The sequence below is a fragment of the Schistocerca gregaria genome, chromosome 3 (assembly GCF_023897955.1).
Source record: "Schistocerca gregaria isolate iqSchGreg1 chromosome 3, iqSchGreg1.2, whole genome shotgun sequence".
NCBI lineage: Eukaryota > Metazoa > Arthropoda > Insecta > Orthoptera > Acrididae > Schistocerca > Schistocerca gregaria.
Genome location: NC_064922.1, coordinates 616,393,156 through 616,465,244, shown reverse-complemented (window position 1 = coordinate 616,465,244; position 72,089 = coordinate 616,393,156). Strand labels below are relative to the sequence as shown.

Genomic DNA, 72,089 nt, shown 5'->3' with positions numbered 1-72,089 from the left:
GTTTTGAGAGCTAGGAGTCTTTCATTTCCAACCTATACTTCTACTGAGCCGAATATCTCATGGGATAAGGAGATTACCTTCTATCAAGTGCCAAGAGCCTTCTAGGAGGGCGGATGAGCGGCTAGAAGGAAGGGCACTCTCTTGCCCTTGGGGTGGGAAACTGCTCCTAAAGGCAGAGGAGCCATAAGGTGGCCAACAGCTTAGAATGGAGAAAGCAACGGGAAACCACTCCATTAAAGACCCGGGAGGGTATCCCAAGTATCAAGAGCTTATGATGGAGAGCTCTTTGGGTAAATTCTCTGGAGGTAAAATAGTCCCCCATTCGGATCTCCAGGCGGGGACAACTAAAGAGATATCGAAATCCAAAAGCATTAATGTAAGAAGGATAGCAACATGGAATGTCAACTCACTTCTTAAATGTGGTAAACTGGAAAACTTGAAAATGGAAATGAAACGAATGGATATTGATGTACTGGGAGTCTCAAAAATGAGATGGCCAAACGCTGGCGACTTTTGGTCACGGGATTACAGAATCATACACACTGGAACAGCACAAGACAATCCCAGGATTGCAGGAGTAGGAATTGTCCTCAATAAAGGGATGGGGTTAAGAGTAAAAGGATTTGTTCAACATAGTGAGAGGATAATTTATGTCAGATTGGAAACTAAACCAAGAGACACAATCATAATCCAAGTATATATGCCAACTGCAAGGCAAAAGAATGATGAAATCGACATGATGTATGACCACCTTGAAGAAGTAATTGGCAGAATTAAAGGAGCTGAAAACCTTGTCATCATAGGAGATATGAATGCCGTTGTTGGGGAAGGTAAAGAAGAGGATGTGGCAGGGAATTTTGGATTAGGATTAAGAAATGAAAGAGGGGATAAACTTGTTGAATGCTACAAAAGAAATAAACTTTGCATTACAAATACCTTCTTCAATCATCATTCAAGAAGATATACTTGGAAAATGCCTAGTGACATTAACAGATTTCAAATTGACTTCATATTAGTGAAGCAAAGATTTAAAAACCAAGTTAAGGACAGCAGATCATATCCAGGCTGTGATGTGGGAAGTGACCACATACTTGTTATGATGACGACTGAACTAAAATTCAAGAACATTAAAAAAGAAGTAAATGTAAATTGGATTTGACAAACCTGAAAAATGAAAATACACTGAAGCACTATCAACTAGAAACAGAGAAGAAAACAAAATACAGAGGGGTGCAATGACATCCAAAGCAGCTGGGAAAAAATAAAAACTGGTATTTTAAAAGCAGCAGAAAAAGAAATAGGAAAAGAAAGGACAGAGAAAAGGAAGGAATGGATCACTAATGACCTACTAAATATGATGAAAGAAACAAGGAATTTAAAAAATTCTGTGAAGAAGGAAGACCAAGAGAAATACAAGAGTCTGAAAAACGGAATCAATAGGGAGGCAAAACAAGCAAGAGAAAAATACCTTGATGATCTCTGTATTTCACTTGAGGACAACATGAGAAAGGGAAATATTGACAAGGCCTATAAATATGTGAGACATTGCTTTGGAGACAGAAGAAACAAGTGTATGGTTGTGATGGATGAAAATGGTAATATGTTGGATGACGATGAAGTTGCAAGAAGATGGAAACAATATATAGGGAAACTGTACAGCGGACCAGAATTGTCTGTAAACCTCATGGAAGAAGAAACAGAAGTGGATTCAAAAAACATAGGTGAACCTATATTAAAGGAAGTGTTTGAACTAGCTCTGAAAAAATTGAAAAACAACAAATCGCCTGGTATAGACAATATCCCAGCCGAACATCTGAAATCTGGAGGAGCAAAACTCAATCAGGAGTTGTATAATCTTGTTTTCAACATGTACGAGCAGGGTAAAATTCCTACAGACTTTGAGAAAACATTATGATCCCCATTCCAAAGAAGGCAAATGCTACAAGATGTGAAAATTATGGGACGTTCAGCCTAGTTACTCACGTCTCTAAAATAGTAACCTCAATTGTCCTAAAACCCATAGAACAAAAAGTCAAAGCTACACTCTCCGAAGACCAGTTTGGATTCCGGAGAGATAGAGGGAGCAGAGAAGCAATATTTGCTCTAAACTAATAATAGAGAAACTACTAGATAAGAACCTGACAACATCCATAGCTTTCGTAGATGTAGAGAAAGCCTTTGATAATGTTAAATAGGATAAGATGTTTGAGATACTCAAAAGAGTAGGAATAGACTATAAAGATAGAAAAATGATGTGGAACCAGAACAAAAACAAGACAGCAGTTATCCGTGGTCGGACAAAACAAGAAGAGGTGCAGATACGGAAAGGTGTTCGAGAAGGTTGCGCACTATCTCCTGTTATCTTTAACCTATGCATTGAAGAGGCGCTCAAAAAAGTAAGGGAAAATTCACAGACAGGTGTAGTAATTCATGGCGAACGAATAGATATGATAAGATATGCCGATGATATAACTGTCCTGGCTGAAAGTGAAGAAGATCTTGTAGTCCAGCTGAATAGAATGGATAAAGTTATGTGGGAAGAATATAATATGAGAATTAATAAAGCAAAAACAAAAGTAATCGAATGCAACGAAAAAGATCAAGTGAAAGTCCAAGTTCATGTAGGCAATGAACTGCTTGAACAAGTTGATAAATTTACTTAACTGGGCAGAAATATTACCAGGGATGGGAAGAGCAAGGCAGAAGTGAGAAGTAGAATTGCTCAAGCAAAGGCTGCTTTTAACAAGAAGAAAAACATATTAACATCTAAGAGCCTTGAAATCAGGAAAAGATATTTGAAATCATATGTGTGGAGTGTGGCATGCTATGGGTGTTAAACATGGACTCTCGAGACAGAGGAAGACCAAATGCTAAATTCTTTTAAATGTGGTGCTATAGACGCATGCTCAAAATAAAATGTATCGACAAGGTCACAAACGAAGTGGTTCTGGAAAGAGCAGGTGAGAAGAGAAGCTTCTGGAGTTTCATTGTTAAAAGAAGAGTGCAATTTACAGGCCATCTATTGAGACATAAACGACTCCTGAACACAATCAAAGAGGGATATGTCGAGGGAAAAAGACCAAGAGGAAGACCATGACTGAGGTACATAGATCAAATCGTGAAAGATGTGGGATGTAACACTTATAAAGAAATGAAGAGAAAAGCTGAAAGACGCACAGAACGGAGACAAGCTGCCATTGTAGCTGTTGCAAACCAATCCTTGGCTTGACCACTACAGAAGAAGAACATGAAGAAATGCCTTCGTGGGAAGTGATATCAACCATCAGAAGCACTGGTGAAGGCTCCATAGGCGATTTTGAAGGACCTCTCAAAAAATGATTTCCAGCATGTATTTGAAGACTGGCAGATACGCTGCAACAAGTGCATCATATTCATGGGACACTACTTTGAGAAGAACCAACAAAATTACGAGGATGAGTGATAGTATGATGTCAAATAAATTATGATCACTCTTTATTGAACGGCCCTCGTATTATGAGTTTCTTCCTTTTCCCTTTCCATCTCTGGTTCACAGATCATGAATAATTGCAGGATGCAACAAAGACTGTAGCAGCTGTGTAATTATTACTACAGCAAAACCTAGGATGTTGAACATGAACGAGTCGCAATCAGCCATAGTCCATGGAAGTGTTGCAGCCTGCGAGGCTGATGGCGCCAAAACACTTGCCTTTGGGGCAAGCCGAGATAGAGGAGTGTGGGAAAGTTAAGGGAAAGATTGATCTGCATTTCAGGGCGATAGCAGAAACGCCAGATTTTTAATAACCGAGATCGCTGGAGAACTAAGAAGTAGAGGCGCGTTTATCTACAAGAGAGTGAAGTGACAATAGATAATGCGGAAAGGTGCTATCCCAAAAGGTGCTTGGGGCGGTTCGTCAGTTATAGCTGCAGAAATACGACGAGCAGTGTAAGAAATCCGTTTAGCAGAGTCAGATTCTTAGTGCAAGACAATGGGGAACTACATGAAAGACATAATGAGACTAATAAGAAGTTCGATGAGCAGAATAAAGCATTTATTTGAGGACAACAGGCGCTAATCAGAAAGCTCTATGAGTTTTAGACTGTTGCAGAGTCTGTATACCAAGTAGTGACCAAAAGAGGCTCTTTGGAATTAAGAAAACAATTTCTAGAGATTGCTAATATTGATCCATTATGTCATTATTGTCGCAGGTGTTTGTATGGCGATTTAGAGATCTAAACATTTACCTGAAAGTACAATCGCTGTATTGGATAAAGAACCAAAAGCAAATTAAAGTAAGGAATCCATAGGCTGGTTAAACAGTTTCAACAATCATTATATTGTACATGCTCTTAATAGTGAAGATGTAAAAATAGCTGGGGCAAAAGTAGGTGAATTTGATAAACAAACTAATACTGTTGTTTTTGGCATGGTTGTAAAACATTTTAAAACTGAGACGATCAGCAATAGAAATAAAGAATCAATGGATGACCTTTAACAAGAGACTTTAAGCAGAAGTGCAGACATACGAAATGCGGGATATAATTCAGTGGAGATGTGGGAAAGTGACTTGCTTAATTCAGTAGAGTATAAAAAGCTTAAGAAATTAAAACACTTACCTGAAATTGTTGACTTATTGAATCCAAGAGATGCTTTATATGGTGGTTGAACAAATGCAATTAAATTAAGAGCTAAAGCAGATGGAGTCTGCACAAAAATAAGATATAATGATGTATGCAGTCTTAATCCAGTTGTACAATATTACTATTATTATGCTGAGCAACACCACAGAAAATATATAGACCAAGATATTATTCTAAAAATTGGTATGATTTCACAAAATATAAAGTAGTGGCAGAAGAAAGGAATAAGTAAATGCAATCACAACAACAAAGAAAGAAGTTTTATTGGAACTTAGGTAGCTGATGAAGTAAAGGTGGCTGTAGAAATGGGATATAAAATTTTAGATGTCTACAAAGTAAGGGATTTTAGAAATAAAAGCAGCATGTCGTTTAAAAATTATGTGAAAGATTTTATTAAAATAAAATTAAAAACCAGTCCATATGATTTTGAAACTGATGAAGAAAGAGAAATTCAGTATTGACTCAGATCCTGATAGAATAATGGAAAATCCAGGGAAACGAGATGTTTCTAAGATATGTCTTAATTCATTATGGGGGAAATTTGGTGAAACGGAAAATATGAGTCAAATAGAATATGTAACAGATTTACAGCGATTTTATGAGATATTATTGGATGCTCGTTTAGATGATATAGATATCAGTTTTATTAATGACAATATGGTTCAGATGAAGTTCAATTTCAAGGATTATTGTTTGGAAAATAATAAAGCAACAAATATTTTTAAAGCAGCTTTCACTACATCGAAAGCTAGGCTTACGTTGTTTGATAGGCGAGATAAACTATGAAAAAATATTATATATTTTGATACCGTTTCTGTAGTATATATTGATGATGGCAAAGTCAGTTAAGAAAAAGGTTGTATGTGGGTGAATGGACACATGAGTTAGGTGATAATAAAAGGATATCAATTTAGTCTTCAACTGAACCTAAAAGTTATAAAGAGGAAAATAATAAAAGCATAGTGATGAAGGTAAAGATCTTCACTTTAAACTACAGAAGTATTCAAAATCTAAATGGCGAATCTGTGATAAGATTAATTGCGAGTGAAGTGAAATAAAAGGTACAGTCAGAATACAAACAGATAACAGGAGATGTTGATTCTAAAAATCTATTCAACAAACAGTCTATGTAAGAATTCTCATATCAGTACGATAAAAGAGTAGTCCTAGAAAATTGTGTTACAAGCCTTCTGAATATTAAAAATTAGTTATTATTTAATAAATTTAATAAGATTAAAATAATTTTTCAACGTTTTCTGATGTAAGAATAAGCTTCATATGACATTTGTTGTACCAATGATATAAATTTAGTAGTTGATTTTTATTGCATTCTCTGTCTTCAAAATCTTTACTTATAGAGAGAGAAATTATTAAAAATAATGAATAAGCTTTAACATAATTTTGCATTGTTTTTGGTAAATTATTTATTGGCAAATTATAATTTATTACATTTTTTACAGTCATAAGAAAAGAGAATCTGAGTTTTGTATTTCCTCCCATATTTCTATATCAGTTTCATCATAACTATTAAATCTCATTTTGTATTCATCTTCTTTATAAATGTGCTTTAATACATTACTACTGTCAGTACACTCCTAACTTCTGAAACATTCTATAATTAAAAATGGTTTAAAATATCCTTTGAAAATATTAGATACAACTTGTTTTTCTCTTGGTTTATTATTTCTGTCAACAAAAAGTCAAATACAAATTCATCCCAGACATTAGTTATATTTATATAAATTAAAAATTTAATGGAGTTTTCAAAATACACTCCGGGGAATTGAAATAAGAACACCGTGAATTCATTGTCCCAGGAAGGGGAAACTTTATTGACACATTCCTGGGGTCAGATACATCACATGATCACACTGACAGAACCACAGGCACATAGACACAGGCAACAGAGCATGCACAATGTCGGCACTAGTACAGTGTATATCCACCTTTCGCTGCAATGCAGGATGCTATTCTCCCATGGAGACGATCGTAGAGATGCTGGATGTAGTCCTGTGGAACGGCTTGCCATGCCATTTCCACCTGGCGCCTCAGTTGGACCAGCGTTCGTGCTGGACATGCAGACCGCGTGAGACGACGCTTCATCCAGTCCCAAACATGCTCAATGGGGGACAGATCCGGAGATCTTGCTGGCCAGGGTAGTTGACTTACACCTTCTAGAGCACGTTGGGTGGCACGGGATACATGCGGACGTGCATTGTCCTGTTGGAACAGCAAGTTCCCTTGCCGGTCTAGGAGTGGTAGAACGATGGTTTCGATGATGGTTTGGATGTACCGTGCACTATTCAGTGTCCCCTCGACGATCACCAGAGGTGTACGGCCAGTATAGGAGATCGCTCCCCACACCATGGTGCCGGGTGTTGGCCCTGTGTGCCTCGGTCGTATGCAGTCCTGATTGTGGCGGTCACCTGCATGGCGCCAAACACGCATGCGACCATCATTGGCACCAAGGCAGAAGCGACTCTCATCGCTGAAGACGACACGTCGCCATTCATCCCTCCATTCACGCCTGAGGCGACACCACTGGAGGCGGGCTGCACGATGTTGGGGCGTGAGTGGAAGACGGCGTACCGGTGTGCGGGACCGTAACCCAGCTTCATGGAGACGGTTGCGAATGGTCCTCGCCGATACCCCAGGAGCAACAGTGTCCTTAATTTGCTGGGAAGTGGCGGTGCGGTCCCCTACGGCACTGCGTAGGATCATACGGTCTTGGCGTGCATCCGTGCATCACTGCGGTCCGGTCCCAGGTCGACGGGCACGTGCACCTTCCGCCGACTACTGGCGACATCATCGATGTACTGTGGAGACCTCACGCCCCACGTGTTGAGCAATTCGGAGGTACGGCCACCCGGCCTCCCGCATGCCCACTATACGCCCTCGCTCAAAGTCCGTCAACTGCACATACGGTTCACGTCCACGCTGTCGCGGCATGCTACCAGTGTTAAAGACTGCGATGGAGGTCCGTATGCCACGGCAAACTGACTGACACTGACGGCGGCGGTGCACAAATGCTGCGCAGCTAGCGCCATTCGACGGCCAACACCGCGGTTCCTGGTGTGCCCGCTGTGCCGTGCGTGTGATCATTGCTTGTACAGCCCTCTCGCAGTGTCCGGAGCAAGTATGGTGGGTCTGACACACCGGTGTCAATGTGTTCTTTTTTCCATTTCCAGGAGTGTAGATGTAAATTTTTATATTTATTTTTATTAGTTTGATTTTTATATTTTATTTTTGTGGGTGAAATGATATTGATCGGTAAATGACCTTTTAGTGTGCTCAAAGTGTTTACATATTACTCATAACCTAACACCCTCCTTAACCTGCCATTAGCATACTCTGCACTGACCTATGCTAAACCCCCTCAACTCAGCATAGTTCAGTGCATCTGGGCTGACCATCCTCAGCCCCAAACTGTCCATAGATGGAATACAGCTGAAGTCAACGAATCTCCTCATTGACTTTGGTGCCTTGAGAGATCTTATTAAGAAAGTATTTGAAAAGATAAAAAGAAACCTTCGAACTGGATGAGATCTACACACAGTGAACACTAGCCAATGGGCACATAGCGCTCAATTGGAAGAAGATGTGGGCTGACTGTAATGTCCACACTTACTTTCCCCAAGATGGACGTAAGAGTAAGGCAACTAAACACACACAACAGCAAACTTGTAATGCAAGAGCTGGGTAAGGTGGTGGAGGAGATGAGACTGAAATTGCTCTGTCTGCAGGAGCCATACGCCCTTGCCGGACAGATCGCTTTCGCAGCTGCTGTATGGCAGGTAATAAGCTCTGGTGATGAACTAAAAGCTATGCTGGTGTCACCAACAAAGCGTTAACAACTATAATTATTTCACAGTTGTCCAATAGCCACTGCAATGTCGCAGAGCTTCAGTGTACACAAGGAACGCTCTACATAGTTAATATTTACTTCCAGTATGGAGGCGCTTTTGAGGAGTACCTAGGCCACCTTACTAGCGTGACCACGGTTTTGCGAGTGCCGAAAGTCATTGTGGTGGCGGACATCAATGTGAAGTTCTGGCTATGGTTCAGTGGCAGTCGAGATGCCAATGGAGGCAGCGCGGAACAAGCAACCATGGACCTTCAACTTTTGGTGGCCAACAGACCAGGTAATACCCGCACCTACAATGGTAGAGATGGTGAAGGCTCTATCATTGACATCACTTTGGCGTCACCTCGTATAGTGGACAATGTTAAGAAATGGCTAGTGCATAATGGAGATACCACAAGTAATCACAAGCTAATAACGTTTACATTACCTGATAGAGAGTGCCACTGGGACCTAGGGTGGGAAGTTTGACTCATTTATAACCAAACTGATTGGGAGTGTCTGCCAAGGGCTCGTGACATTCCGATGCTGGAGAATGACGAAAACGTGGAACAGTACACCGAAGAATTGGGTTAGAGCACTTACCACAGCAGTTAAAGCAGCTGTGTCAACCAAGAGAAGGGTCGTGGTGGCCTCCCCATCACCATGGTCTGTCAGGTTGGGATACATGCGACAGCCTGTCAGAAGGATGAGGAGGTACTACCAGCGAAGTGTCTTTTGAGAAGACAAACAGTACTGGCTTCAGCAATACCGGGAAGCCAAGGAGCTCCTTCAGAAGGGACTAAGAGCTCTTAGACTCCAGAGCTGGGAGCAGTATGTGCTGGATCATCTGGCAAACGACCCCTGGGGTATCGTGTACAAATTAGTGAGGGATAAAATCAAGTCACTCATAGTGTTGTCCACCATCAGGGATGGGGATTGGTGATGGAGTCTTGGCAGCATACCAGTAAGGTTCTGTTCTGGTCTCTGTTGCCTGATGAAGATACAGAAGTAGAAACTGAAGAGTGATGTCGCATCAGAGAAGAAAATCAAACAGAATATGTCAACAACAGCGTGGTATATCTGTTATATCAAGAGGAAGTGGCTGTGAAAATTACATCCTTAAAGGTAAAACACCAGGGCCAGACTGCATCACAGTAGAGGTAGTGCAGTTCCTCAACCCACAACTACTCATGCCATTAACAAGGCTGTGCAATGAATGCCTGAGACTACACACATTCCTGACCATTTCGAAGAGGGCAAATGTAATAATAATATAGAAAGGTTTCGACAAGGATCTAACACTGGCAAAATCATACAGGCCTATCTGCCTGTTAGATGTACTCGGGAATTTTTTGAAAAGTTGTTAGCTCACAGACTGGCTGCACACAGAGTGCTATCAGGGATGATCGACAGGCAGTTTCGCTTTCGGCTGGGGCGACCAGTGTCTGACGCTATTGCCCTGGCATCTGAAGTCTGTGGCTCATCTTTGCATAACTATATTGTTGGCATCATGGTGGAAATAAGTGGCGCCTTTGACAACCTGTGGTGGTCGTCGCTCTTCTCTTGCTTGCAGGAGAAGGAGTCACCAGGGCGGCTAAATGGCTAAGGAGCTATTGCGAAGGAAGGCAGGTCTGGCTATCGTCCCCTAGTGGATGCGTTAGTAAAATAATAACGATTGGATATCCACAGGGCTCCGTCCTGCAACCACTCTTTTGCTACATGAATATGGAGCCTCTATTGGACGAACGTTTCTCCAAATTCGTTACCTTTAATATGAATAATGGAGCTGATAGCCTCACCATTGAGCACTCGTAAGCATCAAACATACACACTATTGCACAATTAAAATATAGAGAAGACGTGCTAGAGGCTATAGTCTGTGCAGACGAGCTCCTCCTGTTGGTAGGTGGCCCTAGCCACGAGGACTTGGAACCAAAGATAGAATGCGCAATATCTTTGTTATCTGAGTGGTGCTGGGTAGGAAGGATGAAAATTGCTCCAAATAAGTTTACACATTTAGAGTTAAAAGGCTAGCTAGTCAGAAGCCCAACCATTACAATCGATGGGTCACCAGTTCTCTGGCGTCGAAAGGCCCAATATCTGGATATCATCATTGATGAGCAATGGCACTTTGCCACACATATTGAGACTGTAACACAGATATAATTGGAAGTACCGAACAATCTTGTATTGTATGTTACCTGGGGACCTAGAAACGACGGAGAGGGTCCATCCCCGCCACAGCTGCAGTGATCCACAACCCATCAACGACTACAACAGTGCTCTTCACCCCTCCGCCGCCCAACACCGAACCCAGTGTTACTGTGCGGTTTGGCCGCCAGTGAACCCCTCAGCGACCGTCTCACACCAGATGAGTGTAACTCCTATGTTTGTGTGGTAGAGTAATGGCAGTGTGCCCATACGTGGATAACTTGTTTGTGCAGCAATCGCTGACATAGTGTAGCTGAGGCGGAATAAGGGGAACCAGCCCGCATTCGATGAGGCAGATGGAAAAACGCCTAAAAACTATCCACAGACTGGCTGGCTCACCGGACCTTGACCCAAGTCCTCTGGGCGGATTCATGCCATGTACCAGGTGCTCCTTCCCACTCCAGAACTGAAAAGGATATTGTATTAGGTTAAGATATTCAAATAACTTACGGGTTTGCTGCCAGGTGACGTCGTCGACCACCGCCGATATTTCGACAGGAGCACACCCTGCCATTCTCAAGGCACAAATGGAAAAAGGAAGCAATGTGCAAGGAAATTTAATACCTTGGTTCACAGAGGAGAAACAAGGAAGATACCACACACAGTAACCGCAAAGTAAACAAATCAAAGATAACCAACATCAGAAATGTTAATAGTTACTATTATTCAACAGGTGAGGTAGCCCTAATTCTGTCCCTCTGTTAAGGTCTCACATAGGTTAAGATAGTTAGACATAGCTGTAGTTTTAGTAAATATCGATTTTGAAACTAACATTTCAGGATCCTGCAGCGATAAGGCAGTTTCTAGAGCCAGCCCAATGCCAGGAGCATGCCCACTGAGACCAGCTCCGTGGGCATGGCCACAAAAGTAGGTTTATACCATTGCTGGCACATCTGTGACGCTGCAGTAGTGTGTAGTAGATAAGAATAATAGGAGTAACTTTTAGTTTCTGGTAGAGCAATGATGTAGTCAGCTTGCTCATTAGAATTAAGACACACTGCTGTATATTAAGCTGCATTTGAAATTGTAGTAAACTGCAGCACCCACTAATTATTTAGGTAATAAGTTTATGTCCTACTATGAACATTGTTATGAATAAAGTTTTTTTTTTAAAAAAGAACAGAGTCCTTATCAGAGGTGGTAGGACGCATTTATTAGATCAAAACCAATCGGTCGGTTCGTCTGGTCTGTTTGCCTTGGTGATTCTGAGCAACTTTCAGCTGATTGCATGGTCCTTGTACCAGTAACGCAGCTTTGAAATGTCTGCCTCATCAAGTGCCAATGGTAGGTTAGCACCTACCACAGTTATAACGGGTTATGAGGAATCAGGGTTCAGTTCCAGACAGGAAGCCTGAAAAGTTGTACCTCATCCAAGGAAGGCAGCAGGATGGAATAGGACTTGATTATATTTTGTAGGTTTTCAGAACCTGAAGTAATAATTAACAGGGACAGGCGGGGGCATGCGTATTGCAACGTTAGAGGTGAAATTCTTGGACTGTTGCCAGGTGAACAGAAGCGAAAGTATGTTTTCATTAATCAGGAACGAAAGTTAGAGGTTTGAAGGCGATCGGATACCGCCCAAATTCTAACCATGAACTATGCCAGCCAGCGATCCGCCACAGTTCCTCCGATGATTTGGCAGGCAGCCTCCAGGACACCACAGTTTTTGAGTTCTGGGGGGAAGCATAGTTTCAAAGCTGAAATTTAAAGGAATTGATGGAAGGGCACCACCAGGAGTGAAGCCTGCAGCTTAATTTGACTCAACACTTGAGACCTCACCCGTTCCAGACAGCGGAAGGATTCACAAACTGATAGCTCTTCTTGATTAGATGGGTGCTGGTGTTTGGTCGTTTTTAGTTGGTGGAACGATTTGTGTGGTTAATTCTGATTACGAACGAGATTCTAGCCTGATAACTAGTTGTGTGACATCATTCGTGCTGTCGGTGATTACTTTTCTTCGTAGAGGGACAGGGCTCTTTAGGCGTATGAGCAATTACAGGTCTGTAATGCTCTTAGATGTTCTGGGCCATACGCATGTTACACTATGTGTCCTCCCAGGCCGAAAGGTCGGGGTAACCTGCTAACGACATCACACAACACCCAGCCATCACGAGGGAGAGAAAATCCCTGACCCCGCCGGGAATCGAACCCGGGAACCCGGGCGTGGAAAGCGAGAACGCTACCGCACGACCACGAGATGCGGGCAGTGTGAACTGGTCCTAATATTAACTATAGATAGGTATCCGTAGTTCACGGTCGTGTCCAGGTCTGCAGGTTCATTTACCAATTGTGAGGCGATGCAACGACACAGCGATTACTATTTGCTCATATCGCTTTCAAATTTGTTGTTCATAGCTCAACGTTTTTCATTTTAGTTCTGAGCGGATCCACAGTCTAACGTAACAGTCGCTACACTCCGTCTCGTTTTTATCCACAGCGATAGCAGCATTCCAAGCAGTGACACTTCGGACTGATGAGTGCGAATGCTAACGTTTATGTCGATTTGAAACATAGTTTTACAATAGGGAGTGTATGTAGTGCCATAAAAATCTACAATCACTAAAAAATGAGACCAAATTTATCACTCTTTAGTTTCCTAAGGATCCTCAAAGGTATAAGACAGTACATTACAGTATAAAATTAAAGCAATAACACCGATGGCTGTTACTGCTTTAATTTTACTTTGCAATGACCATGCAGCCATGTTTAAAAGTTTAACATTACAGGATAATTTATTTACTATTCTCTTGTAGTGTACATATATCTTCTGAATACTGCTGTTTTTCTTTGATAACAGAAAATTGCTAGTAAATAGCAGAAGACCTGAGCTTTTACAGAAAGGTACTGTGTATCTACCCAACAAAGCGGGGTTTTGTTCGCTACACTTTCAGACGAATCAGTGAATGTGGAACGTAGGAAACCTATATGGAATGTTGTACTCACATTACTCAATGTACAAAATAAACGACTACACTTCTAGCTTAACGCAAAATCGCACAGGCATGATAATAAATCGTCCAAAGCAATAAACCTTTTTCCCAACACAGAGGAAACCAATGCAACAATTGTTGCTAAATCTGAGCCGCAAACGGCAAGAATATTAAACACATTTGTTTTCGAAGAAAAAGTAATTACGTCAACAAAAATACTGTGTATTAGAAAGTTGAGTAAGTGCAAGATTGTCATGAGACTCCATAAAGTGTCAAGGAAAGTGCCTATAATAATAACATCAGGCGACAGAAATATATGCTCTCATACATGAAATATGTGTTTTTTTAATTGAAAAATGTGTTTAAATTCTCTTGCTTTCAGAGTGGTAAGCAGCAAATATAGATATTCAAAAGTATTTCATCATGAATAAGTTGTAGCTTAGGTCACTGAATCGGTGCAATTCGGCTTTTTTTACATGTATTCCAAAATAATTCATATCTCTTGGTAATTTACTAACACATGGAACACAAAAGTATTACAACCATTTTGTTAACTATTTAGAGAGTAGTTAAAACAAACACCACAGTCTTAGATAACAGTCGCGACACTTCTACTCGATTTTGCTGCCTACTGCGCCAACAGCGCCCCAAGCGGCCAGTAACTTATACCTTGAGCTCGGCGCGATCGTGAAATCGAATAGTAGTTGTTTATTTTGATTTCGACAATGGTTTTTACAAGCGGAAGCGTCTGTAGTGCAATAAATTGCAGCAACAACAGCAAGAAGAAGACACCACAGATGTCTTTTTTTAGGTTTCCTAAGGAACCTGAGAGGTATATACCATCATGTTACTGAACTGTATCATCAGGGTTCACTTGCAAACTACATGTGTATTATGATTAATGTTTCGTTTTAGGAGCATAAAATGGCTAGTTAATAGCAGACGAGAAGACCTTATGAAAAAAGATCTGGTTTAAATGTATAATAATATTAGGTTTTGTTCGCTACATTTCGAACAAAATTAATTCATCAATTCAGATAATAATAAGCTCGTGTGGAATGCAGTATCCACACTGTTTGACATCCCAAACAAGCCACCTCAACTGACGATGAAGAGGAAACTGCTACAAAGATTCGACAATCCATCTAAAGCTGTAAAACAGTCCTATGGCACAGAAGCAGCCACTTCAGCTATCCATGTATAAGTGCCAAGTTTATGTGAATCGTCAACACAGACCTGCTTTGGCGATGAAGTGGTTAGATCAAGGGAAGTTATTCGTGTGTTACAAAATCGTAATGTTTGGTATGTATTTCGTTCACTTCTGTTGTTAGTCACTTAATTTTCCTTGCTTCCTTCGTGTGATGACATTATTTTGGTAGCACCTTGTTCACTGACAAATTATTTGCAAATTATTCAGATATTTGGTTTTGCGTGAAATGTAATTTAATCAGCTCATTATAATGTTTTCAACCTATTTCACCCACTATTTGGTAATTGCATGTCCCACTTAGAATAATATAAAGATGAAGGTCGTACTTCTGGCAACAGGCGACAATGACAAACACAGTAGGCCTACAGAACGATAAATGAGCTGTCGATCGCTTTTGCATGTAGAGGTACATGCCTGTGCTTCTTTCGTGCGTATCTGTGTGTTTATATTCTTTTGATATCAACGAGGTAAGCTGCAATTCTATCCAACGTCACAAGTGTTTCTTCACGAACGTGTTGTAGCTTGCCACGCAATTCCTGGTTTTTGTCAATACTTGCGCTTGTTTTAGAATCATTTTTAGAAACATATATGCCTTTTGATACTACACAAACCCTTGGAGGCAATAAAATAACTTCAATATTTCGTAAATTACGTAGGAAATGGATGCAAAACAAACATTATGCTTACAACGCGTCTGATGTTCACCTTACTCGCCGCTTGAAGCGCTAGTGTCACTCCATCTGTCAAACGGTAACAACTTTTACAGCAGTGAGTGTCGCGACTGTTATGTTAGACTGTGACAAACACTGTCCTTACGACACATGTGATTATCCGCTTTCTCGCCGCTTGGAGCGCTAGTTTCGTCCCAGATGTCTAACGACAACAATTTGCGTATGACAGACTATCGTGACTAGGTTCTGGCGGATCTCTCTGTAGTCGCGAGATGTATGATCTTTGCAAGCATTTATGCCGAGAAATTTGACAAGTACAGTTACAAAAATTTGTCGATAGAAAAGCATGAAGAGAGTAATATTGTTCAAAAACGGAACAGATGTAGACGGAAAGGTCAGCATATTAATATTGTTATATTTGTGTATATATTTGTCTTACGTAAAATGTTTTAAAATATTTTTTCTATTTAAGGTATTTTTAGTGACACATTCGCTGGACGAACTGCTGACAGCAGCGAGTCAGAAATTTGGATTTACAGCTAAACGATTGTTCACATCTCAGGGTGGCGAAATTGATGATCTTAAGCTTATTAGGTAAGTGTCTGAATAACGCGCAGAGAATTTTCCTGTCTTGTCCCCACAGAAAAATAAACAAATGTCACTAACTTAACAATCATTATAGGTGTATGTTATTTAAATATCTGTGTAAGGAGCGTGGGTGACGTTTATTTGGACTAGTTTGCACGATTAAGCCAACTAGCTTAAACTTGAAAACCTCTACACGCTGATTAATCTTTTTTCTGGATAATGTTATCCTGTTATAGAGACGATGATATATTATACGTTTCTGAGGAGGAAGGTTTTATTCCTGTGAAACCAGCCACTACTTCAGCAACAAGTCAGGTCGTACCTGTTAGTTCTGGAACTGAAACGCCGTCATGCAGCAAATCAAACACAGAGTGGGTGACATTAAATGTAGGCGGAAAATACTTCACCACGTCAAGGAGCACATTGGTAACAAAGGAACCCATGAGCATGCTAGCAAGGTAAGAATCTCTTAAGATGTGTACAATAATGGTCATTAGGCGACATATTGAAATTGGTTATGTATTGAAACATGCCCCCTATATCAGAGCAACAAATTTATTATCTTATAGTAAACACATGCAGGTGGCCATTTTTTTGTAATTTCTTCAAAATTATAATTTCATGCAGTTAAAAAAAACAGAGTAAGCATGTGAGTAAGGTTTTCCATGAACAGGGGTAGTGTAAGTACTCTAAACACACAGAATTACTGAGGAAATATGTGAGTTGATACTTACCATGACATTACAGAAGTGTCAAATTCCACATGTCTGCTTTGAACAATGACATAACCTACATGGCAGAAATGACTACTTCCAGTGTATACAAAATGTCGACACTGTCCCTTCCCACACATGCGAACAGACATGGGGGGGGGGGGGGAGAAAAAAAAAATGACACAATAACTTCTCACTCCAAAAATAAAATGAAACTAACAGGACAACCACAGAAAGTTGGAGGTTAGGGCAGGGACAAGCTGAATATACAATAATAAAAAAACACCATATCATTGCAAAACATATAATATAAAAAAGAAAGTAAGTTACAACATTCTGCTACACCAACAAAACCACAGGAATCAGAAATTTCCCATGACCTGTGTAGCTCAACCGCAGCTATCGCTGCCAAAAGACTAGTACCTACAACTCAGAAAAGTAGAACTCAAAATCCAAGTATCTCATATTTACTACATCAATCAAAACACAACTGACATACCATAAATGTACAACACACAAAATATCGCAGTTACTATAGGATAAAACCAAAACAAAAATTTCTTACCAACAAAAGCCTCCATCAATACCACCACCTAGGTTGTTCACCAAACCCAACCTCGTGCTGTCACCACAAACATGATGCACAACATATTCAAAATACATTTGCAGATACTGTATGTAAGACATCATATCGTCACTCATCTCAGAATTCTTGTGAATTTCACTGTTATGTACGTACCTAACAAAAAGCAATAAAAAAAATTAGACTATTTGTGCTCAACAAAAACAAAACTAATTGGACCTGACAAAAACACCAGACACTTAAACAACAAAACCCTTCCACAACCCATGTTACTGTACAAACTACCAAACTTGAAACCATGTTAGCACAATGACAAACAAAACTCAAATGAAGCCAATACCACATATTAAACTCAGCACGTCCACATCCACCATCAGAGGGCATGATCAAATACTACATCTGCAAACATGAGCAACTCAAAATTCTGCACTGTACTGATGTCACACACCAAAACACCATTACATTACAGCTCAAAGCAGACCTGTGGAATCGGACACTTTCATTGACCACCTACTGTAAAGAAGACACTTTAAGTTGGACACAGGAGGGCATTCGGGCTCAAGCTGCTGGAGGTGGCAGTCGTGTGCTTGCTTGTATGTATGACTGTTGTGTTTGTCTTATGAAGGCTGTGGCCGAAAGTTTTGTGTGCCTATCTACAACGTAGTGTGTCTTCTTTACAGTAAGGGCCAAGCTATCTTTTCCTAAATTGTTGATACTCTTACACCGAGTTTCCAGTGTTTTATATGAGTACTCAGATGCTTGTATTCAGGAATTTTTTGTTGTTTTCTTAGATGTAATTAAAGAATTGTTCTGTTGGTGCTCTACAACCAGGATATTTTAGGAGAAATGGGTAGTGTTTTTGGGGCATGTGCTCGTTATTCTTTTCAGTAAAAACTTGAAATCTGTAGCTGTTGTGGAACATTCCTATCTGCTCTTGTGGTTTCCCAGGACTACATAATGAAGTGAAGCATTGGAGAAACTGTGTTTTGTTATAAAATATTGATTTTCAAAGTAAAGATATGTGACTAGGAATTGGACAGGTGCAGGAAAAGTTTGATAGTATAGTAGTGGCTATTAAGAAGGTATATAGAAAAAGAACAATTTTATGCCATATTAATAATTTTGATAATAAATTAATGAAATGACTGAAGCATGAATAACAAAAACTGCTTGTAAGAGTAACGGGGTGATGTGATGATGCATTTGTACAGTTATTGAAGTAGGTGATACAAAAGTTTTATGAAATAAGAAACAGTTGTTGTCACTAACAAATAAAAATATTAATAATATGAGATATAAGTTACTTAGTATGAGTGACAACTGAACCGTGACAGTGAATTTCAAATGATGAAAGCACATCATCTGTGTTACAGGGATTTATTAATCATGACTACGTTCATGAAATGGTGAGATCATCAGGTAACAAACTGTTGACCTAAAGATACCAAATTGTAATTATATCTTAAAACAGAAACTACAGTGCCAACTTATTAAAATGTTGAGGGATGTGCACCTTTCAGCACATAATGTCCTTAAATTTTCCATAATCTAAATTAAATTTCTGGTCTGCCATGTTGATTCCCCAGTTTCTGTGTATGTGCTGCTGTGGATTATTCTTAAGATGGATCATGCTGATTCAGTCTCGTTTGTACTAGTTGTATTGACCACTCTATACTACGTATAACATCCCAGCAAGAAAAGTGACACAAGTTAAAAAGTGGCATCTTTAGATTGTCATTGGAAAAGATGAGAGAAGTGCCCCAACATACATGAAAAATATAGTGGAATTTACTGCCAACAATAATTACTTGAAATATAAGGGAAGCTAATACTATTTCAATGTAAGTTTTATAGAATTAATTCTTTAAGTAAACTTTATTCAAGTATCGTATTTTTCAGTTGTCACTGTTTGTCGGGGTTCAATAAGTTCAGTGAGCTCATTTAGGCTTAAGTTTCTTTGCCATGTTGTATGATGCTGTTTCTTACTCAGCAATTTTTGTTTTTAGAGTTAGCTTTCTCTCATGTTCCATTAATTATCTTTTTTATGACTGTTGCATGCTTCATGACTGCGTTATTGTGCAGGAATGTATGAGACTTATGTTATTTACTCTTATGGAAGTTTTTTGCACGTCATGTATTGAAAGGTCCAGATACCTCACTTGCTAATCAACAGTATACTAATTTGGTAATTCCTGCTTTACAGTCTAATTACAATTTTGCATCCTTATTACGTCCTTAGTTTGTTACTTGAAGATGTGACTACAGTGTCATGAAACTAGTCGGGATTGTTAATCATTTTGATACAGATGTCGCAGTTTTAATCATTTCAAAACAATGATGTATGACAAACCATCAGGTCCTCCATAGCAATGGTGGATTGTGGACTGAGAATGTTCTTGTTGTTAATGTCCTCACGCATATTAAGAGATTGAAAACATCTGACCACAGTGGGAAAACAGAATGTAGTACAAAATAAAGTGCCATGGCACATTCATTGGCTTCAACAACTAGCAATGAAACTGTCACTCTCCAGCTTAACATAGATCTTGAGTTGCACTTAACTGCATTTTGTTGCTGCAACATCATATAAAAAAAGTACATACACAGAACAAAACATTTTTTTCCCTCAGCCCCAATAGAGCTGTGTAAATCTAGTAAACAATACAGTGTAAGCTACTATGCACAATAAATGACACATTTTTGATAAAACACGTGACTGAGATATACAGCTGAAACATGCAAGATGCTGTCTCCTTAATGTATGTCACACTTGCAGGAATTTACTGATGACTCATTATATATTAGACCAGACTGCCCTTATTATTTATTTCATCCAGGGATCATCAATGGGCTAAAAATATAGATGTGCGCAAAATACGTGATAAATGGAGATATGCTGTACAAAACATTGTAGAACATACATGTTCAAGGAGTCAGGAAAAATGTTGAAGGAAAAAAAAAGTACATTCTTAATTCTGGGTAAAGTTTTTATGCTTTGCACTTATGCAAAACTGTGTGAAATTTGCATCATTAATAAACATTTATTTAGTATAAAACATAGTTTTAAACACCAAATAAACAGCAGTTACGATAGAGTAGTGGTGCTATTGACACGTAGATCTGCAGAGGTACAGTATCTGTCAAAGTAGATCTTGTAGGTCTGGTCCCATGCAGTTTGCCTTAAGACGCCAATCATAATGTTTCCAGATGCTCCAATATCTGTTTCATTATTTAATGTGAATTTTGAATTATTTTCTTGATTGCTGTATATTTCAGTTTTGTGTGCAAACATTTCTCCGTACAGAATCAAAAGTACCCCCATTTTTTCAGTTTCTTTCATATACAGGTCATGTGGTGCCTTGCTTTGGTAAGTGACAGCTTCTCAATCATTGCCACCAAAGGACATTTTTTATTCATGTGATCAATTATAACACTTGCACAGTTTGTCATGATCTCGACTCTCAGGGTATGATAGCTTCATATTGTCTTTGAAATGCAAAGTTGTCATCAGACTTTAAAAGTATCTCTGAGACATTCTGTTTTACAAGCTCAACATGAATATAATAATTCCAGTAACATTGAAATTAAGTGTTTTGTTTGGGTTTTAGTGTGTGCTGCAAAGGTTAAATTCATCTAAAATTTTTACCGTTAATTTATCAGTAATAAAATACTTAGAAGTCTGATGATGTGGTGTAGTCAGCTGTAGTATTGATTGTGGCAGCGCACTATTTTCTTGGGATCTAAAAATGTCACTTTATATATAAATGGAGCACTTTGTATTTTTCCAAATGATTTGATTTCTCTGTCTCTTTAGATGTTTCCAGAAGCTTGTTGTGCTGGATATATCAGCATCAAGTTCATTATCGTCACTATCACTACAGTATCAGGCTCACTACCATTATTTGCAGATTCCATATCATTTAAAGTTACAGTGGGATCTTCATCCAATTCTTCAAAATATAACCCATTTTGTGTGTCAGACAGACATTGTAGAGCCGTGAATTCTTTGTAGGTCTTCACTTAATGTCATCCATTTTCAAAATACAAGATTGGCTCCAAGCAATAATTGAACTACCATGGGAAACTATATGAAACCAGAATAAAGGAAACACCAATTTGCTGTCGTCTGAATATGGGTAGGAGTATTACTATGGACCATTCCATATATGCAAACAAAATTGATTCATGTTGTACTTCAGTACTTATTGTTAATGCAAATATGAGCTGACCTGAACAGCACACTCTCCAAAGGTTTTTACATTTGCATGTTCTTGCTTGCAACTACCAGCAATCACTATCAAGAGAGGGCAGTGTTTGCCAGACTGTTAATGCTGCTCAGAGAACACAGCCACATCGTGAGCTCAGTAGTACTTTCTGATGGGAGCGTCTTCCACTTAACCATATTTGGCGGTGTTAAGGTGCACTGGTATAAAAGAGGCACTCCACTTTTTAAGACTTGTTTATAGGAAAACAATTTCTCATTTAATACATCTAGTACAAAACAGTTATAACATATGTGTATTCATACATCAAATACGTAGACTATACAGGAAAGAGAGCTCAAATTTTAATTTGCATCCTCAGAGTAGGAGGAGGAAACATTTGAAGCCACTGTGTCAGAACCTGAATCCCCATACAATAAACTATCCTTGGTGCCGACCAGTGCATTACTGATTTTGCACTTAAATGATTTAATCACCTGTTTCAATTTTTATAGAGCCCCATGAAGCTTTGAATAACTTGCAACTTGAGAAATGCTAGGTATCTTCTATTTCCTGACAGTGTTGTTTCAAAATATGTAGATTGCATTAGTCTTTTTCAACTCTTTCTTCATAAATCCCATAAGTGGTCTGTTGATATATAAAGGCAATTGATTCAAGTAAACTAGTTATCCCACCTGAAATTACAGGAAACTGAGTCTTCAGTTGATTCAGTCTATTTTTAATGTCTAGTGTTGTGTAAGAACGAAACTGATCCCATGCTTTTTGAGGCCTCCAGATTGCGCAGTCCCTCCCAGGGGCACCACTTTATCGTAGGCACCTTCAGTGCGGGGTGGGAGGGTTTGCGTGCCTTGAAGTTGAGAGCTATGCAGGCGGTAATGTAGCTACTGGCATGGTCACCCAGAACATCAATAAGGTTTGCCTGTTATGTTGCATTAGATTTTTATGTTGGAGATTTTGTACTATTTGCCAGTGAAATAAAGTTGCGATCAAAAGCATGTTGTAGATACGAATATTACGTATATTTTGTACTCTGTAATCTTTAATATTGCAAGTCAGTTGAGATATTAAGAGCCTTTTTGATGTTTTGTTACCTGATTTATTGCAGAATGTTTGCAGAAGGGGACAATGGATTTTTAATGACTCCTAGCAATGTTGACAAAAATGGTGCTTATCTTATTGATAGAAGTCCAACATACTTTGAACCACTTCTCAACTATCTGCGAAATGGACAACTAATTTTTGATAATAATGTGAATCCAGAAGGTATTTATCCTGTCCTGTAGTTATTCTTTGATTTTTTTGTTTATTTTTCTTCTGCTAGTTCACATGGTGTTTTTTGGTGGTGTATGTACTTCATCATCTGACAAGTTAATTTGTATCAATCTAATGTAGTAAATAGAAAATATTTTATATCACAATGAAGTAATTTGTTTGTATGCCTCATTTATGTGTGTTTCTGATTATGTTCAGGAATATTGGAGGAGGCACGCTTCTTTGGCATTGAATCATTGATTCCTCAGTTGGAATCATTAATACAAGCTGGTCAACGTTCTAGAGATAATGCTCCTCTTACTCGGCGTGATGTTGTTAATGCCATCATTGTCACACCATTCACCGCTGAACTGCGTTTCCAGGGGGTTAATTTAGCTGGTGCAGACTTATCCCGCTTAGATTTACGCTACATCAATTTCAAGGTATGGAGAGTTTATTGGTGTAGATACAATAATTTGTTTTATACATCTATGCATTGTTCAGAAGTGTCATGTTTAAAAAAGACAGTGTGTTATTGGTCAGTATGTGAAACATTTTAGTGGTGTAAATGACAATTGACCAATTGCTAGTCTCACCTCTCTTCATGGTCATGGTTTTTTGTGGAGGCTATAATTTGGTGTTGATAGATCAGCCATTCTTTAAAGTGAAACAGTGGGAAATCTAGGATGGAATAATGACAATATTATGAAAGGGATAGTTGCCACTCATCATATAGTGGAGATGCTAAGTCACAAATAGGCACAACAAAAAAGACTGTCAAACAAGTAAGCTTTTGACCTTAGTAGCAAGAGACTGTGGCCATGTGTGTATGAGTAGCATTTGATTGTGTGTGTTGCGTGTGTGTCAGTCTTTTTGTTGTACCTGTCTGACTCGACATCCTCACTATATGGTGAGTAGAAACTACCCTTTCCATAATATGTCATTCTTTAAAATGACTCTTTGCAGACAACTAAGCAAGTCTCTCAGACCTCCAGTCATCCTGCACACGTTGTATCCCACTACAGTGAGGGAGCCATTTAATGATAAGTTGTCTCCTTATCATTATTTGTGGAACCCGCACTAATTTGGAAACTAGTGAATCACTGTTTCGTTTTTTGACAGAAATAAACATTCATGGTTGCATTGCCAGTCGGGTAGAAACAGTTGTTACCTACCGTGTGATCAAAAAGTCAGTATAAATTTGAAAACTTAATAAACCACGATTTTATTAGAACAAAAGAAAAGTGTTGCTAGACACGTGAAAGGTCTCTTGCGCACGTCATTTGGTGGTGATTGTGTGCTCAGCCACCTCTTTCATCATGCTTGGCCTCCCAGGTCCCCAGACCTCAGTCTGTGCGATTATTGGCTTTGAGGTTACCTGAAGTCGCAAGTGTATCATGATCGACCGACATCTCTAGGGGTGCTGAAAGACAACATCTGACGCCAATGCCTCACCATAACTCTGGACATGCTTTACAGTGCTGTTCACAACATTATTCCTCGACTACAGCTATTGTTGAGGAATCATGGTGGACATATTGAGCATTTCCTGTAAAGAAAATCATCTTTGCTTTGTCTTACTTTGTTATGCTAATTATTGCTATTCTGATCAGATGAAGCGCCATCTGTCGGACATGTTTTGAACTTTTGTATGTTTTTGGTTCTAATAAAACCTCATGTCATTCCAAGCATGTGTGTCAATTTGTACCTCTATATCTACATTATTCCGTGATTTATTCAGTTTGCAAATTTATATTGACTTTTTGATAACCCGGTATTTGCTTAAGAACATTTTTCCTTTGTTCATTTCTCTGTAGGGTTTTGCTTTAGTGAGTAAGGAATTGCACTTCTGCATAGTGACACACAAAGTTTGAATGCAGTTTTCTCCAGATCTCTACATTATTTAGAAACTAAAGTAACTGTAATAGCTGCTGCCATTGATTTGGAATGAGGGGGATTTGAGAGATGTACTTTACTAGATGTATCTACATGTGCATATTTGAGATGATGCATTGATGCTCTTTGCCTTTGCGCGGACACAGTGATTTTTGTACAGCCTTTTTCGTAGTTGAGTATAAAGATGATGTGGAACTTAGTTTCTATGCATTATTACATTTTGTGTATTTCAGGGCAACATACCCTTCAGCTTCTGGTTGCCTTTGATCCCTAAATGCAAGACAGTTTATGCTTGACATCCTATAATGTCATGAGACAGTTCACATAATTCATGGGAGGAGGATGACGTACGTTGCTTTGTATGCTGCTGTGACCCACTTTCCAGAGATAGAATGTCCTATGCAAACAAGAGTAATATGTTCATAATTTTGCCACTCGAAAGGAGTGATAAGTGATTTGATTCAATCTAAGAGGTTGCACTTTGACATATAAATCCAAGATTAATGAATTCAGATAGATTTTATGAACAGAAGGTCTCCCCCTCCCCCAGTACATATTGGACACATTACATATGAATCCGTAAAATGTCAGACATTCTAAATGCCCAGTCTCACACTTAAATGTTTTAGGAGTGTTCTTGTAGAACGAAAATATACTATGGGATTAAAGGCGACCACTGAAAAGCTAGCTTTCAGTGATGAGCTAGAGTAAAACACACACACACACACACACACACACACACACACACACACACACAATAGTGTCAGATGGGTGGGAGAGAGAGAGAGAGAGAGAGAGAGAGAGAGAGAGCGAGAGCGAGAGAGAGAGAGCGCAGGGGGTGGGTCACTCAGAGGGAGGCCACTGTTTTGCCTGCTACAAATGTGGGAGGGAGGGTTGGCAGGTATATGGGCTACCATGATTGTAGCAGCCAGTGGGAAGTGGCACAAGCCAAAGAAAACATGAATTGCGGGGACAGAGGGAGAAGAAACTGTTGGGTGGAGGATGCAGGGCAGTGGGTTACCTGAGAATGAGGCCAGGGTGATTATGGAAGCAAGGAATGTACAAAGGTGTGAAAATTTAGATGAAAAGTTTGATATTTTCTAGTTTCTCTTGCTCTGGAATTATTCAGCCATGTGATATCACTCAGTTACCTCTATACGGCAACATTTACCTTTGCTATTGGGAGTACAGTGCCAATTGCAATGTTGGCAGCACTCCCTAAGCAGTCAGTTGTTATTGTCGAGGCAGAGATTGCATGGCTGCAGCCATTCTGGAGACAGTTTGATTCAGCTGGAACATACCTAAGGTGCATTTTATGTTTAATGTAACATCAAACACTTATTTTTTTGAGTATCTCTACTTACACTGTAGTCATAAAATATAAATGCTTTCATTATTATCAGTAATTATTTTAGGTGTCAGATATATGTTGATTGTGGGTCAGAAAAGTGATCCATTGCCAACAAACCTTGCTTCTATAAAACTGTTATTCAAAGGAGGACAATATTCATAGTGAGGTATAGCAAACAGGTTACACATTTCACAAAAATAGGTAAGCCGCATTTGCCAGGCAGCAAAAGATGGCCCTACTGTCAGTCCTGCACATTGAGATAACAGTGGACGCAAGAACAAACCATCCCCTAGAACTCGACACAATCTTGTCCAGATGACAAAAAACAACAGAAAGAGCTACCAGTCAGTAGTTGAAGAAGGCTCTGGAGAACTTTGAGGTTGTTGATTGTACCTGCACCGTCCACAGAAAGCTTATTAGTGCAGCCCATCATTGACGCAAGAAAGTGAAACTTACCCCTGCAATAAGTGCAAAGAGACTTAAAAGGGCTTGTGAAGTTAGAAATCAGTTTGGAGAGGACTGGAGCAAGGTAAATAAACTTTATTTAAACCAAATGAGAATCTGTATGTGAAAATTTAATTTGAAAAATGAATATTTATCAACCAAATATAGAAAAAGAGACATGGAGAAATTTTCTTCTTTATTTTCTTTTCGAGTTGGCATATAACATCGGAAATCATGGACTTTTTATGATTAAACTGTCCTGCCCCGCTTCCTTTCAGATTTGCTTTTCGCATGAGTCTGTGTTGTCCATATGTGAAGAAAAAAGTGTGTCCGAAGAACATTTAGTGCGAACCATAAAATATGCTCTGTTTGGTATGGTGTTTTGTGTCATGTCTATAAAGGGTACTGGCTGCCGTTACATTGTGGAAGGCGCTGTGAATCAAACTTGATATAGGAAAGTCCTGGAAAAAAAGGCTTTTACCTCAGATGAAGGAATGGTTTTCCAACAGTGACTGTGTTCACGCACAGTGGTGCACTTTCCATAAAGCTAAGTCAGTAGCACAGTGCTTAGCTGAAAGCAATATAAAAACTTTGCCATGGCCTGGAAATAATCCAGACATGAATCCTGTAGAGAATTTGTGGGCAATTGTTAGGCAGAAGTTGAGGAAGATCAGCATTACAACAAGGTTGCTACTCACCGAGAAACTGATCCAAATATGGCTTAATGCTGAAGATTCATGCTTAGGTTTCATAGAAACGATGCCAAGACATGTTGAATTTCTGATTAATAATAAAGGCATGCACACAAAGTACTATAATATTCTCATTTGATGAATAAATGCTTATAAACTGCAAATGTGTTCAAAAAAACCCTTGAGTCTAATAATATTCACATCTCTGTATTGCAAGAGTAACTCCCACCTGGATAGTTTAGAAAAGCTGCTGGTGGGGGAAGGATCTAGAAGGCTTGGGTTGTAAAGCAGACTTTGAAATTGAGCATGTTGTGGTCAGCTGCATATTGTGCCACCAGGTGGTCAACATTGTTATCAACAACAGTTTGATGGTGGCAATTCAATCTGCTGGACAGCTGGTTGGTTGTCATACCAACAAAAAAGGCTTTGCAATGCTTGCAGCAGGTGGCTTGGTCTCTGATGGGGCAGGATAAGTGTGTGACAGGACTGGAGAAGGAGCTGCTGGGTATGTGGATTGGGCAGCCACGGAGGTATGATCCGTATACCACTCCCAACCCCTTGCCACAGGGATATGATCCCTGTGGCAGACCAAGGTGCAAGACTCCCCAATCCACCAACCCAGGACCTCCTAGTCCAGTCGTGTCACAGGTTTATCCTACCCCAACAGAGGCCAGGCCATCTGAGTAAGCAGCTATGTCATATACCAACTCTGCTGCAAACACTGCACAGCATTTATTTTGGTTGACATGGGTTACCAATCAGCTGTCCACCAGGATGGCGTGACCACTGCCAAAACAACGCGCACTTGGCTCCCATAATCGTCCTTGCCTCAGTCACAGGTAACCCACTGTTCTGCATCCTCCATCCAACAATTTTCTCTTCCTTTGTTCTGTCACCCCCTTCCAATTTTCATAGCCTTCAGCATGTGCCACCTCCCACTGGCTGCTACAATTTTATCAACCTGTATACCTGCCATTGCTCCCTCCTGCATTTGTAGAAGGCAAACCAACCACCTCCCCTCCCTCCGAGCCACCCACGCCCTGTTCGCTCTCCCTGCCTCCCCCTCTCTCTATCCACCCCATCTGACACTACTCCCACCACAATCAGTCCACTTCCTGCAAAATATCGATGGAATTGTTGGTCTAGCAGGCATCACGTTGGGGCAGGAGCATGACTGCGCACACATTTTACTCTAGCTTGTTAATGGATAACTCTGAAAGCCTCTTTCTTGTGTACCTATTGATGACCAAAACAGATCTGCATTTCAGTGAGTGGTCTCCTTTAATCCTAAATCTCACACGTGTCATGAGAATAAAGATAACAGTGAGTCTGTACATAACTTACTTGTTTCCAAAAAAAAATTGAGAAAGCCTTCTGATATGACGGAATTATACTGGTCATTTCATAACACTTAATAAGACTACCTAGAAAAGAATTTATTAAAAACATTCTATGTGCCTCACCAGAGAAGTGATGGGTTCTAATGCCAATAAGAGAACTTTCATTTAAAGTGTTATTAATACTGAGACACAAATTTTTACTAGTGAACAATAAAATTTAATTCAAGGAAAAAATATTCAGTATTTGCTTATGTTTCTTATACAGTTGTCCCCTTTGGGTACTGGGGGTTAGAATAGGCCCGAGGTATTCCCGCTTGACGTAAGAGGCGACTAAAAGGAGTCTCACACGTTTGAGGCTTAATTTAATGATCCCCTGTAGGGTTTGACCTCCATTTTTCAAAATTTTCCTGAAGAGCGAGGGAATTAGGGAATGGTGCCTTACATGGTGCATAGTGTCCATCATGCGCTGAGACCTCTCGCACCCTTTGTTGATGTGGATCTGCACTTTCGCTTACTCCAGCTGTTGGGCGGGGTCACCCTCCTGGGTGCCTTTTCCTCCTTCCTCGGTGCAGTATCGCTTTCACACTGGCAATGATAATGGACTTCTTAGCTTGTTTGCACCTGCACGGTAGCCAGTCTGTTGTGGTGGGTCCGCCATGTACCCTGTTGGTTGTACCCCATAACCACATACAGATCGCTCTGCTGACACTTGCACCGTTAACTCCCCACATATGCCAAGGAGATGACTGTCACCCTGGGGCATCGGGACTCCAGGCAGTGGTCATCCTGCCAGGTGGCCTTTGCTGCAGCAGGATGGCGCCCATGGGGAGGGCCCCTGGTCGGAGTGGGTGGCATCAGGGCGCATGACACGCCATGAAACGTAATACGTCATCTCTTGCTGGTTGTCAAACACCAGCAGTCTTTAAGCAGTCAAGGTCTAACTTCAATGCTAAGAAATACAACCCCAAATCATTCTCCCCCTGGCCACACCATGGGAGTAACGCCAGGGTAAGGGTGGCAACGAAGCTCTTCACCTCGGTACCTTGTATGTACAAGAGTTGATGGGGAATCTTTCTTGTCAATGAAACCTCAGTTTTTTTTGTGGAACATTCAGAGGACAAGTTTGGGGAGGTGGAGGGCATGTCCAAAATGTGGTCAGAGTCAGTGTTGATCTAAACAGCAGCCTCTGCCCAGCCACGGGCACTACTTGTTGTGACAAGCTGGGGATGTTTCTGTTTCCATCATGCCCCATAAGAGCTTAAATATGATCCAGGGTATCATATTCACAGGGACCTTCTTTTGCAGTCTGATCTGAGGGATAATCAGGTTGCCACCGGTGCCTTCATCTTGGCCTTCGAGGGTGACACATTACCTGAGAAAGTCAAGGTGATGGTCTACTGCTGCGATATAAAGCCATATGCCTTCCCTGATGCGGTGCTTCAAGTGCTGGAAGTTCAGCCATATGTCTTCCTGCTGTACTTCCGGCATCACCTGTTGGGATTGTGGATATCATTCACATCCCAATACTCCATTAGCCCCACCTCCTATCTGTGTCAACTGTGGAGAGCACCATTCGCCTTGCTCGCCAGACTGCAGGATTCTCCAGAAAGAAAGAAAGGAAGAAAGAAAGATAACGAAATATAAAACCCTGGACCAACTGACTTACAGTGAAGCTAAGAGAAAATATGAGAGGCTATATCCTGTGCATATGACTTCAACCTACACCACTGCAACCACAGTGGCTCTACCATCTTCCATTCCGCTGTGTACAGTTGGCTCTCTTCAGGAGCAACTCCCCCCTCCCCAACTCTTCGGGACATCAGGCCCAACTTCTTAGCTGGAGAAGCATAAGTCTTCTTCGGCTCCTCTCACCAGGAAGGGATCCTTTGGGTCACTCCCTTCTCGGGGTCCTACCAGTAGCAAAGCTGACACCTGACAGTGGCCGAAGCAACCACAGGTAGCTGGTTGTAGGGCTTCACGGTCCTCCTCAGTCCCTGAGACTGAATCAGTGAAGCCGCCCTAGCTGGACAAACGTAAGAAGCAGCTAGAGAAACATAAAAAGAAAAAGACCCCCAAGAACCAAGGCACTGCTGTGAAAGATAACGAAATATAAAACCCTGGACCAACTGACTTACAGTGAAGCTAAGAGAAAATATGAGAGGCTATATCCTGTGCATATGACTTCAACCTACACCACCGCGACCACAGTGGCTCTACCATCTTCCATTCCGCTGTGTACAGTTGGCTCTCTTTAGGAGCAACTCCCCCCTCCCCAACCGTTCGGGACATCAGGCCCAACTTCTTAGCTGGAGAAGCATAAGTCTTCTTCGGCTCCTCTCACCAGGAAGGGATCCTTTGGGTCACTCCCTTCTCGGGGTCCTACCAGTAGCAAAGCTGACACCTGACAGTGGCCGAAGCAACCACAGGTAGCTGGTTGTAGGGCTTCACGGTCCTCCTCAGTCCCTGAGACTGAATCAGTGAAGCCGCCCTAGCTGGACAAACGTAAGAAGCAGCTAGAGAAACATAAAAAGAAAAAGACCCCCAAGAACCAAGGCACTGCTGTGGCACGCACACCACCGCTAACTACAAGCTCTGTGTCTGAGTATGAGGTGGAAATCCTGGAGTCCACTGAGGACGTAGATCTCGTTGGGCCCTCAGACACAATGGATGTCAATTGCACAGGTACTCATCTGGTGGCAGTAGGTGACCCTGAATGTAGACTGCCTCATTGAATGTTTGATGCCTTCCCAGTCTCACACTCACCTAATCCTCTATTGGAATTGTGGTGGTATTTTTCCACCACTTGGCTAAGCTATGGCAACTGGTAATCTGTACACCTGCTTTCTGCATTGCCCTCCAGGAAACCTGCTTCCTGACAATGTGGACCTCTGCCCTCAGTGGCTATAAGGGATATTACAGGAACTGTCGTGAATGTAATAGTGGCAGGTGGTGTTTGCATCTATGTCTGAGCTCAGTATGTAGTGAACCTGTGCCCCTTCAAACCCCTCTTGAAGCTGTGGCTGTCAGGATAAGGACGATGCAGGAAATAACTAATCCATTAAATTTCAGGCAAGCAGCCGCGCAAATAAAATTTCCTCTACTGATATTTCAGCCGTGTATCATCCGGCCATCTTCAGAGCGAGTCACAAGACAGCACAGGAAGTAACTGTGTGCAATGTATATCTTCCTCCAAATGGTGCTGTACCTCTTAATGTATTGGCTGCACTGATTGATCAGCTCCCTAAACCTTTCCTACTTTAGGGAGATTTCAACGTGCATAACCTCTTGTAGGGTGGTGCCATGCTTACTGGCCCAGGTAGGGAGGTCGAAAATTTGCTATGACAACTCGACCTCTCAAATAAAGGTGCCGCCACACATTTCGTTGTGGCACACAGCCCATATTCAGCCATTGATCTCTCTGTTTGCAATCCTGGCCTTCTCCCATCTATCCACTGGAGATCACTTGACGACCTTTGTGCTAGTGACCACTTCCCCATCTTCCTGTCACTCCCCCAGTGTCATGCCCACAGGCACCTACCAAGATGGGCTTTAAACAAGTCAGACTGGGAAGGCTTCACCTCTGCTGTCATCGCTGATTCTCCCCCACATGGTGCTATTGTTGGTGTAGTTGAGCAGATCACTACAACGATCATTTCTGCGGTGGAAAATGTGATCCCTCATTCTTTAGGGTGCCCCTGGCGAAAGACAGTCCCTTGGTGGTCACTGGAAGTCACTGAGGCAATTAAACAGCATCGGCATCCCTCCCTAAAGTACCTAATAGCCTTTAAGCGGCTCTTTGCCCGCGTCCGCCAGCTTCTAACACGACGGAAACAGGAGTGTTGGAAGAGGTATGTGTTGACCATTGGGTGCCGTACATCACCTTCCCAAGTCTGGACGAAGATCAGACGTCTTTTTGAGTACTAGACCCCAACAGGTATCCCAGGCGTTAACATCGATGATGCATTATCTACTGATGCAAATGTGATTGCCAAGCACTTAGCTAAGCACAGTGCTTTAACCTCTGTGTTGGAGAACTACCCCGAGCCTTTTGCACCCGCAAACGGGGGAAGGAAAGGAAAGTCCTCTCGTTCACTACACTCCACAATGAACCCTGTAATGCCCCATTTGCACATTGCCCCGACACAGCTCCTGGGCCGGATCAGATCCACAGTCAGATGATTAAATATCTCTCGTCTGACTACAAGTGACATCTTCGTCATCTTCAACCGGATCCGGTGCGATGGCTTCTTTCCATCACAGTGGCAGGAGACCACCATAATTCTGGTGCTCAAACCTGGTCAAAACCCACTTTGTGTGGATAGCTACCAGCCCATCAGCCTCAGCAACTTCCTTTGTAAGCTGTTTGAATGTATGGTATGTCGGTGGTTGGGTTGGGTCATGCAGTTACGTGGCCTACTGGCTCCATGTCAGGGCAGCTTCCGCCAGGGTTGCTCTACCACTGATAATCTTGTGTCCCTCGAGTCTGCCATCCAAACAGCTTTTTCCGTATGCCAACATCAGGTTGCCATCTTTTTTGACATACTTAAAGCATACGGCAAGACTGGGCTACACCATATCCGTGCCACAATGAGTGAGTGGGGTCTCCGGGACCTGCTCCTGATTTTTATCCAAAATTTCCGTGTCCAAGTCGGTGCATCCCATAGTTCCACCTGTATTCAGGTGAATGGCATTCCGCAGGGCTCTGTATTGAGTTGCTCTATTTTTAGTGGCTATTAATGGTCTAGCAACAGCTGTAGGGCCGTCGGTCTCTCTTTTTCTGTATGTGGATGACTTCTGCATTTTGCACTGCTCCTCCAGTACTGGTGTTGCTGAGTGGCACCTCCAGGGAGCCATTCACGAAGCGCAGTCATGGGCTCTAGCCCACGGCTTCCAGTTTTCAGCCACAAAGTTGTCTCATGCTTTTTTTTTTCACATGATTCACTCAGAACCAAAACTTCATCTTAATGATGATCCACTCACTGTACTGGAGACATATCGATTCTTAGGACTGGTTTTCGACGCCCAATTGACTTGGCTACCTCACCTTTGTCAGCTTAAGTGGATGTGCTAGCAGCATATCAATGGCCTCTGCTGCCTGAGCAACACCAATTGGAGTGCAGATCGCTCTACGCTGCTGCAGCTCTACTGAGTCCTTGTTCAATCCCGCCTTGACGATGGGAGTCTGGTTTATGGTTTCGTGGTGCCCTCAGCGTTGTATTTACTCAAACCAGTGCACCACTGTGGCGTTAGCCTAATGACAGGAGCTTTTAGGAAGAGTGGTGTCTATTGTCCTGGTGGAGGCCGGAGTCCCTCCATTGAAAGTTAGGTGGGCACAACTGCTTGCCAGTTACGTTACACACATTCGTGGTTCTTCTGCGCATCCAAATTACCGTCTCCTTTTCCCAACCACGGAGTTTTCTCTTGCGGCCCAGGTCAGGGCTTACAATTGCGTTTTGCATCTGGTCCCTTCTGTCTGAACTAGTCCTTCGCGTTACCACCTCTCCTCGAGGCCCATTCACATACATCTCCTTGGTGTACACCTAGGCTGCAAATTCTTCTGGACCTGTCGCATGGCCCTAAGGACTCCGTTAACCCTTCGGCTCTCCGCTATCACTTCCTCTCGATTCTCGATATGTACTGGGGCCATGAAGTGGTTTACACAAATAGCTCAATGGCTGATGGTCACATAGGCTTTGCGTGTCTTCATGGAGGACATATTGAACAGCACTCATTGCCAGATGGCTGCAGTGTTTTCGCTGCAGAGCTGGTGGCCGTATCTCGTGCTCGAGCACATCCCCTCATGCCCTAGTGAGTCATTTCTCCTGTTGACTTGCTCCTTGAGCTGCCTACAAGCTATCGACCAGTGCTACCCTCGCCATCCGTAGGTAGCATCCATCCAGGAGTTCATATGTATCTCCTGGATCGGTCCCGTCATTCAGTGGTGTTTGTGTGGACCCCAGGACACTTTGGATTCCCAGGCAATGAACTTGCCGACAGGTTGGCAAAACAGGCTACATTGAAACCGCTTCTGGAGATGGTCACCTCCGAAACTAATCTGCGTTCTGTCTTACACCGCAGGGTTTTTAGTCTTTGCGAGAATGAATGGCATAACAGTACACACAACAAACTGCTTGCCATTAAGGAGACTACAAATGTGTGGAAGTCTTCCATGCTGTCCTATTCCAGGGAATCAGTTGTCCTCTGTCAGCTCCAGATTGGCCATACGCGGCTGACGCATGGTTACTTCTTGCATTGCAAGGACCCAGCTCGGTGTTGCTGTGGCTCTGAAATGACGATTGTCCACCTCTTGCTGGACTGCCCACTTTTAGCTGCTCTGTGGTGGACTTTTAACTTTCCGAGCACACTATCTTCGGTGTTGGGCAACAATGCCTCAACAACAGCTTTAGTTTTACATTTTATTCGTGAGGGTGGGTTGTATCATTTGATCTAAGTTTCAGCACATGTCCTGTGTCCTCCACCTTGGTGCTTTTAGGGTGGAGGTTTGAATGTGTTGCAGAGTTACTGGCTTCTCCTTTTTTATTCTTGTGGTCAGCCAACCATGGTAATCTGCTCTATTGTTTTGATCTCTTCTACATGTTTCTTGTATCTCTCTGTGGTTTTCTTGTCCAATTTTGTTCATTTTAGTGTTTGTTGCCTTTCTGTCATTGTTATGGTTTCTCCTTTCTTCCAGCTGTGTTTTGTATGTCTCAATTATTTTACTTCCACCCTTGTGGAATTATTTTAATTGGGATGAGGGACCGATGACCTAGCAGTTTGATCCCTCTCCCCTCTTTTAAACCAACCAACCAACTTGTACAATTCCATTCTTCAGATCAGATGCTGAAAAATTTACAGCAGAACTCCCTATGCTGTTGAGGAAGAACTGGCTTTTATAATATTTTCCAGACTCAGTTTGTTGTCTCAGTTAACTTCTCCAACTTCTTTATTGTTTGTGCTGCTCAAATTTTCTGTTTCCATTTCAAAGATGTTTTGTTGATACAAACAAAAGTTTACATGCTTTCTGATTACCCCAAAACTAAACGTAGGAGACCTTAACATATAACTCTTATAACTCCAGAGAGAAGTTCTACTGGGCACAAAGAGCATTTGCATTCTGGCAATGAATATTTTAAAAATGTTCTCTGTGATCTGACATATGGAACAAGTCAACAGACATGAAACAGAGCACCAAGAACACGTTAGCACTGAAAATGTAATTTGTGTAAATGGCACTTCGAACTATTGACATTTTCATTCATCACACGTAAGTGACTTTAGCGTGTTTGGTTGTCGAGGCAGCAGAACTTTAAATTACACAGCACTGTGTGAGTAATGCACATACAGGAAGGGTAAATGACAGAGAAAGAAAACAAATGAGAGTAAGTTTTGGATTCTGCTGTGTAGATTATTACTGCACCCTAATTCTGCAGGGATGTGATGTAAGTGCTGCTTATGTTTTGTGACTACAGCATTGTTGCCTTTTGGGCATGTTAGTGTAGGTCCATACAAGCTATTAAGTGAGAATCATCCACTATCATTAGAAGTGGTACTTTTCAGGTGTATTTTTTGTGTGCAAACTTGAGCTGATGTTATCTTTGTAACAGAGTTTATCACCAGTTGAGACTTTGCATGATGAATCTAGATTAGTATGTGTTCAGTTGGGCGCTGAAATTACTGATTTTGCCTTGCTGCTGTTGGAATTAACTTTTTATGGAAGAAACTACAGGAAAGCATGAAATTCATATATACCAGTTCCCAAATTGAGCAATTTTGTTAACGAGACAATTGAAAAAGAGCTAGGAAAAGGACATCTAATGCTTTCAGTTGATCAATGGCAGCAGTGTATGAAACTGAGTGAGAATATGGACTTACATAATGAACAGAGATGTTTACATAGTAATTGTCATAATAAAATAATCCTGAACATTTTTGTGCTGTAATATTATATCTTCACAGGATTTTAAGAAATGAGTTAATTGATTTGGATGTTGTTAGAATATATATTTTCAGAATAGCATGTAGCTATAAGATCAATAGAAACTTAAAAGTTGTAAATGAGAGTTGGGGAAAGTCTATAATAGCACAATGCCAAACATTGTTGGCATGTGACTTTCTAAATTTGCGAAGTGTGATCGATGGCTTCGTAGTTAAAGTACTTTGTCTGGGAAAGGAAAAGTGTTTCTGAAGACGTTAATCATTCCTATAGTTTATTTAAAGAAATGTTTGTAATCAGTGTAATTTTAATGTTTTTACATCCATAGTATGCATGCCTCCATGGCTGTCGGATGCTGGGTGCAAATTTGAGCTGGTGTAGCATGGAGAGGGCAGACCTCAGCCATGCTCAGTTAGATGGTGCTCAGTTGCTTGGTGTCAAAATGCTGTGTGCCCATTTGGAGGGAGCAAGTCTTCGTGGATGTAATTTTGAGGACCCTGCTGGAAGCAGAGCCAACATGGAGGGCAAGTCATGTTCACATATTGCCTATGAATATAAATTCCAGTTTCCTTTAATCACAGCAACATAACATTGACAATTAGTGACACACCATCTTTCTGCTTTATGAAGATTGTAAATTACTTGGTAAAAATGCCTTGAGGTAATTGATATATTTTGTTTTCTTCATTTTTTTTTTCAATCTTTCCAGGAGTCAATCTAAAAGGAGCCATCCTAGAGGGTAGTAATATGGCTGGTGTAAACCTGAGAGTGGCCACCTTAAAAAATGCCAATCTACAAAACTGTGACTTGCGAGCTGCTGTGCTAGCTGGAGCTGATCTAGAGGTTGGTACACAATAGACAGTATGATATGCACTGTCACTTTGGCACATGTATGCACACACAGTAATATACACATATAAATCGAAGCCCCCACCACAGTTCCTGTCTGTATGTTCAGGCCAATTTAAGGAACTACTTTAGGGATTTTGATGTTGTTTTCACTGGTAGATAGACGGACTCATGAGGAAGCAGTGGCACCCAGCTGTAGGTACACAGTGCTACCTGTGCGAAGCTGGAACAAGTTGCTAATATAAAATACAAATGGCAAGAAATACTGAGTTCAAGTGATTGCATTGGCCCAAAGTTTTCAGGATGTTGTGTGAGAATAATGTGAGTTTGCTGGGTTTTGCACAACTGGTTTCAGAAATCCATTGTGGTTGGAATGTTGAGGTCATTATGTCCAAAGTGCCTCATTATATTTGAGTGCAGAATGTTTTGAGATTCCACAGATATCAATGATATGGTATGGTAGTTTAGTTAACCGCTTTTACTAACCTTTTGGAGGTGTATGTGACCTATGTGCCCTATACACTAGCCACATTTATTTTTTTAAATCTCTTGTGTATGATGGTTAAGGGTGGAGGAGGGGCTAACTCAGGTGGAACTTCTATAGAATATGACAGGGATTCAGTAAGGTGGTCAGTAGAAGGTGTGTGTGTGTGTGTGTGTGTGTGTGTGTGTGTGTGTGTGTGTGTGTGTGTGTGTGTGTGTGTGTTGGCAGATTAATAAAATTCCTGGCCATAATAATGCATAATGTAAGTGAAAGGCAACCACTCTCACAGCATACTGACATGTGGAGCACAGAAAATATTCACACTAGCTTTTGAATTCTTGCTCTTTCTCTAGTAAAAGTATGCACATTCACACACACAATCACATACACCCAAACTTCCATGCCGATGGCTATGGTGAGACCGACTGATTATTGAAAGTTGTTGGTTGGGCTGATGGAGGTGTGACGATATGGATGGCTGCATGAGGCAAGGAAGGAGTAGTTGGATAGAGTGAGGCATGTCTTTCAACTGATGACTTGGCAGCTGCACAGCAAGATGAAAGTATTTCAGAGGGTAGACCATACAAGAGAAATAGAGAGAAGGACTCAAGGGGAAGACCAGGAGGAGATAGAGGGAGATGGGGGAGACAGGTGGGAGAGAGAAGGGGGGTTGAACTCACACGAGAAGGGGGGGGGGGATTGGAGAGGGGTGCGAGTTAGAATTTTGTGAGAAGGCAGCACACGATCTTGCAGGAAGGAGCACTGTGGACAGAAGAGAAAAGGGAATAGCTCAAATGAGGCAGTAGGAAACAGGTTAACAGAGGTTTAGGCAAGGGAGATTGTGGGACCACAGGATATGTTGAAAGAAAAGTCCCGCCTGTGTAGTTCAGAGAAAGTTGCTGGAAGGGAGTATCCAAATGGCTCGCTTAGTGAAGCTGCTGTTGGAACTCATTAATGTTGTGATGCTTAGCATGATAGTCAAATTGCAGTTTGTTAGTTTGTGCAGTTTGGCAATGGACATTCATGTGAGTGATCAGTAGAATATGGTTGGACATCAGATAGGATGGATGGTAGAACACTACATGAGTATTCACATAGCATCATCGAAGCCAAACTTAATTACGAGCCGTTTGGAGAAATCCTACCTGTCCAGTCAACACTAAAAACCTCTTGTTGGGCTCAGAGTCATTGGTGACATTTTCAAGATCTGTGTTCCTGGCAAGGACAATCTTTGCTTTTTCTTCAATAATCTCAACACTTAATCCCAAATCCACTTCATCTGGCCCCGCTCAACTCAACAAGCTCAATCAACAGCTCTTCCTAGATTCTGATACCACCTTTCAGATGGTTTCGTGGATAGATTGTTGATATCAAACACACCAGCCACTGGCAGCACTTCCACTTTGACAGTTGTCACCCATTCCATGCCAAAAAGTTTCACCTTTACAGCATTGCCACCTGTGGATGCCACATCTGCAGTGGAAAGCAGGTGGTGTTGAGATATACCAATAACCTTACCAAAGCATTTGACTGACAATATCCTGTTTGACAAGCAGTATATATTCAGCTCATTCATAAACATATCACCCATGCTATCTCCTCCTCTGATACCAGTAAACTTTCTCTGATCAGAAAGTATTATTACCCTGGCCTTGAAAAGCTGAAACATATCCTACATCAGAGCTCCAATTACCTCTTGTTGTGACCTGAGATGAGGGAAATTGTACCTAGAATCTGACCCCCCCCCCCCCCCCCATCACCTTAAGTAGTGTCTCGCCTCCCACCCAGCTTACAGAGTATCCTTCTCCATCCCTTTTCGAATCCTGTGCTCCACGAGTCATTCACTCCCTTGCGGTCGGCCCAGGTACAAGACGTGTCCCATATATACACCCACCATCTCCCAGAACCATCCAGTGACAGGCATTTCCTACCATACAAAAGGCAGAAGCATGTGTGAAAGCAGCCATGTTATATACCATTTAATTAAAGTTGCTGTGCAGCATCCTATGTGGGCATGATAAACAACTGTCTCCTCACATGATTCGCCACTGCCAAACAGTAGCAGACCGCAAACTTGACCATCCAGTTGCTGAACCTTCTCTTCATAATGGCATTGATGACTGCAACAGCTTTTTCACTATGCAAGTCATTTGGATACTCCCCTCCAGCAATAGTTTCTCTGAACTACACAGGTGGACATTGACTTTCCAGTATAATCTGTGCTATCACAATCCCCCTGGCCTGAACTTCTGCTAACCTGTTTCCCACTGCCTTATTGAGCCTGTTCCCTTCCCTCTTTTGTACAATGTCCCTGTACAAATTGTATGCCGCCTTTTCCTACCACTCATCAGCCCCCCCCCCCCCCCTCCCAAGTGGGCAAATCTCTCCATCATCTCCCCTTCCTCTTCTTTACCCCCTCACTCCCCTCCCTCTCTGTATACCCTTTATATGCTCTATTGTCTGAACTCCTTTTGTCTTACTATGCATCTGATGAAAGATCAGCCTCACCCTATTCAGCTACCCCCACCTTGCTTTGTGTGTCTTGCCCTCCCCCTCCCCATCACCATCAGCCCAAGTAACCACTTCCAATAATTGAAAATCAGCTGTACCATGGGAATGAGCTTTCAGGTGTCTGGTGTTGTGTATACGAGGTGCAACAATAAAGTAATGAGACTGATTTTCTTTGCAAGATGTGGCAACCCTGCAGGCTTTTGTAGACACAATATCTTGGACCTTGGTCTACAATCTGCTTTTAGTCCAAGCGGCACATTGATGCAACTGCTCAGTCATGAGTTGTGCTGTAATAAGTTAACACATGTTTGTGTGTCTCTCATCACGGAAATGGAACTGCATAATATTGCACAACAGTATGCCATTTCTTTTTGCATTAAAGCGGGTGAAAACACGACGACAACTTATGGTAAGCTTCAGAAGGCTTTTGGAGAGGTGGTTATGTCAAGAGCTCAAGTTTTTCGTTGGCGTAAAATGTTTAGTGAAGGCAGAACGAATGTTGAAGATGAAGACCGCAGTGGACGACCATTAACCTCATGGACGGATTTCAACTTGGACAGGGTGCGTGAACTCGTACGATCTGATCGAAGATTATCCGTGAAAATGATTGCAGAAGAACTGAATGTCAATCGAGAAACTGAAGATGTTGGCATGAGAAAGATTTGTGCAAAAATGGTCCCCAAAAATCTCGCACAACAACAGCGAGAAACATGGAAAAATGTGGCAGCTTATATGCTAGAGAAAAAGGAAATCATTCCAGAATTGTTGAGCTGTGTTATCAGTGGTGATGAAAGTTGGTTTTTTCAGTACAATCCAGAGACAAAACGCCAAAAGTTCACAATGGTGCTCAAAGGGATCACCCAGACCAAAAAAAAGCTCGGATGTTAAAGTCGAAAGTGAAATGCATGCTTATGTGTTTCTTTGACTCCAAGGGAAATCTTCATAAAGAGTGGGTGCCTCCTGGACAAACAGTTAACCAATATTACTACAAAAAAATTTTAGAAAGGCTTCGTAAAAGAGTTCTTCCGGTTTGTGTCAACTTTGCTGATAATTGGATTGTGCATCACGATAGTGCACCATCCCATGCTGCTCTGTCAGTACAGCAATATTTAACATCAAAACAAATTTCAGTACTACCACATGCACCTTATTCACCAGATATCACTCCATGAGACTTTTTTTCTATTCCCAAGAGTCAAAATGGCAGTCAAAGGACACTGTTTTCAAACAACAAAAGATGTCCAAAAAACTGTGACGAGGGTCGTGGAGGATATTACAGAAAATGAGTTCCAGAAATGTTTTCATCACTGGCAGAAGTGCAGGAAAAAGCGTGTGCAGTCAGAAGGGAACTACTTTGAAGGAGACAACACTAAACTTAACTAAAATGATAAGCAATATTTTTTTTCTCATCAGTCTCATTACTTCATTGTCACACCTCGTGCTTATATAGAAAGAGAGCAAGAAGTCTAAAGCTAGTGTGAACACAGTTTTCTGTTACGTGTTTCTGTGCTTCACATATGTCTGCTTTAGGTGAATGGTTGCCTTTTCCTTACTTTACATATCTTAGTAATTTTGTGTTTCTTACCAATTGTGACAGATATCTCCCACCATTACCCATAGTCAATCATTTTGTTATACCCTTAGATTACCCCGAAAATGTAATCACCGTGTTCTGGGTTTTAAACAGCTTTCCATAGCTAGTATTAATTAAGCACTGTTGCTTTCCAAGGCTGCTTCCCTACTCACAAAAACACATTAAAAAGTGATTTACCCCACTTAACACATGACAGTCGTTCAGGGGCACTTCAAATTCTTTAAATTTGTTTTGCATGTAAGTTGCTTTGACTTCCTTATGAAGATATATACACTGAAGTGTCAAAGAAACTGGTACAGGTGTGCATATTCAAATACAAAGATATGTAAACAGGCAGAATACAGCACTGCGGTTGGCAATGCCAATACAAGACGAGTTTCTGGCGCATTTTTTACATCAGTTAATGTTGCTATAATGGCAGGTTATCACGATTTAAGTGAATTTGAACGTGGTGTTAAAGTCGGCACACGAGCATTATCAGGAGTCTGGTAAAACATCAAATCTCCAAAATGACTGTGGCCGGAAAAAAGATCCTGCAAGAATGGGACTGACGACATCTGAAGAGAATAGTTCAATATGACAGAAGTGCAACCTTTCCGCAAATTGCTGCTGATTTCAGTGCTGGGCCATCAAAAAGTGTCAGCATGCAAACCATTTAACGAAACATCATTGATATGGGCTTTTGAAGCCAAAGGCCCACTTGTGTACCCGTGATTACTGCACGGCATGAAGCTTCACATCGCATCTGGGCCCTTCAACACTTACATTGGACTGTTGATCACTGGAAGCATGTTGCCTGGTTGGACGAGTGTCGTTTCCGATTGTATTAATCGGATGGATGTGGATGTGTATGGTTGTGGAGGCACAACCTTATGAAAAATGGACCGTGCATGTCAGCAGGGGACCGTTCTAGCTGATGGAGACTCCGTAATGGTGTGGGGGCGTGCAGTTGGAGTGATATGGGACCCCTGATACATCTAGAAATGACTGACAGGTGACACATGCATAAGCACCAGTCTGGTCACCTGCATCCATTCATGTCCATTGTGCATTTAGATGGACTTCGGCAATTCCAGCACGACAATGCATCACCCCAAACATCCAGAATTGCTCCGATAACACTATTCTGAGTTTAAACACTTCCTCTTGCCACCAAACTCCCCAGACATGAACATTATGGAGCATATCTGGGATGCCTTGCAGTGTGCTGTTCAGAAGGGATCACCACCCCCTCGTACGCTTAGGGATTTATGGACAGCCCTGCAGAATTTGTGGTGTTAATTCCCTCCATCACTACTCCATACATTTGTCGAGTCCGTCATATCGCGTTGCGGCCCTAATGGTGCTCGCAGGGGACCTACACAATATTAGGCAGGTATACCAGTTTCCCAAAAGCATTTTAGATCTTTTGATTCTTTTGTTTATTATGCTATCCATCCAGTCAATGTATTCTACTAACTTACTTACAGAAACCCAACTGATGCTATGTGTTTGCTGTTAATACTGCTAATTTTCTTTTCAATGTGTTGTTGATAAATTATTTTAGTCTTGCTATTTGTATAGTATAGTTACAGTGGAGCACTTTAATCTCTACATACACAGAGTATATCAAAAGGTACGTTGCAAGGTGTGATGACTGGTAGATAAGTACTGTGTGAGCATATTTTGCTAATACACATATATTTGAAATTGTTATGTTTGTGTGCTAGCATATCTGAAATATGAAAGAGGATGTAGGCAGTTCTAACAAAACTATTTAGGCAAGTAATAAAGAAGGAAATTTAAATGGCTCCAGTAAACTTAGAAAATGTGGCCACTTCAGTGACACCTTTGACAGCAGATCGATCAGATGTGGGGTTCCAATAGCATGGCCTGCTTGCTCACTGGACATTGACACCATTAGAGTTTAATTTATGAACATTGTCTCCTTTACTCCTTGCACAGCTTGTGTCGTCCAAACTACCTATTGCCTCCTCTGCTTTAAGGTGGTAGCATACAAATGAAATGTTTTTAGTATGTAAGTCCATTAGATAATCTGCCCACATGGTAACAATCTATCTAGCAGCTACCATGCCTGGTAACATACCTTTTGATACACCCTGTCTTCTAGATTTGCTTATTTTGTCTGCATGTACCCTGTTCTCAAAACTAAAACTTTCTCATTCTTTCTTACCTAGCTGTCATTTCTTCATCTGTAGTGGAGTATTGATTTTGTTAAAAACACTTTAACTTGTCTCACATTTTTGCTCTTTGGAATCCCCTTTTGTCTTTGATTTGTTTCATTGTCATGTTTAACTATTTTCAGTCTTCATGGACTACTTTGAACCAGTTGTTCTTGATTTTATTTTTACAAAGTAACAGAGTTGCTATTTGAGTAGTCTGGATTCTGATAATACTTATGTGAAAGAGAACAGTAATTCTTTTTCACATTTTTTGTGTTAGGATTCATTTACTCAGTAGTTAACTGTATTAGGCAACTATTGTAGAGTACATCTGTCTCGTAATTATTATTGATAATTCTTCTCTCTAGTTTCTGCAGTTTACATGTTACTGCTTTGATATTCACTTTAGTTTTACACTAGCATAAATTGCTTAAAGAGATTTCTTTGTATATGTTGGTGAAATGATTTGTTGTGATTATTTCGATTTGATTGTTCTTAATTTTATTGATGCTATCTCATTTGGGGTCACTTAGGAGTCACTTACCACTAACGTTGCTAAACCCAGATTAACATGGCAACTCTGAGATGATATGAGACAAGGCAAGGAAAAAGATGAACTTACTTATAATATTGATTTTTTTTAATTGTTTGGTCAGATGACAGAAGTTTCAAACTTCAATGTTGGCGTCATTTACATCTTTGTGAAAGGAACTGGGTCTTAGTTGTGCTTTTATGTTTTCTAGTTGTTCAATCTAGTGATTTGTCTCTTCCACTTTACTTGTAAGTAGTGCAAAATCATCTGCAAATACAAGGTGCTTATATTTAATACTTCTACTAATCTTGATGTTTGGTTGACAAGTTTTTTCCCTTCTTCCACGTCTTTTTCCAATACGTAGTACAACAGTTTGTGAGTCCATCCCCCAGATGAAGTCCAGTTTGGAAAGGAAATGATTCAGACAATTGACCTGTAAATTTAATTCCTGGTATAATAATCTTTGGTGTCATGCCAATGAGATTTACAGGTTTTTGGTGCACACCAAACTCCTGAAGGGCTTTCACTAATGATTCCCATTGATACTGCCAAATGCTTTTTTGAAATCAACAAAACTTATTGCTTGGTGCTTGTTTTGAACTCTGGTCTTTCATGATTGTGAAGGCAGAAAATTTTATGCAAGTTGATGAAACCCACTCTTGTTATTTTGAAACAGTATTGATCCAGATAAATTCGTTCCTGAATTCTGTGAATAACATTGGATCAGATAGAATGTAGGGATAGCCTCTGATAATTATTTGGATCCGATCAGTGAGCAAGTGAACTGCTTTGGTTACTTTATTGTAAATTGATGTTAGTGTTATTATATACACTAAACTCTCACTATTCCCCCCTTCGGTAGTCTGACCCCTCAAAAAACTAACCCACATCCGAAATGGCATTCAACAAGCAATTATCATGTGCAAATGAGTTGTTAGAGAATACAGTATTAAACGATAGTACATATATTTGAAGTTGTGGAAATTCTTTACAGTTCAGTATCATGTCTTCTAAAAGGAAACATGTTATGTCACAGCTCAAGCAGAAACTTGAAATTTTAGGTAAATTTAACAGAGGTTCTTCATAGAAAGTCATTACTGCCATGTACAGTGTCGGACAAGCAACTATTTATGACACATAAAAGAAAGATTGTTAGATAGTATGCAGCCCAAATGGATGATAATGGAAAGGTTATCGGAAGGAGTGAGGATGAAGAGCTAGACATAGTTGTTTTGAGATGGTTGACACAACAAAGCAGTAAAGCAGTTGCAATCAATAGCCCAGGCATAAAGGAAAAAAATCAGCTGCATTTAGCAGTAGTAACATATTTCAACAAGCAAGGTTTGGCTGTCAAAATGGAAAAGACAATATGATGTTCAGCAACTGACAGTTACCAGGGAATGTTACTCAGTTACTGAAAAAGATGCAGGTGATTTTGTGAACTCGTCCCACACATCCCCCCGATCAGACTACGAGTGTGGCTGCCCAGGATACTGCTCACATTGAGGCTGATCCCTCACCTGTGGTAGAGTGGGAGGTCGTCTCGAGGTGTGGCAGGGGGTGAAAGACAATCCGGAGGGCTGAACGGAAGGCCTCTCCAGTTTGTCTGACGAACTGGTTTCAGGCTCTGTCACTGGCTGATACTGATATTTGGCCGGAGATGGCTGCTTGTCCTGTTCCAGAGGTTGCCCCTCAGTCTGCAAGATCCGGGCGGTCGCAGAGGGTAGGCTTACTGGTAGTTGGGAGTTCCAATGTAAGGCGTGTAATGGGGCCCCTTAGGGATATGGCAGCAAGAGAGGGGAAGAAAATCAATGTGCACTCCATGTGCATACTGGGGGGAGTCATTCCAGATGTGGAAAGGGTCCTTCCGGATGCCATGAAGGGTACAGGGTGCACCCATCTGCAGGTGGTCGCTCATGTTGGCACCAATGATGTGTGTCACTATGGATCGGAGGAAATCCTCTCTGGCTTCCGGCGGCTATCTGTTTTGGTGAAGACTGCCAGTCTCACTAGCGGGATGAAAGCAGAGCTCACCGTCTGCAGCATTGTCGACAGGACTGACTGCGGACCTTTGGTACAGAGCCGAGTGGAAAGTCTGAATCAGAGGCTGAGACGGTTCTGCATCCGTGTGGGCTGCAGATTTCTCGACTTGCGTCATAGGGTGGTGGGGTTTCGGGTTCCGCTGGATAAGTCAGGAGTCCACTACACGCAGCAAGTGGCTACACGGGTAGCAGGGGTTGTGTGGCGTGGACTGGGCGGTTTTTTAGGTTAGATGGCCTCGGGCAACTACAGAAAGGGCAGCAGCCTCAAATTGTACGGGGCAAAGTCAGGACATGCGGGGGCCAAGCAGCAATCGGTATTGTAATTGTAAACTGTCGAAGCTGCATTGGTAAAGTACCGGAACTTCAAGTGCTGATAGAAAGCACCGAAGCTGAAATCATCATAGGTACAGAAAGCTGGCTGAAGCCAGAAATAAATTCTGTCGAAATTTTTACAAAGGCACGAACGGTGTTTAGAAAGGATAGATTGCATGCAACCGGTGGTGACGGGTTTGTTGCTGTTACTAGTAGTTTATCCTGTAGTGAAGTAGAAGTGGATAGTTCCTGTTAATTATTATGGGTGGAGGTTACACTTAACAACCGAGCTAGGTTAATAGTTGGCTCCTTTTACCTACCTCCCAACTCAGCAGCATTAGTGGTAGAACAACTGAAAGAAAATTTGGAATACATTTCACATAAATTTCCTCAGCATGTTCTAGTCTTAGGTGGAGATTTCAATTTACCAGATATATACTGGGACACTCAGATGTTTAGGACAGGTGGTAAGGACAGAGCATCGAGTGACATTATACTGAGTGCACTATCCGAAAATTACCTCGAGCAATTAAACAGAGAACCAACTCGTGGAGATAACATCTTGGACCTACTGATAACAGACAGACCCGAACTTTTCGACTCTGTAAGTGCAGAACAGGGAATCAGTGATCATAAGGCTGTTGCAGCATCCCTGAATATGGAAGTTAATAGGAATATAAAAAAAGGGAGGTAGGTTCATTTGTTTAGCTAGAGTAATAGGAGGCAGATTTCAGACTACCTAACAGATCAAAACGAAAATTTCTGTTCTGACACTGACAGTGTTGAGTGTTTATGGAAAAAGTTCAAGGCAATCGTAAAATGTGTTTTAGGCAGGTACGTGCCGAGTAAAACTGTGAGGGATGGAAAAAACCCACAGTGGTTCAACAACAAAGTTAGGAAACTACTGCGAAAGCAAAGATCTTCACTTCAAGTGTAAACACAGCCAAAACCTCTCAGACAAACAGAAGCTAAACGATGTCAAAGTTAGCGTAAGGAGGGTTATGCGTGAAGCGTTCAGTGAATTCGAAAGTAAAATTCTATGTACCGGCTTGACAGAAAATCCTCGGCTGTTCTGGTCTTATGTTAAATCAGTAAGTGGCTCGAAACAGCATATCCAGACACTTCGGGATGATGATGGCATTGAAACAGAGGATGACACGTGTAAAGCTGAAATACTAAACACCTTTTTCCAAAGCTGTTTCATAGAGGAAGACCGCACTGCAGTTCCTTCTCGAAATCCTCGCACAAACGAAAACATGGCTGACATCGAAATAAGTGTCCAAGGAATAGAAAAGCAACTGGAATCACTCAACAGAGGAGAGTCCACTGGACCTGATGGGATACCAATTCGATTCTACACAGAGTACGCGAAAGAACTTGCCCCCCTTCTAACAGCCGTGTACCGTAAGTCTCTAGAGGAACGGAAGGTTCCAAATGATTGGAAAAGAGCGCAGGTAGTCCCAGTCTTCAAGAAGGGTCGTCGAGCAGATGTGCAAAACTATAGACCTATATCTCTGATGTCGATCTGTTGTAGAATTTTAGAACATGTTTTTTGCTCGCGTATCATGTCGTTTTTGGAAACCCAGAATCTACTCTGTAGGAATCAACATGGATTTCGGAAACAGCGATCATGTGAGACCCAACTCGCTTTATTTGTCCATGAGATCCAGAAAATACTAGGTACAGGTTCCCAGGTAGATGCTATTTTCCTTGACTTCCAGAAGGCATTCTATACAGTTCCGCACTGTCGCCTTATAAACAAAGTAAGAGCCTATGGAATATCAGGCCAGCTGTGTGGCTGGATTGAAGAGTTTTTAGCAAACAGAACACAGCATGTTGTTGTCAATGGAGAGACGTCTTCAGATGTTAAAGTAGCCTCTGGCATGCCACAGGGGAGTGTTATGGGATCATTGCTTTTCACAATATATATAAATGACCTAGTAGATAGTGTCGGAAGTTCCATGCGGCTTTTTGCGTATGATGCTGTAGTATACATAGAAGTTGCAGCATTTGAAAATTGCAGCGAAATGCACGAAGATCTGCAGCGGATAGACACTTGATGCAGGCAGTGACATCTGACCCTTAACATAGACAAATGTAATGTATTGGGAATACATAGAAAGAAGAGTCCTTTATTGTATGATTATATGATAGCGGAACAAACACTGGTAGCAGTTACTTCTGTAAAATATCTGGGAGTATCCATGCGGAACGATTTGAAGTGGAATGATCATATAAAATTAATTGTTGGTGAGGCGGGCACCAGGTTGAGATTCATTGGGAGAATCGTTAGAAAATGTAGTCCATCAACTAGGAGGTGGCTTAGAAAACACTCGTTCGACCTATTCTTGAGTATTGCTTATCAGTGTGGGATCCGTACCAGATCAGGTTGATGGAGGAGATAGAGAAGATTCAAAGAAGAGCGGCGCGTTTCGTCACAGGGTTATTTGGTAACCGTGATAGCGTTATGGAGATGTTTAGGAAACTCAAGTGGCAGACTCTGCAAGAGAGGCGCTCCGCATCGCGGTATAGCTTGCTCGCCAGGTTTCGAGAGGGTGCGTTTCTGGATGAGGTATCGAATATATTGCTTCCCCCTGCTTATACCTTCCGAGGAGATCAGGAATGTAAAATTAGAGAGATTCGAGCGCGCACGGAGGCTTTGACAGTCGTTCTTCCCGTGAACCATACGTGACTGGAACAGAAAAGGGAGGTAATGACAGTGGCACGTAAATTGCCCTCTGCCACACACCATTGGGTGGCTTGCGGAGTATAAATGTAGATGTAGATGAACAGGTGAAGCAAATGGTGGATAAGTTGTTGATGTTCTGGAGGATTGTAGATAGGGTGTCCTCACCGTCGACGCAGGTTGCAGGTGTCATCAATGCATCTGAAACAGGTGAAGGTTTCGGCAAGATTCTTATAGATGGCCCATGAATTGGTTGGCATAGGATGATGCCATACAGGTGTCCATATGAGAATTCGATGTTGTTGATTCCATCTAATTCTTATTTGTTTGGCTGCTATTTGTTTGTTATTCCCTGGATTTTTCCATTTTCCTCTGTTCGTCATGTTGCCATGCTTTGTGCATTGTTTCAAATTGCTTTGTCACACCATCTTGTTGCCACGAGGCATGTTTCTTCTCTGTTTAATAGGAGCAGTTTCTTTAGTTATCAGTTTCAGTTTATTAGTTTCCACCCTCAGTTTATACCTTAGCCACTTGAGATTAAGGAAAAACCTTAAATAAAATCTTAATAGCTTTTCAAGAACTTTAGAATACTCATCTGGTTACAGTTGATTTAGGAGGACATTGTCATTACAAAATACTTCCTGGAAAAAGATTAATGAAGATTATCTCTTAATTCAGAGTGGTATTCCTGGTCCATAATAACATATTAGATTCAGTAGTGGACTTCACCTCAGACTATTAGAGTGATGGCTTCATCAGTAGAATAGAATAGAATAGAATATTTTTATTAGCCTTTCAGTATTTTTCATACAATTGGCTTCGTCAAAGTTTACAGAGGGTTTTAGTTTCAGTATGATATTCAAATAGTTACAGAAAGGGGAGAAAAGGAACTAAAGACCTATTCTTCAGCATTATGTAAAACAATGTTTTATACAGTAATTAATTACACACATAAGAAAAGAATCACAGTAAATGACTAGCTTATATAATATCAAAACATTCTCTTAATAACTTAGGTAAAACATGTATTTTGATGATTCGTTTCTAAGAATTCTTCAGCTGTATAGAATTTGTTGTTTTTTTAGCCAGGTTTGCAATGTATTCTTATATTTATTTATTGGTACTGGGCGAGCTGAGCATGGTAACTTACTGAAAAATTTTTTGCTTAAGTACTTACAGTTATTATGGACTACAGCAAGTCTTGTCGAAGGTAAGTCCAACAGGTGACTATTTGTTGTACTGTGTGTGTGCACATCACATCTCATGTTCAGTTTTTTCAGATTTTCTCTGGCGTATATTAGACAGTTATATACGTACATGCTTGGCACTGTCATTACGCCAAGAGATTTAAAATAATTTCTGCAGTACTCTCTGGGTGCTAACCCCTCCATTCACCTGATAACGTTCTTCTGCCATCTGAAAATACATTCAGCCCCTGGGGAGTTACCCCAAAGCAATATTCCATATTGCAGTTGGGAATGAAAAAATGCATAGTATGAGTGGAGTAACAATTGCTTGCTCACACTGTTTCTTAATTTATACAATAAGAAAAGTACTCGTGCTAGTTTACTACATAGGTAATTGGTGTGTCCTTCCCATGAGAGCTTTTGGTCTATAATTAGTCAAAGTAATTTCACTGTTTTGTTTTCATTTTTAGTTACTTTGAGATCTAATATTATTTCTTCTGTTTTTGTTTGATTTATGCACAGCTGGTTAGCCTGACACCAGTAATTAGCCATTTGCATCATTTCTCTATTTTTGTCCAGTACACTCTGTAAGTACTCTCCTGTACTTCTTAATGTCATTTCGTCAGCATATAGTATGTTCTTACACGGTATGTAATTCGAGAAGTCATTAACATAGACAAGGAACAGAAAAGGTCCAAGAACAGAGCCTTGGGGTATTCCTCCTTCTATAGGGAGTATTTCTGACCTCTGCTTATTTGCATATACAAGTTGTAACCTATTGCTTAGATAAGATCTGAATAGTCGGAGTGTGTTATCTTCAACGCCATAGTATTTTGACTTTTTGATGAGTATGCCATGTGACACAGAGTCAAAAGCTTTACCTAAGTCAATAAGTGTTCTAGACATTGATACCCTTTTTTCATACCCTTCATAAACATTGCTTACCAAAGTTTCTACTGCTTTTACAGTTGATAGGTGTAACCTGAAGCCAAACTGTTCTTCATTTAAAATTTTGTTGGTTTCAAAATACCTGTATATCTGCTTATGCCCACAATTTTCTACTAACTTGGATAAGATTGGTACTATTGAAATGGGTCTGTAGTTATTTGGGAGGTTGCTTTCACCTTTTTTTATACACAGGCAATGTAACTGTGAGCCTAAGACAGTCGGGGAATATTCCTTCATCAAGTACTCTGTTTGATAGTGAGAGAAGTGACATTTCAATTTCTTTTGCTGTACATTTAATGAGGAGATTACTGAGCCTATAATAATCTTCTGTTTTGGAATTACTTAATCTGTTTATTGACTTACGCATATCATTTAATGTGATTCGGGTCCAAGTGAACTTCTCACTTCTCGTCTGTTTTGCACAAGTGAGCAATGCTTCTGCATCTACAAAATATTCATTGAGAATATTGCAGTCAGTAGGGATACTCCTTTCTTTATTAGTATTATTAATTTCCCTTTTAATGACAGTCCAGGCAGCTTTACATTTATTTTTAGAATTTAAAATACATTCATCATTTGCACAGCACTTAGCATTTTTTATTTCTAATCTGTAAAGGTTTCTCATTTTAGTGTAATTTTCCTTGTCCGTATCACTGTTATGAGATTTGTCTTTCATAATCATCAGTAGTATTCGGAGTCTGTTAAGTTGTGGGGTGTACCACTTGTTAGTATTTTGTTGCTTATGAGTAATATTACTCTGGTACCTTTTGGTTACCAAGGGGCATGTCATTTCTACTATATGCTTGATCTCTTGTCAGGAAAATGGAAAAACATTTATTGATCATTTTCTTGTTATCCATTACACGAGTCCAATCCATTTCTATTAACTGGTTTATCAGTTTGTTTACATTGGATTCACGTAGAATTCTATGTGTCACTTCTCTCTCTGTAGAACTGAAGGCTGATTTTTGTATTTGAAGCCATAGCTGTGCATGATCTGATATTCCTAATTCTGTTACATCACATTGTATGGAGTCTTTTTGTACATTGCTAATTATGTTATCAAGGCATGCGTTCAGTCTAGTGGGTTTTTCATTGAGACAGTAATAGTTTGACTTCAGAGTCTTAATCATATGAATTACATTTTTTTCTCTTTGCCCTTATATCTATGTTAATATCACCTACAATTACAATTCTATGCTGTTTATATTTTGACAACAATAATAAAGTATTAATTTTTTCTATAAATACTGCCTCATCAGAGCGTGGTATTCGATAGATTGAGACAATTACAGTTTTCTGTTCATGCATTACCACACTGGCTACTTCTATTGTAGCTTCAAGGCATATTCTACTAAGGTCTATAACTGAGTAATGCAATTCAAGGTTACTTTTGACATATGTTGAGACCTCACCATGTGTAATACTTTTTATGCAGTAGCTTGTAACTAACTAATATCCAAGAGGAACACACAAGTCTATTTCAGTGTCTTTCATCCAGTGTTCATTGATGCATAGAACACTGCAGTTGATTTTATCGAGCCAGTATTGTAATTCACAATCAAAAAAAGAACAAAGCATATGCATTGATGAAAACTGAAAAGGTAGAGAAAGTGCGACATATTAAAATCTGACTAAGAGATTTCAATGCAGAAGTAGGATGAGAGAGTTGATATCGCACAGGGGTAGGACTGTGTTGATGTGTAGTGTGGCCGCACAAGATTACACGACATTTTTAGCTGTACCAAATTATGCTACATTTTGATGACTTAATACACAAACAAATGTATAAAATATCAGTTACCATGCTATTTGCCTGACAATCAAGTTTTGTACTTTGAAATCAGTCACAAAAGTTATATATGTAATTTCTCGGGTCAACATACCTTTTTCTCAACACACACTAATAATATGGGGATGTGTGATGTATCTTTAGAAAGGTTTTCAACAGGCTTTTGACATTGCATGCCAACTTTGCGCTAAGACTTACTATTTGTGGAAAAATTTTTCATAAGAGACTTTTAACTGTCATAGGCAAGAGGGTATCATAAATGCCCATCTTCATACTTGTATGTTACTAACTTATTAATCACTAATAAGAGGCTCCCTTTTCATATTGTCTTATTACATATACCATTTTTATATTTAAAGTGCTTATTAACTGGATAATTTGTACACAGCATTGTCGTAGATAACCTTGACCAGTGCAGTAGCCCATTATCTCTGCCCATTGTACAAGTTGACCTTCCTAAATGAATATGTTTTCCAGAATGACAAACTCATTGATCACTGTTGCCTTGAATTATGATTTACCTATTGCGACTATGGCCTAATGTGTAATTAAAAACTCAAAATAGAGGTTATTGTGGTCGTGGTGATACACCATGTAAAAACTGAACACTACGTTCTAACCAATACATTTCACATCTATTTATTTATTTATTTGTATTACTCATTAAACTTCTTTCCAGCAACATGTAAATGTAAATGTTATGGTCGAAGGTTAGAAATTACAAGCAATTGAAGACAGTCAAATATTGTCATAAGCAGTAGATTATATTTCTTTAATTCTTTCATTTTGTTTTTTATATGCTCATTAATTGTTAACTTTTATCAACAACAGGTTGGTGTAAATACTACGGTCATTTTCAAAGATGTTCTCATTCACACAATTACCATAATCTCAACTACCACACTTACTCCAAATACTGTCATTTAAAACTATAAAAGTGTGAAAGTTTCGCACAGGCTCCTTGTAATCAGTAAATACAGTTTATTGGAAGTAGAATAAGTAGCTTTTATTCATTCTAATGAGACTAGAAATTTTCTATTAAAACAATAGAACCGTGGCAGGCTAATAAATTGTGAGTAAGGTGGTCAGGGTCCCTACTGACATATGAGAGTTCCTGAAAATCATTAATCGGGCTCAGGTGAAAGAATATTGATAGTTGTGTGCTAGGGTAATTTGGGTGCAGGGATCAGGGTGGTGGTGGTGCACAGTTGTTTCTGAACCTACACCTCCCTACTACATGAAGTAATTTGTTCTTAGAATCTCAACTACCTCCACTACTTCTTATTTAGACATAGTAAATTACAAATCTTTAAGATTCGAAGATAGGTTAGTGGAGTTGGAAGAAGAGTTACATCAGTAGTTTATCATGTGTGTGGTGGAAAAAATGAAGACCAAATAGAGTTAAAAATCAGGATATTTGTCTTATTACAAAGAAACAAAGCAAGGAGGAAATTCTCATTCAACAGTATGTCGCTATTTGGGGGAAAATAGACTAGTAGTAAGTTAGAGGGCATGGTCATTTGTATGAAGTGGGGGAAAAAACTAGTGTTGCATTGTAGAACATGTAGAACAGTTTGTTTTTGTTTACCAGAGAGTCTGAACAAACGTGCTAAGTAACTGCAAATGCTGAACATTATTGTAATGTTAAGAACCAAAATTAATTTAGTCATCTGTGATAAGCCCACTCACCTTAACATCAGACAGTTACAATTAAAACTTCACTCCAGGTGGCTGCCAACAGTTAAAATTTAATGATTTTTATTGTGAACAGATGATCATTTAGTCCTTCCACCAGCTACGAACAAATAAAACATGATAGTCCAATGTATCTTAACCCTTTGAAAGGACTGCAATAAATGGTTCTTGGAAGTTCACATTTTCTGACACTCATTGCATATTGTAGAGAGAGTTCCCGATGAATGTGTACACTGAGTTAACATTCTTTTTGCAGTTTGAGTACTCAAGGGTATGGAAATGTTGTGAACATTGTGTTTTTCTTTGTCCATACAGAACTGTGACCTCTCTGGAAGTGATCTCCATGAAGCTAATTTGCGGGGAGCAAATTTGAAGGATGCAGCCTTTGAGCTTATGTTAACACCATTACATATGTCACAAACTATACGCTAGGCCATCACTGTGCTGCTATTGTAGTGGAAACGTGTGCAGTCAGTTGTATAATATGATTACTTTTCCAGAGGCATGAGCATCTTTGTTAAGTTTTTTTTTGTATAATTGTATAGTTGTATATTTGTTGAAAGATGTTAATGGATGGTGTGCATTTACTTTTGAAATCGCAACCTTTGTACAGCAGAAACATTTTAATGTTATCACTGGAGATATTTATTTGTAAATATTTTAATATCTAGTGGCCTCAGAGTGAAAGAAAATTGTACAGTGTAAATGTAATGCAAAGTATGCATTATGAAGGAAGTGTCACCAAATTTTGTTACCATTTTTTTTACAACTAGCTGCAAATGCATTATTAAATAGTACAAGCTGATATATAATATTATTTTTAGAGTCTGAATATACAAGGAATTTGATTTCTTGTTATATACTGAAACATGTGTTCAAATATCATGCTAATAGGAGCATGATCTCATTATGTAAGAAGCATATACAAATCTGCAGTTACTTATAGTTAATTCTTCCCTATCTAATGTGATAGTTTTGCGGGTCTGATTATACTGGTGGCTGTGAATAAGTGACACAATTATGGTATCTTAATAATCCCCAGTCACTTACTTTTAATGCTGTCATACTGAATATTCCAGTTGTTTTCGTCTTCTGAATATGCTATTTTGTATATGCTTTCTTATATATGTTCAGTGCAATATAGTGTATATCTTACAGATTCTAATTTTTGTATTTTGAATATATTATTAGTGTTTAAAAGCCAAAGCCATCTAAATAATCATTGTAATAACAGCTTAAAAGTAGGAAAAATATTGAAAGATACTTTGTAGCATATCAGAATCATACTATGTATGCGTGTTAAATGAGTGTGAATGTGCATCCCTCAATAGTTGACATCCAGATTCTGTAACGAAAATAGGACTTGGAAGACTAATCTGAAATCCCTGATGTAAGATTGATGCCTGCTTTTCAAAAATGTCAATAGAAAATTCTGTGCATATGTTTTGTTGCAAATATAACAATACTGAGATTGTTCTTTCAGTAGGCTGTTTTTAATAACACAAACCTTGTTAAACAATTTTCGTAAATGGCGGTGGTATAATTTGGTGCATATTTTAAAACAGAGTTCCTCTTGTTTATATCTTACTTAGTAATTTGTTTGCAAGTGAATTTGTCCAAAATATCAGGCTAACTGCTGAGGATCTATGTGACTGATCCCCTCATTTGTACTTGACATATCTGTTCCTAAGCCACAGTTAATATATAATATACACGATTCACTACATTAGGACTGCAATTTAGGTGAAGTAGTTATGTTTAGTTATGTTTGCTAGAGCAAATAAATGTCATTTGCCATGTGGACAAGTTTTTATTGGAAGTACTTTTTCTGACATTCCTCACCATAAGTATTTATGGAATTCTTTCACTGCTTTCAATTTTTTATAGAATAATAATAGGCCCCCTTTTGACTGTGCGTCATGTGCTCCCTTTTCTTCATCGGTCAGTTGTTAGTCAGTACACTCTCTTCTATAACTCAAGTTTGTATCACAAAAAAGGAAAACTGTCTTGAGAAAACTAAAGTTATGAAACAAAGGGTTCGCCAGTAACTTAACTGTATGGGGCAAAATATAGAGTACTGCTGATGGCCAAACACAAAGCTAGGGGGGAAAAATTTCTACCTTTTGAAACAATTATCACCTCCCTCAGCAAGGAAAGAGTGATAATTGGCAAAGGCTGGAGTAGAAGGGAGGTCACTCGGACCCCAGGACGAGGGGGACCCACCAGTTACGATATTAGGGGACACAAGATAAAGGCAGAGAAGTAACATAGCAAGAGGTAAAAGTGCTGTGGATACACAAATATTGTGCAGTTGAAACTGAGAGAGGGTTATCAATGTCCAGATTGAAAGTATCTTTTGGCAGGAAGAGAGAAGACTAGCTCTAATCAAGACTTAAATACGCTGTTAAAGTGCTGCAAAAGTCTTCTGAATTACAAAAAAAAAGGAAAAAAAATGTGTACTACGCTTATAAAAAATTGAAGAACAAAGCGTATGCTGTTTGGAGCATTATTAGACATGATATAAACGCAGTCTGCGAGAAAAAACATTATATTCATCTCCCTGGTGACCGATGAGACATATGGCCTTAAATTCAAATAACTGGTTAGTCAGTTAAATGAATAATTCCTAACAGTTGCAGAAAATACAGCAATAGAAAATGAATTACCACAAGTAGATCCATTTAGGTATACACTACATTACAATGTTGTTTAACTAAACTGCTGGTTTGGGAGGGGGGAATAAGTTCAGAAGACAGTTTTTTCGGTTAAGCCATGAACATCTGAAATCTGCTACAATATTTTGTATTATACATGTTTTAGAAAATTTTTAAGGTCAAATAAATTCAAAAACCTCTTCCTAGTTTAAGCTTTTTGCACACTACACCTAGAATAACTTTGTCACCCTTCCAATCTCCGCAAATTTTCTTGTCAGACCCTATGCTGCTTCTGCACCCATCTCCATAAGCCATGGCTGCTACCTCTGTTGTGACCTTCCCTTCTGCAAGACTTGCCCTCGTACCACCTGTAATAGCTCTGTAACTGACAAAACATATACTGCCAAAGGGAGAGCCACCTGTGAAATGACATGTCATATACTAGCTGTTATGTAAACACTGTTCAGCCTTCATCGGCATGACTACCACCAAATTATCAATTATGGTGAATGGGCACAGGCAGAGGGTATATACTAGCAACTCGCAATATCCTGTTGCAGAGCATGCTCTACAACATGACATTCTGACTTTGGCGCCTGTTTCACCACACGCGCCATCTGGATTCTCCCCCCAGACATAAGTTTCTCAGAACTCTGCTGGCGGGGACTAGCACAACAACATGTCCTTGGTTCTTAACACCCACCTGGCCTTAATTTACGTTAATTTCTTCTGTCTCAACTTTTCTTTACTGTAACTACTCTTTGTTTCACTCCGTTTTAGTTTTATTCATTTTTCATTGTCTTTTCATCGCCCCCTCCCACCTCTGTTATGTACAATGCACTTCAAGCTTCTCGCTGTTATTAACTCATTTTTGATATTTTAGTAGTAATCTCTTGTCTTGAATATTATCCTGTCTTTCATTTTAAGCTCTCAGGTTTTCAAATCTCGTCCAATGCTGTCCCCAACACTCAGTCTTTCCTTCTTTTCACGTATGGTAAGTCTCCCCAACTACGATTCTGGGTGACTTTCCCAAAATCTACCTCTTTTCCTAGACTTCTCCAGCTCTTTTCTTTCACCCTTCCCCTTCAACCCTTGAAGGAGCCATGAAAGTTTGTAAATCACAACAGTCTGTCATGTGTGTGTTCCGCCGCCACTTGATGAGTAGATTTTGCCTCTATCCAATTAAATAATTTTATCAATAATTGATTGTTTTCATTGTTACATATACATTCACATATACACAATATATGCACTCACATATATATTTAAAAATTTTATATTTACAATGAAATATTATATTCTCAGGCATGTGGCCACTGCTATTCCTGCTGGATGTTGCGGTGCCAAATTATTCTCTCTCTCTCTCTCTCTCTCTCTCTCTCTCTCTCTCTCTCTCTCTCTCTCTCTCTCTCTCTCTCCCTCCCTCCCCCTCCCCCTCCCCCTCCCTCTCCCCCCCCTTTTGTTTGATTTTAATTTTGTGTATTACATTATGTTGCGTTCTGTGGTGTGACTACATAAAGAAATGGTAAATTAGTTTGTAACTGTTCACTTTTTTTGCTATACAGGGTGATTCAAAAAGAATACCACAACTTTAGGAATTTAAAACTCTGCAACGACAAAAGGCAGAGCTAAGCACTATCTGTCGGCGAATTAAGGGAGCTATAAAGTTTCATTTAGTTGTACGTTTGTTCGCTTGAGGCCTGAATGTCAACTACCCGAGGCGATGGATCGGCTGCCAGGCAGCCCGTGACAGAGCACTTCATCACTGGCCTCCAAGAAGCCCTGATTTTACCCCCTGAGATTTTTTCTTATGGGTGTATGTTAAGGATATGGTGTTTTGGCCACCTCTCCCAGCCACCATTGATGATTTGAAACGAGAAATAACAGCAGCTATTCAAACTGTTACGCCTGATATACTACAGAGAGTGTGGAACGAGTTGGAGTATCGGGTTGATATTGCTCGAGTGTCTGGAGAGGTCCATATTGAACATCTCTGAACTTGTTTTTGAGTGAAAAAAAACCTTTTTAAATACTATTTGTAATGATGTATAACAGAAGGTTATATTATGTTTCTTTCATTAAATACACATGTTTAAAGTTGTGGTATTCTTTTTGAATCACCCTGTATTATATCAATTGATTTTGGTTATTATAACTTTTGCTAACAGTTACAAACGTGTTATATCTTATATTGCTACACTTGAAAAATATGCAGTGGATTTATTTGGCATGATAAAATATTTTTGCCAAGCTGCTCTTAGCATGTGACACACAAAAGGTAACTGTTTGAATATTTTATAGTCAGATCAGACCTAACCCACCAGGAATCTTATGAATATTAATTATTTGGTTTGAAATTTTATATGAAATTCGGAGTGCAGTCTTTGTTCAACTTTGCCAATGTCTAGCTAAAAATTTACAATGAAATAAAATAGTGTCTCCTGCATCTGCTAATTTTACCGAAAGAGAAATGGATTAATGTTATTTCCTGTTAATACTTTTCTTTCATCTGCAGTGTAGGCAGGCTGCTGAAATATTTAATTTCTATGCTCATAGTGGTGGGAGCTTCCACCAACCGTCGTCATGCTCTGCAAGCTGTCTACAAAATTAATAGCGCACTGTGTCATATATGATTATATTCTAAAATGTAAGTTTCTTATGATACACACCTTTTTACAGAATCTTGCCCGTAATGGTGGCTAAACGTTTCAGCGGGCAAAACGCAATTACTATAGGTAAAGATAGAGCACTACATGCGCCTGCACTCATCGGCAAGTCAAGAACAAAGAAATTATTACCCTTAATTTGGTTATATATATATAAAACACAGTGGAATTTTATCATCTTAGTTCCAGCAACCAATTTGTCTGTGGCAGTCTCTTTCTCTGCTGGCCGCTGCAATGACTTTTACATCTTTGCCTTTGCGTTTCACATAGAAATAAAAAATGCAAATGATATTAAGTACACTTCATCATGATTTCATGTATTGTTTATCCAGGAGATGTTATAAACTTCTGCATGACACAATGGGATTGCACATCAAAAGCCATGCTGTCCCTGGTTCTTCAAAACAAGTACTACATGATGGCTCCCAAAACCACCTTTCTCCACTGGTACCACATCATGAGACAAGCCACTTTTGATGAATTGCACAGACTGTCACATCTGGGGTTTGCCCAAGAAGAAAACTTCATCTGGCCAAATGTTGAGAAAGATTATAAATCTTGTATCCAAGCATGCACTGCCTGCCAGCAATCCGAAATAGTACAGCATGCACCATCATGACTCGGGCTTTACTCTATTCATAAGGACCATTTTCAGCGCGTCTCTTTACATCTCATTGGGACCTTCCCTGATTCAAATGGGAATCTACATATTCTTTCAGCAATTGACAGAATGTGTTGGGTTGAGTCTACACGAACTCCTGATATCATTCCTGAACCAACTACAAACTTATTTATCAGCCACTGGATGTCTCATTTTGGTTGCCATGCTAAAATAACAGCAGATCCAACACGTAATTAAAGTTGGCACTTTTTACTGAACTCTGTCACGTGTGGTGTCCAGTATTTTCGGATAACAACTTACCATACACAAAGTAATGGTCTTGTAAAAGGCTGACACTCCACCCTAAAAATTGCTCTTTTATGCCATGAAGGGGAATGGACAAATGCCCTCATACGTGTGTGTGTGTGTGTGTGTGTGTGTGTGTGTGTGTGTGTGTGTGTGTGTGTGTGTGTGTGTGTTGCCCAAAGAATTGTTATGGATAAACCCTCACTCTTCTGGTGGATTTCATGGAATTATCACAATTTGCGTCATCACAAAGCACCGCCACAGGTTGTCTGCAAAAGCAAGCAGCATATTGCACATTTAAAGATACCACCCAGCAGCACAGAGGTCTGCAGGACTGTGACCACATAATGTTATGCGCTGATACTATCCGACTAACATTGTGTCCACCCTAGCCAGGACCTCATAAAGTAATTAGGTGGAATGACAAGACTGTTGACATTTTACTGCACAGTAAACTGACAACTGTCACTGTCAACAGACTTAAACCAGTGTGGATCCTGCACGATTCCACTGACATAGGTAGGATTATTGTTGTTCACATACCTAATATACAGCACTGTAATGTAGACAACATAATTATAATCTCAGTGAATTCACACCTGAGCAGATCTTGGTCAAACTAATAGATGACCTCATCACGGAAAGACAACAGGATGAGCAACGTGTCCATGAAGGCCCATCACCAGAAACATTCTCCCGACAGTACAGCTTCTTGTCAGAGGTCTATCCGAATTCCATTTCCACATTTTCTGTTGACAGGTATTCCGCAGTCATGCTTACCAAAAAGACACCCTTAAGCCTAAAATTCCATCATCAGACCAAGACACCTAACTGCATTGGCCGTGCCAGACCCTTCACTCAGCCTACACCGGTTGCTATCACCAATCTTCATTCTTGTTTTTAATGGATTCATTGGCTATCATCTCATCTCGTGCAGTACCATCTCTTTTGACTGTCATCGGCCAACCCTTCTCTACTTTATTACAGCGAGAAATGGTCCACCCATGCCCCCTGTGTATGTAGCCAGACATGGCATGAGTGGTTGTGCACACCTTTGCATAGTTGAGCAATAGCATCCTCCACCCACCCTGTACTCAGCACTCCTTGGGGGAGAGGGGAGGGGGATCTTTGTGGCAACCTAGTTGCGATTGAGAGTTTGTGTGGAAATTCCTTAGTGCAATTGCTCCACTGTAACAACAATCTCTGAATCAGTTGGCTGTAGACTTGTGTTGTGTACACTAGTGTTTTGTATGTCTCTCCATCAGTTAATGAATGTAGATATTCGGTATTCATGGTCTCCTCCATTCCATGTGGAGGGTCTTTATCTACATGTACACTAGAAAAGTTTACAATTGCCAAGTCTTCAACAGTTTTGGGCTTACAAAGGAGATATAATGAATTGCAGTGCTCAATTTGTGATGATACATGCTGGTATATCTGACAGAAAAAAAATCAGAACCACAGATTGAGATGTGGCACAACAGAATTTTTCATGCAGTTTAAGCAGTCTGAAACAAATGTTATTTCCACACAGTTAAAATGCTCAGAAAAGTGTTGTTTTTAGAAGTCTTGCCTACTATTCAGTGGGCTTGGGTTCGATTCCCAGATTTCCTCTGCTCATGGTCGTGGTCTTGTGTTATCATCATTATAATCTAATCATCAGGGATATGCAAGTTGTCCAATGTGGCGTCACTTAAAGTAAGACTTGCAACTCAGCAGCTGAACTTCCTAGATGGTGCCTCTCGGTCAACAAAGCCACAAGATCATTTCATCACTTTCATAAAGCAAGCACTTGAATAGTGGCAAGAATAGGGGAGAGGGGGGGGGGGATGCATAAAATATAATTTATAATGGAAACGGATTAAAAATTGCTGCTTGAATAATTTAAAAAAATTGGAAAGAATAATTGAAAGAAATTGGAAGGTACGCATATCCTGAGTGAGCTTTAACTGGCATTAATATCAACAGACCTTCAATATTCAATGCATATATTCAGCATTTAACTTTATGTAATTCTCTCTCTTTTTTTTTTTCTTTTTTTTTGTTACCGCCGTTGTTCGTAGAGCTTGGTATGACAATACTGGTTCCGGATCTCCCCTCCTCTGCTCACGCAAATTCGTCTTGTTTGTTTCGACCTTCTTGATGCAGGATTCTCGGCGCAGGTGAAATGATGAACAGATGTGGCTATATATGAACTTTGTCTCACTAATAACTTTTGTAACACTTCTTTAATGTCCGATTAGAATACACATTTCTGAACAATATTAATGTGGCAGAATTGTTTGTATACCAGGTGTATCAGTATGAAATGAGCGTTAAGATACAAATGTGTCAATAGGGAACATTTGTTGTGAATGAGCCTTAATTTTTGTTTGTTTGGTTGGTATGACATCTGTCAACGATATTTAGTATACATCAAGTCATGGAACAATCATCATCATATGTTTTCATCGTGTTAACAATGTTGAATTTTGTACCAGAAAGTGATGATTTGCAGAAAGCATTAATTTTTTGTTTTCATTTGAAAAAAAGTGCTGCAGAGTATAATGCTTGTTGAGGCTATAGTGATCATGCTCTATCAGAAGCAACATGCAAAAGATGGTTTCAATGGTTCAGAAATAATGAGTTTGATGTAAGTAATGAAGAACATAGAAGACCACAAAAAAAGTTCGAAGATGCCGAATTGCAAGCAATATTGGATGAAGCTTCCTGGCAGATTAAAACTGTGTGCTCGAACTCGGGACCTTTGCCTTTCGCGGGCAAGTACTCTACCAACTGAGCTACCGAAGCACGACTCACGACCTGTACTCACAGCTTTACTTCTACCAGTATCCGTCTCCTACCTTCCAAACACAGTTTTAATCTGCCAGGAAGTTTCATATCACCGCACACTCCGCTGCAGAACGATAATCTCATTCTGGAATATTGGATGAAGTTAATACTTTGAATCAGAAGCAAATGGCAGCAATGCTAAATGTTGCACGACAAAGAATTTCTCGCCGTTTATAAGCTACGGGAAAGATCCAAAAGTGTGGAAAATGGGTGCCACATGAATTGAATGAAAGTCAGATGGAAAACCAAAAAACCATTTTTCAAATTTTGCTTCAAAGAAATGAAGAAAATCAATTTTGCATAGAATTGTTACTGGTGATGAAAAATGGATTTATTTTAAGAATCCTAAATGGGAAAAATCATGGGTTAATCTGGGACAACCATCAACATTGCTTGCAAAACCAGATTGGTTTGCCAAGAAGACAATGCTCTGTTTTTGGGGGGATCAAAAGGTGTGGTGTATCATGAGCTTCTAAAACCTGGAAACGTGGTGAAACTGTGAATACTAATCGCTACAGACAATAAATGATCAATTTGAACTATACATTGATCGAAAAAAGACCAGAATGGTTATGACAATGCACCTGCACACAAAGCAAAATTGGGTCAGGATACAATCAAAACACGTGGCCGGCAGCTGCTACCTCACCCACTGTATTCACCAGACTTGGCCCCCTTCCAACTATCATTTGCATTCATCAATGGGACACACATTGGCTGAGGAACACTTCGATTCCTACGAAGAAGTCGAAAATTGGTTGTCTGATTGGTTTGCTTCAAAATACGAACATTTCTATTGGCGTGGTGTCCACAAATTGCCAGAAAGGTGGTCAAAATGTATAGAAAGCAATGGTCAGTACTTTGAATAAAATGTTTTACTTTTCAATTCAAAATTAGTGTTTCATTTTCACAACAAAACACTCATTTCATACCGGTACACCTTGTAGTGTCTGGGCTTACTTCCCTTTTTATGGGTTGATAACTCTGGCCGGTATGAGCATAGCCTCTATTTTTTGGCCATAGGAGTTATCCTATGTGGTAATCAATTTATATAGACATTTGAGCTTCCCTTAACATATACATAATTAAGTTTTCTTTCATAACAAAGTGCTTGCTGTAACCACATAGTCCCATTATTGTCAGTCAGTATCTACACGGTGTTTAGCTTGCGAAGCATGCGCGTGCAGCTCGACGTCTGTTACCGTCCCAGCTCGCTTTCACATGTTTGATGCAAAGAATGCCCATGTCATGTGTTCACAGTAGTCTTCATGGCACAAATTCGTGATGCTCCTGTTCGGCTTTGTGATCCTTTGTGAAACATTTCAATGTGGCGACAGCTGGTTTCCATATCAGCGATCCGAGGAATGTATTTCATCTTGTTGCTCTCACTTATTTAGTGGGGATACCAGCTGTACATCAGACATCCATCGACAACGTAAGTTTCTTGCCACTTTTACGACATTGTCGAACTCAGAAAATTCGTTACATGAAGTATTGTCATCTTTAGTTCATCACGTGTAGACCCACATATCTCAAACACACACTTAACACTTTGCAGGCATGTTTCATATGTTTTTGTGATTTTTCATACTGTTGCATTACACAAAATTTCTGTAGTGGCCTTTCCACATACAACAAAAAAATACAACTGCAAAAATAAACTTATCCTATTCATTTGCTGGCATACCATTATCCTTGCTTATATACATTAGTCTGATTGTCATTTTGTTTTAGTACATTTTGGTAAATTATAATTTCATTACATTGTTAAATTCCAGTTATATGAGTACACTTTTTACTCTCATTTGGTTTTACACTCTTAACACAACATTCACAAAACTATAGATTCTGTTTTCCCTTTGGCATAAATTGGCACACATTTCATTTCAATTTACAGACTTCTTGTCAGAGCATATTTATCAGTTTCAAAGAATTAATGAAGTAAACAATAGTCACTACAATAGATTATACGCGTTTCTCACGCAGCTACACATGGCCTCACCTCTCTAGCATTCTCCAGGAAGTATCTACACACTACATGGTTGAGGAAAGTTCACGGAAAGGATTTATGTGCCGAGTTATGTCTCATTGTTGGTCTTAACTGTGTTCTCAAGAACAAAATGGTTTGTTGTTTATGAACACAACGGAAACCTGACAAACCAATTGTATCGAATACTTATTCGGTTATTAAAGTGCAGCTCACTATTTACTTGCTATGTTCATTGTATTAAGGATAACCATTTAATATGCTTAAGTATACAGAGTTGTATCACCAGTACTATATGTCATGTACAAAGAGCGTAAAGTAGTATTTGCAAAATTAACAAACGTGCAAAAAAAAAAGTTCAATGTGAATCAGGCATTTGATGCTTTCATGGGTAGTTTACGCTCACAGTAGTTAGGTTTCGACGCCTTGATTATTTGGTAGTGCTCCACCTTAGTTCAACATCATCATATGTGATGTACTGAAACTGTTTTCTTCCACACAAATTTTTCACTCTACAAAATTCATACATATCATGAACTTACAACTATATTTACTCGGGGTGCGGACCTTTTTATGTTTGTAAGGTACCTAACACTCGACAAGCATTTATCTTTCTCCACTTTAGGATGTATCGATGCATTGTTCCCTAGAAGGAAAAACTTAATACTAACTTTAAACAAAGTCTTCATAGATAATGTATAGTGGCTTGATGCTCACTAATACCTCTTTCATATATTCAACCACGAGAAAATGTATAGTGACTTGATGGTCACTAGTACCTCTTTCATATATTCAACCGTGTATTCGTTCACTTAAGTGCGCAGTCATGCTATCACAAACTCATTTAATGTCGTGTGCGTCTTAACATACCCTATAAATCTGAAAGATAAAGCGTATTATAGGTGTGATGCAACATCTTATTCAGTTTACCACTTATATTGTACTCATTTGTTTACCCGCAGCAAGAGTTTTCTGGTCCCTCAATTATAATTAGTGCATGTACTTTCAATACTCAAATTTGTAAATATGTGAATTTAATGTGTATAGTAGTGTGACTTAAGTAAATATCTCGTAGTTTAGGATCCCTTTCCGGGTATATAATACCTTAGCTTATCTTTGTGTTTATTGTGTAGATAGTCGTAGTTGTAGTACAGACTCTCCCTTAATTTTCTATGTCCCTGTTTATGGAATGGGCTCTAAAAATGCTGGTGCAGGCCGTAGCTCATAGGGTTTGTTTGTTTTGGGTTCTCCAACACTTTCAGCTGTCTATCTGGCATGCACGCGCTTGTGGTTTGTTGACTAGATTTCTCCCCAATGTACATGCGCTGAGTTGGGTCGCTCTGTACTAACATTGCGGCAAGTTGTATAGTGCATTGCGTGTTACCATGTGTTTCATAAGTTCATTTATTTGTTTATAAATGGGATACATGTAAGGTGAAGCGTTGTCTTTAAAGTATCGTCGTCTATAGACACACAAGAGTAAAACTCTTCCTTTTTATATCCATTCACCTTATCGTTTACAACACAAAAATTTTCCTTATCAGCTAACAACATAATTTCTGGAATGTGATTTTACAGCATCCTAAATCTAATATTATTATACATTTATACAACTTAGAGGGTATACAGCCGACTGCAATATACAGGGTGGTCCACTGATCGTGACCGGGCCAAATAACTCATGAAATAAGAGTCAAACGCAAAAGCTACAAAGAACGAAACTTGTTTAGCGTGAAGGGGGAAACCAGATGGCGCTATGGTTGGCCCAATAGATGGTGCTGCCATAGGTCAAACGGATACCAGTTGCGTTTTTTAAAATAGGAATCCCCATTTTTATTACATTTTCGTATAGCACATAAAGAAATATGAATGTTTTAGTTGGACCTTTTTTCGCTTTGTGATAGATGGTACTGTAATAGTTGCAAGCATATAAGTACGTGGTATCAAGCAACAGTCCGAGAATGTGGACGGTATTTGCTTTGTGATACATTACCTGTGTTAAAATGGACTGTTGACCAATTGCGGAAAAGATCGATATTGTGTTGATGGATGGCTATTGTCATCAAAATGCCCAACGGGCATGTGCTATGTATGTTGCTCAGTATCCTGGATGACATCATCCAAGTGTCCGGACCGTTCACCAGATAGTTACATTATTTAAGGAAACAGGAAGTGTTCAGCCATGTGTGAAACGTCAACCACGACCTGCAACAAATGATGGTGCTCAAGTAGGTGTTTTAGCTGCTGTTGTGGCTAATCTGCACATCAGTAGCAGGCAAATTGTGCGAGAATCAGGAATCTCAAAAACGTCGGTGTTGAGAATGCTACATCAAGATCGATTGCACCTGTATGCAATTGATATCCGTTTGACCTATTGCAGCACCATCTAGCGGGCCAACCATAGCGCCATCTGGTTTCCCCCTTCAAGCTAGGTGATTTTCGTTCTTTGTAGTTTTTTCGTTTAATGCTTATTACGTAAGATATTTGGCCCAGTCAGTATCAATGGACCACCCTGTATAAACGTTCTCATGTGTGGGTAAAGGCTCTTGTCTTTGCCTGTGCTCGTGTATGCCAGTCTGTATGCTCCTGGGTAGAACATTTTTGGAATTATGTATGGTCCGATGTATAGTAATTGCCACTTATGGTTCAGTTTTCCAATTTTTGTGGATTTTTGATGTGTTCTAAGTAACACCTTTTGTTCTATATAAAATTGTGTTGTGCATTGCAGCTTTGTCATAAATTCCTTTCTTACTTCTAGTGCAGGTTTCAAAGTTGGTTACTGCTTGTCATATTTTATCACCTAGTGATTCCGGTATCGGTACTTTGGGCAAAGGTTTTTCCCAGTCATTTACTTTTTGCAGTTGAACATCAGCTCATTTGGTGTAAATCCAGTTGATGCATGGGGAAGGTTGTTAACAACTTGCAAGAAAGGAGTGACATATTCAGTCCACTTGCTATGTTCACGAGGTATATAGGTCCTCAAAAACCTGTGCCTGCCTCAAACACCCTTTCTGTGTGGGACACTTTGGGAGTAAATTTGGATACTAAAATGTGTTTGATTTGGTTGGAATCTACAAACTCTTTCCATTTAGATCCAACAAAATATGAGGCATTATCTGTTAACATGACTTCTGGTTTTCCTACACTTGTAAAATAATTCTCTTTAATTCGTCTTATAATTGAACTCTCTGTAACTTTCTGTACCACTTACAGTTTTACGTATTTTGTGAAAATGTCATATAAGCATACCCTATATTTAGTCCCCCTTTACTCTGTTGTTGTTGTTGTTGTTCTGTTTTGTTGAGAGCTGTTAGTTACTATTGTTGCTACTCAGGAGAGTGATGGTTAGGGCGCTTGTATCTGTAAGTTTCTTGGTCATACTGACCTAGAGTATATATTAGCTCATTTTGCAAGGTTCTGGCTTTGGCATAGAACTGCTCTGCCAGTTTTCGGAACCATCTTTGTAGGGTTTCTATATCTGCAGCAGCATGGAGGTCCACTGTGGGGAAAATGTGGAGGGACATGTAGGGCCCAAGGTTTGGATTTTTCTGAGGCAATTTATAGTCGATTTGGCAGCATAACCTCATACAGCGCACACGTATTCCAGTATCGGCCTAATAAGTCTTCTATAGACCGCTACTCCAGTGCTGGGCTTGAGTGAACTGTAGGTGTTCAGGATGGAATAAAGGACTTGCATCCTGCCAAGGGCTTTCCTGCAGAGCTTCTCGATGTGGCACTTCCAAGTTAATCTCTTTTCCAGTGTCACACCAAGGTATCTTGCAGTGTTTCTCCAGATTTTCCCCTTTAAGTTGCAGTAGTTGGATGGGTCGTCTTGGGGGTTGGCATTTCCTGTCTTATATAGTGCACTGATGGTACTGCCGTGTATGCATTGAAGTCGCGCAGACAGAAGGACCACACTGCCCAGTGGCAGCTCCCTCGCTGGTGGAACTGCAAGACTCAGCTGCCTTTGGTATTGTCACTTGCCGCAGCTATTGAAGTCTTCTGGCGTCTTCATCTCGATCAAATTTCAGAGATGATGGGATTCCTTGCGTTACTCAGTTGGTAACCACTGAGTCTTGCAGTGCCACCAGCAAGGGCGCTGCCGCTGGGTGGTGTGGTCCTTCTGTCTCCGCGACTTCAACGCATACGCGCCAGTACTATGTAAGAAGGAGCAGTCCTTGTTCAGCTCACCTGAAGATGGCTGGCAGTTGTCCAACTGAAATATCATGGAATGAAGTTTACGACAACCGCCTGCAATCCCGAAATCTCGTTGAACAGTTGATTCGCTGGAAAAATTTTTGATTTTATTTGCCTTTTTTTATCAGTGCATTTTGCTGTGTCATAGTAAGATAAAATCGTTCACATATTCCTCTTGCAAACACATGAGCCATTGTTCTAGTTTGGGAGGGTTCCTACGGAACAGAACACATTTGTGAATATTCAAAAACCTTTTTAATGTTTCATCACCATTATATGTAAATTTTGCCCTTACCTTACTTCAGCGTGTGTCTTCCTGATGTATTTGCTCCATGTGTTTACACATGTGGAGATAATATGGTCAGAGTGTTTTGTCGTACATCAACATAGCTCTTATTTCACCTTCCTGCTCCAAAAGATTGTTGAATTCCTCTAAGCTTTGTGGTAGTTTGAGAAAGAGCATCAGCTATTATGTTTTGATTTCCTTTTACATATACTATTTCAAAATCTAATTCTTGAAGGTACATATACCATCTGGCTATTCGTCGGTGTAGGAATTTACAAATTAACAAAAACAATAGGGACTGATACTCACAGTATGCTTTTGTGTGTTTATCCCAAAGGAAATATTCAAACTTTTTAAAGGGCCAAATTACAGCCAAACCCTCCAACTCTGTGACTGAATATGAATGTTCACTTTCGGATAAGGTGTGGCTGGCGAAGCTAATTACTTTAGGGATGGGATTTCCTTCTTCTACCATTTGAAAAAGGCACCACCCAGACCATAAGAAGCCGCATTGGTGCTTAAACAAAAATCTTTCTTCATGTCTGGTTGGGATAAAATAATAAAGCTTGCTTGATTTTTTTTGAAGTTGGTTTGACATTGCGTGTCCCAACTTCAGAATGAGGTCTGTTTTTACAGAGAAGATTGAGCAAAGCACCACTGTTTGTTGGTTAGGGATGAATTTCCTGAAAAATGACACTAGGCCTAAGTATGCCTCTAATTGCCTCTTGTTCTGAGGAACAGAGCAGTTCCTAATGGCATAAAGTTTTTTAGGGTCTGGCAGTATGCCTTCCGAAAAGATTGTGTCCTAAATATTTTACCTCTTCTTGTCCAAAATTAGATTTCTTGAGATTTTCTTTTACTCCATATTTGGAAAAACAGCTCAATACTTGTTCGATTAATCTTAAGTGTTGTACCCAAGTGGGTGTAGCAAATAAAAGGTCGTCTAAGTAAACTGTTAACTTACTCAAAAGTTGAGGCCCGAGCACTCTGTCAAGTGCGAGATAGACGCCTGCACTTACGTTCAATCCAAACGGTAATACTTGAAATTCAAAGCTTCTGCCCCCACACACGAAGACGGTACACTTCAGACTTTCTCCAAGTAGTTTTATTTACCCTTATGAAGACCGGAGGTCGATTATAATAATAAACTTAGCTCACAGAATTGCATAAGCTGTTCCTCTATATTGTTTGGACGTGTTCGGACTGGTACAATAGTCTTACATATGTTGAGGACCAAGCACAACTTGCCATCTGTCTTACTCATGA

The 72,089-nt window shown here is 40.2% G+C and overlaps 1 protein-coding gene across 1 annotated transcript; it reads left to right on the top strand.

Annotated features, from left to right (window-relative positions):
- The first annotated feature begins 15,312 nt into the window (after positions 1 to 15,312).
- On the top strand, positions 15,313 to 56,776 carry LOC126354317 (BTB/POZ domain-containing protein KCTD9-like). The gene is made up of 8 exons (XM_050003873.1): positions 15,313 to 15,880; positions 15,959 to 16,080; positions 16,311 to 16,532; positions 22,699 to 22,856; positions 23,064 to 23,287; positions 36,829 to 37,024; positions 37,210 to 37,343; positions 55,610 to 56,776. The coding sequence occupies exons 1-8, from the start codon at positions 15,833 to 15,835 to the stop codon at positions 55,724 to 55,726; spliced, it is 1,221 nt and encodes a 406-aa protein (XP_049859830.1). The 5' UTR covers positions 15,313 to 15,832; the 3' UTR covers positions 55,727 to 56,776.
- The last annotated feature ends 15,313 nt before the right edge of the window (positions 56,777 to 72,089 follow it).

Bases quoted from the DNA above. Each gene is read 5' to 3' on its own strand.
- LOC126354317 (XM_050003873.1), top strand. From the start codon at position 15,833: ATGAAGAGAGTAATATTGTTCAAAAACGGAACAGATGTAGACGGAAAG. The intron at 15,881-15,958 runs GTCAGCATATTA...TTTCTATTTAAG, and splicing joins GAACAGATGTAGACGGAAAG to GTATTTTTAGTGACACATTC. The intron at 23,288-36,828 runs GTATGGAGAGTT...TTACATCCATAG, and splicing joins TACGCTACATCAATTTCAAG to TATGCATGCCTCCATGGCTG.